The sequence below is a fragment of the Eriocheir sinensis genome, chromosome 4 (assembly GCF_024679095.1).
Source record: "Eriocheir sinensis breed Jianghai 21 chromosome 4, ASM2467909v1, whole genome shotgun sequence".
NCBI lineage: Eukaryota > Metazoa > Arthropoda > Malacostraca > Decapoda > Varunidae > Eriocheir > Eriocheir sinensis.
This window is the reverse complement of record NC_066512.1, coordinates 4,629,833-4,691,451: the sequence shown is the minus strand read 5'-3', so window position 1 is coordinate 4,691,451 and position 61,619 is coordinate 4,629,833. Positions and strand designations below refer to the sequence as shown.

The following is a 61,619-nucleotide window of genomic DNA, read 5'->3' as shown; positions in this document are numbered from 1 at the left end:
AAATTACAGGCTCTGGAGAGGGTAAAGTTGAACTGGGTCAAGGCGTGGCTTAGCAATAGGGAAGCAAAGAGTGCAAATCAATGGTAAAGATCTGGACTGGGGATGTGTTGTTACGAGTGGGGTCCCACAAGGTTCATATTAGGTCCACTTTGTTTATTATTTATATCAATGACTTAGACACAGGGAATTAGTAGCGATGTTAAACAGGTAAATTTGCAGATGATACCAAGATCGGTAGAGTAGTAATTGAGTCGGATCAGGACGCTAGTATTCTCCAAGGTGAACTCAACAGATTATATGATTCGGGCGGATAAAATGGCAGATGGAGTTCAATGTAGGGAAGTGCAGCACTTCTGAGTGTAGGTAGGAACAACCCTCACTGCTAACTATTGTTAAATGATACTCTCATAAGTAGGTCTGGGTGCAGAGGGATTTAGGGTCTTAGTGAGGCTCTGGATTTCCGTCCAAGGGCATAATGCATTCAAGCTAGCTAGAAATCGAGCTAATAGGGTACTGATTTATTTCAAGGCTGCGATGTAAGCAACAGAAGCCCCGAAGTCTTCCTCAAACTATATTTAGCATTATTGTTTAGACCTCATCTCTGACTATGCGGGTTCAGTTCTGGTCACCCTACTATAGAATGGATATCAAAAAATGTTAGAATCGGTGCAGAGGAGGATGATCAAGATGATTCAGGGGTTGAGAAACTTGCCATACGAGGAAAGACTCAAACAGTTAAACTTGCATTCTCTAGAAAGGCAAGAAGGGTGTGTGGAGACATGACTGGAGGTTTATAAATGGATGAAGGGCTTTAATAAGAGAGACATTCAAAGGTGTTTGTTGGTAAGAGAACCGGCAGGACAGTGAAGCAACGGGTTTAAACTGGATACTCAGATAAATTGGGCCTCTTGCAAACTCTGGTTTTACTCATGTTCTTATATATATATATATATATATATAGCCTATGCACTCCTATGTATATATATATATATATATATCATATATATATATGATATATATATATATATATATATATATATATATATATATATATATATATATATATATATATATATATATATATATATATATATATATATATATATATATATATATATATATATATATATATATATATATATATATATATATATATATATATATATATATATATATATATATATATATATATATATATATATATATATATAAATATATATATATATATATATATATATATATATATATATACATATATATAACAACATAAGAACATAAGAACGCAGGAGTCTACAAGAGGCCGGTAGGCCTGTACTAGGCAGCTCCTTTGACCCTAAGCTCCCGTGTATCTAACCCCACCTAATATCGGTGTCCATGAATTTATCTAGTCTATTTTTGAATGTGACAATTGTATTTGCACTCACCACATGACTGGCAAGCCCATTCCACTCATCCAGCACCCTGTTAGTAAACCAATTTTTGCCTATGTCCCTGTTCTCTTACGAACAAAACCTTATGAATGTCTCCCTTATTAAAGCCCTTCATCCATTTATAAACCTCGATCATGTCTCCACGCACCCTTCGCCTTTCTAGAGAATGCAAGTTTAACTGTTTGAGTCTTTCCTCGTATGGCAAGTTTCTCAACCCCTGAATCATCTTAGTCATCCTCTGCACCGATTCTAACATTTTGATATCCATTCTGTAGTAAGGTGACCAGAACTGAACCGCATAGTCAAGATGAGGTCTAACTAATGCTAAATATAGTTTGAGGAAGACTTCGGGGCTTCTGTTGCTTACGCTCCTTGAAATAAATCCCAGTACCCTATTAGCTCGATTTCTAGCTTGAATGCATTGTGCCCTTGGACGGAGATCAGAGCTCACTAAGACCCCTGAATCCCTCTCGCACCCAGACCTGCTTATGAGAGTGTCATTTAAGCAATAGTTATGTGAGGGGTTGTTCCTACCTACACTCAGAATACTGCTCTTCCCTACATTGAACTCCATTTGCCATTTATCCGCCCAGTCATACAATATGTTGAGTTCACCTTGGAGAATACTAGCGTCCTGATCCGACTCAATTACTCAACCGATCTTGGTATCATCTGCAAATTTACTAACATCACTACTAATTCCTGTATCTAAGTCATTGATATAAATAATAAACAAAAGTGGGCCTAATACCGAACCTTGTGGGACCCCACTCGTAACACATCCCCAGTCAGATCTTTTACCATTGATTTGCACTCTTTGCTTCCTATTGCTAAGCTACGCCTTGACCCAGTTCAAAACTTTACCCTCTACTCCGTGAGCCTGTAATTTAAGCAACAGTCGTTGGTGAGGAACTTTGTCGAATGCTTTATTAAAATCAAGATAGATTACATCATAATTTTCATCTCTGTCAACCGCCTCAAATACTTTATTGTAGAAGGACAAGAGATTGCTGAGGCATGACCCACCTTTTGTGAACTCATGTTGCGAGTCGTGAATTAATCTATGTTTCTCTAAATGCTCCCGAATGTTCCTGGCTATTATGGACTCCAGCATCTTGCCTATAACCGATGTTACGCTAATTGGGCTATATATATATATATATATATATATATATATATATATATATATATATATATATATATATATATATATATATATATATATATATATATATATATATATATATATATATATATATATATATATATATATATATATATATATATATATATATATATATCACCATCAGGCGCATGACAATGTAAATATATATATATATATATATATATATATATATATATATATATATTTTTACGTTGCTGCCTATTGCGCCGGTAGGCATCTTCCCGGTGGGGCCTGATGGTCGGCCCAAGGCTTCTTCCAGGTGGGGATTGATGGTCGGCCCAGCCCGTTCTGGCGCAGGCGAGTGTTTTGTAGTGGCGCCGTCTTGCATTGGCACATGCATTCGCTTGGACGGCTTCCTCTAGAGTCCGGGTTGATGGGTGGTCTTCAGGACAGCATGTGGGTAGTTTTAAGCCACTCGGCGGTGACCGAAAATCAGAGTGGTAGCGTGGGATTCGAACCCGCGGCGTCAATCACGGTGAATGCGGGCCCAGTACGCTATCACTTCGGCCACTGCCTACTATATATATATATATATATATATATATATATATATATATATATATATATATATATATATATATATATATATATATATATATATATATATATATATATATATATATATATATATATATATATATATATATATATATATATATATATATATATATATATATATATATATATATATATATATATATATATATATATATATATATATATATATATATATATATATATATATATATATATATATATATATATATATATATATATATATATATATATATATATATATATATATTATATATAAAAGCTCATCCTCACTTTGTACGATGAGGGCGCAGAGAGTCCACGTGGCAGCGTCGCTGACGATGGTTGCTCGTGATGGCCGTTCCTTGACTGATAGTTGTTGACTGTGGATTGGCGTGCGCGTGTCTGGATCCTCCGGTCTTTGGCTAAATGAAATGCTCGTAGTTTCGCTATGCACTGTTTCTACAAAATTTTAGTAAATGTAACAGAGATTATAATATACAGGGTATCCCAAGATTTGAAGTACATTATTTGGGATTTGTCGGATAATTGAATTCATTTTACGTAAACCATACTCTATACTCATTTTTTTTTTTTTTTGCTTTATTTTGCGAAAAAAATATGGGTGTTTAAATTTGTTTGGTGCTGTGTTGAGCGAACGGCTTCCGCCCGTGGAGGCGGAGCAAGGACGCGAGTGGTCAGCTGACATGTAGTAATGAACATTTCTTTGCACAACCATGGCGCTGAAATATTTATAGAGAACAGTTATTTAATGACAGATTAAATGTCTATGCTTGCTCCATGAGAGGAATGTACATGTAATACAACAATACTGTAATACTCGCTGTCACAAATGTGAATCAGAGAACGTACAATTGTGGGACACAAGTGTTGACACGCTGTCCACTGAGTTTCGTTCACCGGCCCCGACTTTAAAATATATACACCGCATGGAAAGAGGCTAATGTTCAGATATGTCACTACTTATACAAAGTTCTTTGCAACGCTATTATGCATTTGAATAAATGTTGTATTCATTCCTGCAACGTCCTCGCTAAGAAAACACCAAGAAAATATTGATAACGTGCACAAATATTCTGATATGCTCTAAAAATATAATGATACCACCAATTAACTCTCGCTTGACAATATTATGCAATGCCGTCATCGACCATGCCAGCCGGCGCATTTAAAAAAAACTACTAGGCTATTATGAATTTAATTGAATTGAATTACAAAGCTATATTTTGCATTTAAGAATACTAAGCGATTCATTTGCATTTCTTAAACTAGGCTAATACTTTTTATTTACGAATACTCAGTATTATTATGCATTTAAGAAAACTAGGCTATTATTTTGCAGAAACATTTTTTTTCTTAAGATAAATAGTTTCTCTCTCTCTCTCTCTCTCTCTCCAGAATGCACAATGACGACCAAAGCCAAGCAAGTATATAGCTTATGGAATGCAGAAAATCTTATTACAGAGCGTGCACTAGTGGAAACAAGAGCATTCATAACAGATTTTTTTAAAGAAACATAATCGTCGTGCAGTTGATCCTCATAGTTTCGTAAGAAAAATTCTTAAATAATATATCTCTCACACCCACACACACTCTTTGATCCTTGCGCACACACACACACACACACACACACGTCACATATAACTCGAATGTAGCTCTGCTGGATAGTTGCCGTCTTTCGCTAGCGGCGTCCGAAACATTTTGGAAACCGTGTCAACACTTGTGTCTCACGACTGTACATTGTACCGAGACACCACAGTAAACCGTTGCCCTCCCCACTTATTTCCTTATTCGTACAAGGAACCTTATAAATAGAAAACTGGATATGTTTAGGGTTAGAACAGTGACCGTCTTTCACAGCAGAGATATATCGGCTAGAAACGAAACCGGAGATACCCCTTTGGGAGTGCATGTGAGGTCTGCCTGACCTCCGACCCACAAATCAATGTATTATCACTAGAAACAGCTCAAATCGAGTCTCGGATTTTATTTCGAGAAGCGCACGCAACAGAAGCTTAGAAGCTATCCGCAACTGTAGTTGGCTCTGGTTAGGCCGCACCTGGATTATGCTGTTTAGTTTTGGCGCCCTTATCACAGGAAAGATATAGATCCCCTTGAAACAATACAGAGGAGAATGACGATTATTATCCAGGGACTTGGGAACTTACTGTACAGGGATATACCTAAGCGACTTGACTTGCATTCCTGGGAAAGGCATATTTTGCATGGGGACCTGATTGAGGTGTTTAAATGGATTAAAGGGACTAACAAGGGCGATCGAAATGAAGTACTCATATTAAAAACTGATATGAGAACACGCGGTAACGGGTATATGTTGGATATATTCAATTTTAGAAAAGATATATGCATAAACTGGTTCACGAACAGAGTAGTAGAAGAGTGGAAGAAACTGAGTAGGTGTGTAGTTTAGGCAAACACAATTCATATCTTTAATAAGGCAGAGGTTCCCAACTATTATTTACCCGTTAACCCATTTTCCACACCTTCCTTCACTCATTACCCCTCATTGCTCATGCTGCCACATTTACATTTTAGCGCCCATACTTTGAAAACCTGTTAATAAATTTGTACGTGATATATTAGACACCTGGAATAAAAAAGGGACATAAAATGACATGTTCATTCTGTTTTATTTTAAGCCTAACGCATTGGGTATGATTTTACTTAGATTCTTTTTTCCTGGTTGCCCTCCGTCTCCCCGTTACCCCACAGAAAAGACCAGATTATCCCACTTTGGGTAAATTACCACAGGTTGAGAACCCCTACTTCAAGGGCAAGATCCGACTTTCTAGAATTTCAGATCGTAAATTCGTCTGTGATGGTTGTGTCAGTGTGCACTAGCTACAAATGGATATGATGGATTGGAAGGGAGTTTGGTGAGCAATCCATCTTCAGGAGCTGCCTTGTGTGGGCCGTCTGATCATTTGTAGTCGTCATATGTCCTTGTGTATCCTCGTGTTTAGAAAGTAGGATAGCATCAGAAGGAGGGTATTTTAGAAAAATACCCTCCTTTCGAGAAGGTCTAATTTATCAATAAATGGGGGCATACGCCGGGGGGCGTGTCACCTCGCCCACCCTACGACGTCAAACCCGGGATTTCCTCTGGACATGGATCCATGCAGGCCCCTTCCCCATTCTAAATACCTCATTGAAGGATTTATCAACTTGCTTAACCTGCTAACTTTGTGGTCGTCCCCTTGGCCTACATGCCCGTATAGCAGGAGTTCACGTTCACGACTATACAGGTAATAGGGCTCGAGTCAGTCTCACGGAGTAGAACTCGAATCAGTCTCACGGAGTAATCTCCGGTTTGGCACAGTCATTCCAGAGATATACTTTGATGTCGCGAATGTTCGACAGGGGCTTAAAGCGTCGAAAGATATGGCGCTAATGGATCGTATACCTGCTGAGTAATTGAACCTATCTTGATTTGGCCCAAAAGATATAACCTGTAAAATGTATCAGGCTGATGGGCCTGCATCAACTGAAAATGACGAAGTAGAATAGTTATATAAAGATGTGGAAGTCGTAGTGAAAAAGCATAAAACTTTGTTTTTATATAGTTATGGGAGACTTGGCGTCTCAGATAAAATATATAGAGAAAAATGAGTAGTTCAACAAAAGGAAGGAGACCAAAACGCTAGACAAAACGCTAAGAGACGCACAACGAGAAATGTGAAGAAGAGATTGGGTATAACAGGGAGGCAGAAATCGAGTATCACGGATTATGGAACAGAGACAAGCTAGGTAAAGGTAAAGGTTGGGACATATTTGCTATATCTATGGGTGGCCGCGTTGCTCTTCTCCGTCACATTGGCCCTTAAGAAAGTGGTGGGAAACAAGGGTTGTGTGATATCCGAGATACCACAGTTTACTTTCGACAGGTTTCCCCAGGTACCTATTTATCATCCAATCTGAAAGGAATGATGAACAGCTGGCTGGCCTGCACGGCGTCTGCCCGGGTCGGGATTCGAACCAAGGTTTGTGTTTTCGTAGCTAGGCACGCTAACCATTGCACTATGAAGGAGTGAATAAAAAGATATTTTAATGGCGATTGGAAATAGGATATGGACTTTTGTAGGTCATGCCATGCGTACAACTGATCACAGAGGGACAGTTAAAGGAACAAGATTAGCAACCGAGCAATTGTAAGATAAGTCATGGCAGAGCGCGAGGGGAGAGATTAAATTGAAGTATTTTCCGTAACATGGAGGCCCTTGTCCAACAGTTGACTAGTAATGGTTAAAGATGACAAAGATAGTGATGAACTGAAGAATTATATTATTATTTGCCTTTCGAAGAAGCTAGATCATCGAAAAGGTATTATTTATTTACAGTGAAGGAAACAGCTCAAGTGAAAAAAAAAAATGAAAAAAACGTAAATCACTGCTATATATATAAAAAAAAAAGAGTTAAGAGGAGTCGCCAAAAGAGAGGTCAACTTCGGGAGGAGAGGTGTCCTGATACGCTCCTCTTGAAAGAGGTCAAGTCGTAGGCAGGAGGAAATGCAGATAAAGGAAGATTGTACCAGAATTTACCAGCGTGAGGGATGAAAGTGAATATGCTGGTAAACTCTTGGATAAGGAATTTGGACAGTATAGGGATGAGCTTGAGTAGAAAGTCGCGTGCAGCGGGGCCGCGGGATGGGGGAAGGCATTCAGTTAGCACGTTCAGAATAGCAGTCGCGTTATAATATCGATGGGAGATAGAGAGGCAACATATGGCGGAATTTAAGAGGTAGGAGACTGTCAGTAAGAGGAGAGGAGTTGATGAGACGAAGAGCCTTAGACTCTACTCTGTCCAAGAGAGCTGTGTGAGTGGAGATGCATACTCCATACGAGGGCGGACAAGTCCCTTGTATATGGGTAGCAACTGTTCGGGGGAAAATAACTAGCTGAGACGATACAGAACGTCCAACCTCGAGGAAGCTGATTTGGTGAGAGAAAATATGGGAAGTTTCCAGTTAAGATTTTGAGTTCAGGATAGGCCGAGGATGTTTAGTGTTGAAGAAGATGACAGCTGTGTGTTGTCGAAGAATAGGGTGTAGGTGTTTGGAAGATTGTGTCGAGCTGATAGGTGGAGAAATTAAGTTTTTGAGGCGTTGAAGGACACCAGGGTCTTCTTGCCCCAATCGGAAATGATAGCAAGGTCTGAGGTTAAGCGTTCTGCAGCTTCCAGCCTGGAGTCTTGTAATTCCTGTTGGGAGGGTATTCTGTTGGAAGAAATTGAATAATGCAAAGTCATCGGCGTGCGAGTGGATAGGACAGCTTGTTGTGGAAAGATCATTGACGAATATCAGAAAGAGAGTGCGACAGGACAGAGCCCTGCGGTACACCACTGTTGATAGGTTTAGGGGAAGAACAGTGACTGTCTACCAGAGGAGAGATCGAACGGCCGGAAAGGAAACTGGTGATAAGGATACAGAGAGAGGGATAGAATCCGTAGGAGGGTAGTTTAGAAAGCAAAGAGTTGTGTCTGACTCTATCGATAGCTTTCGTTATGTCTAGCGGAACGGAGTAAAGATTGGTGTCGGTAGCCCACGAGACCTGGGTTTCGGTGAGGAAGAGAAGGTGAGGTTTAGAGAAGGAGAGATGGTGTTCCACAGAATGGAAATTGGAATGAAGACCGCGAATTATTGCAGAAGTTAATAAAGGGAAAGTTCGAAGAGCTATCAGGACACCTCTTAGGTCGAAAGACAAAATGGGTGTCCGCTCTGGGGATATTTGTGGTCCCCCCCAGACGGGGACTCCCGAGGCCGTTATTTCGTTAGCCATTGTGAAAAATTTAGAAATTTTTGGGAAATGGTTGTGTGTTGCGTGTATGTAGTGCGTGTTTCAAGTAGGAGGAATTGTCAATAGAGAGCATGATGAACTACTCTCTGGTGTTGATGTAACAATAGGGAAACGGAACGTGAGAACACTGGAAGGGTCTTTGGTTGGGCTCTTCGTTTTTTTTTTTTTTTTTTACAACAAAGGAGACAGCTCAAGGGCACAAAAAAGGAAACAATAATAAAAAAAAAAAAAGCCCGCTACTCGCTGCTCCTAAAAAGAATCCAAAGAGGTGGCCGAAATAGGGGTCAATTTCGGGAGGAGAGGTGCCCTGATATCCTCCTCTTGAAAGAGTTCAAGTTGTAGGCAGGATGAAATACAGATAAAGGAAGATTGTTCCAGAGTTTACCAGCGTGAGGGATGAGAGAGTGAAGATGCTGGTTAACTCGTGCGTAAGGGATTTCGATAATACAGGGACGAGCATGAATAGAAAGTCGTGTGCAGCGGGGCCGCGGGAGGGGGGGAGGCAAGCAGTTAGTAAGTTCAGAAGAGCAGTTAGCGTGAAAATAACGATAGAAGATAGAAAGAGGCAACATGGCGCCGGAATTTAAAAGGTAGAAGACTATCAGAATGAGGAGGAGAGCTGATGAGACGAAGAGCCTTAGACTCCACTCTGTCCAGGAGAGCTGTGTGAGTGGAGCACCCCCACACGTGAGAGGCATACTCCATACGAGGGCGGACAAGGCCCCTGTATATGGACAGCAACTGTGCGGGTGAGAAGAACTGGCGGAGACGATACAGAACGCCCATCCTCGAGGAAGCTAATTTAGTGAGAGAGGAGATGTAAAGTTTCCAGTTAAGGTTTTTTTTTTTTAAGGATAGACCGAGGATGTTTAGTGTTGAAGAAGATGCCAGATGAGTGTTGTCGACGAATAGGGGATAGGTGTTTGGAAGATTGTGTCGAGGTGATAGGTGGATAAATTGGGTTTTTGAGGCACTGAAGGACACAAGGTTCCTTTTACCCCAATCGGAAATGATAGTAAGATCTGAGGTTAAGCGTTCTGCAGCCTCCAGCCTGGAGTCATGTAATTCCTGTTGAGAGGGTCTTCTGTTGAAAGAAACTGAATAATGCAGAGAGGAGTCATCAGCGTATGAGTGGATAGGACAGTTTGTTTTGGAAAGAAGATCAATGATGAATAATAGGAAGAGAGTCGGTGATAGAACAGACCCTGTGGAACACTACTGTTGATAGGTTTAGGGTAAGAGCAGTGACGTCTACCACAGCAGAGACAGAACGGCTGGAATGGAAACTCGAGATAAAGGAACAGAGAGAAGGATAGAATCCGAAAGAGGGCAGTTTAGAAAGCAAAGACTTGTGCCAGACTCTATCGAAGGCTTTCGGTATGTCAAGCGCAACTGAGAAACTTTCATCGAAACGGCTAAGAGAGGATAGCCAAGAATCAGTTAAGAGATCAAGAAGATCGCCAGTAGAACGCCCGTTGCGGAACCCATACAGACGATCAGATAGAAAGTCAGAAGTGGAAAGGTGCTTTTGAATCTTCCGGTTAAGGATTGATTCAAAAGCTTTAGATAGACAGGAAAGTAAAGCTATTGGGCGGTAGTTCGAGGGATTGGAACGGTCACCCTTCTTAGGCACAGGCTGTACGAAGGCGTGCTTCCAGCAGGAAGGAAAGGTAGATGTTGATAGGCAGAGGCGAAAGAGTTTGACCAGGCAGGGTGTCAGTACGGAGGCACAGTTTTTTTAAGGACAATAGGAGGCACTCTATCAGGTCCATAAGCCTTCCGGGAGTTGAGGCCAGAGAGGCCATAGAAAACATCTTTTTTAAGAATCTTAATAACAGGCATGAAGGAGTCAGAAGTGGGATAAGTAGGAGGAATATGCCCAGAATCGTCCAGAGTGGAGTTGTTACAGAAAGTTTGAGTGAAGAGTTCAGCTTTAGAGATAGATGAGACGGCAGTGCTGCCGTCTGGGTTAGGTAGAGGCGGGAAAGAGGAAGAAGTGAAATTGGAGGATATATTTTTGGCTAAGTGCCAGAAGTCTCTGGAAGAATTAGAGAAAGCTATGGATAAAGGAGTTTTTGGTTTACCGTATATCCTTACCGCTAGTGACTTACGTCCGTTTCGGTAGGATTTTTCCTACTTACTCTAAATAGAACCACACACTCACTTGCTGGCTGACATGTATATCGCCTTCTGCCGCACCAAACTCAACAGAAAGAGACTCAGGAACACCCCAACTAAAGTCAGGGCGGTCATCAGCCACACCTGTTGGAGAGAGAGAGAGAGAGAGAGAGAGAGAGAGAGAGAGAGAGAGAGAGAGAGAGAGAGAGAGAGAGTCTGAATCAGAATGTATTTTCAATAATCCATTGGGTATTCTTTATAAACTAGTTTATTCACAATACAAAATATAGTAAAAAAAAACATGTGTTATAATGTCTATTAAATGAAATATAATATATTATAATAAATTAAAACAGTATCAAATCTGAGGTGTGAAAAGTAGAGTTAAGGTAAAGTTGGGTTGGCTACAGCGTTATCTCCGAACCGTCGGCTCTTTGAGCCTGTGGTGGGCAAGAACCCATTACTCCGGGACACGGGCCAATGTTAAGTCCAGGATTACCACATTCTACTTTCCCCAGGTTTCCCCAGGTATCAATTTATCGACGAACCCGAAAGAGAGGATCAACAGTTAGGTGAGCTGAACGCCGTCTACCCAGGTCGGGATTCAAACCCGGGACCTTGGAGTCGTAGTCAGGTACTCTAACCACTGCACCACGGAGCCACTAAATAAGTAGGAGTGCAGCTAAAGAAAAATGAAGTATATAATTATAATGGAGGACATACGTATTATGGATTATCGCTCACGGTGGACACTCAAAACAGCCAGTTGCCAGTCACTCAATGGGAGCATAGGCATAGGGGTCCGTCACCTCACCCACCCTACAACGCTGAACACACACACACACACATATACTCGCAGAAAGGGAGAGAGAGAGAGAGAGAGAGAGAGAGAGAGAGAGAGAGAGAGAGAGAGAGAGAGAGCCTGTTTCTTTTTTTTACGCTAAATAATAATTTAAATGGAAACGCCATAACGACAAAATTCGTTCAGTAAATACTTTGAAGATGTTCGAAGGAAAGGAGGTAATTTGTTCGTAAACAAATTGTTAAGGGAAATTAATGGAGAAAATTAACTGGTGGAGTGAAAAATGTATGATAACGATTAGAGAATTTGTAATGCTTGTTCAGTGTTCGAAGTAAGGAAAAAAGTAATGTAGATAATGGAAGTTCGTTAATGGAAGAAATATGAACCTGTGAGTCTATTTACTCGTTCAAATGAAAGATATGATGATAGAGGAATTTGAAATACTATGGAAAGACAAAAAAGATATACAGAAAATGGTTGTAAGCTTATAAAACGGAAAGCCAATTAATTACGAAGGAGAAAAATAAAGAAAAGGGAAAGAATGAAAGAAACTAGTAGACAAAAAGGAAGAAAAAGAGTGACAACTATACACATAAATAACTAATGAAAAAGAATATACACAAAAAAGAAGAAAAACATTCACAAAACTGAATAAAAAAAACGTACACAAAAGACCGAAAGGAGGAACAAAAAAAAAGGAGTACGCAATGAAAAGGGAAGAAAATAATACTTTACAAAAATAACGAAATAAAAAAGAAATCTATATTACATCTGAAGAAAGGAAAATAAAAGACAATAACCAAAAATATCGAATAAAGAAAAAAATTGGATACATGAAAAGAAAGAAAGCAACTATAGAACAAAAATCATGTAAGAACCAAAGAAAGAAATGTTATACAGAGAGCAGCAAACATGAACTAAACTATACTGCATAACACAGTAGCAAAGTTATATATCAAGTGAGTAGACACTATACACGACTATGGATAACACACACGCCGTAACTGATAACATAAAAAAGAACGTAAAACGGGAGAAAAAACAACAGTGAACAAAAGGAACAAAAAAAATATATAAAAAAAGAAAGAAATACAAAGTAAACACGAAACACAAAAAGGGAAGGAAAAAGGAAAGAAATAACAAGACACGAAAAAAGAACGAGAAAACAACAACAAAAACTAACCAAGAGCAAAAAAAAAAAAAAGCATTGAAAACCTAAAAAAATACAAATCAATATACAAAAAAAAAGGTGCACAAATAAAGAAAAAAACGACACAAAAAGCGAAAGAACAGAAAAATGAAAGGATAATTAAAGGCCAAAGCAAACAGGAACTAAACCAAGCTAAACCAAACTGAATACATATAATGACACAGAACCATAAGTAGCCCCGGGTAAAAAAAATAAAAAATAAATCAATAAAATAATATATATATATATATATATATTATATATATATATATATATATATATATATATATATATATATATATATATATATATATATATATATATAAAGAGAAAGAAAAGGGAATAAAAAGACATACAAAAGCAACGATAGAAAGAAAATCTATACCCGAGAAGAAAAAAAATACGCATAAAGAGCGAAAGAAAAAAAGTTACACAAGATGAAAGGAACCTATGATAGAAAATACAAGAAACAAACACGGGAAAATGGAGAAAAAAAGATAAACGAGAATAAAGAAAAAATCTACACAAGCATTGAAAGGACCAAAGAAAGAAATGATAAACAAAGACCAGCAAACATAAACTAAACCAAACTAAATGGAAGGACTCCATAACAGAGCAGCAAAGTAATACAAGTAACTCTCGATTTACGCGAGTATTGTGTCCTTGAAGAGGTCGCGTAAATCAAAAACAATGTAAATCACACAAGAGGTAGGTTTCTATCGAAAAATAAATATTCACTTCCTTCAGTGGAGAGAGAGAGAGAGAGAGAGAGAGAGAGAGAGAGAGAGAGAGAGAGAGAGAGAGAGAGAGAGAGAGAGAGAGAATATCCATATCACCGAGATATCCACTCATGCACTCAGTCTCAGCCTCACTCGTGTGTTGGAAGAAATTAGGGACACCATGAGCGACTGGCTAGTATTGGTACCGGTACCGAGCAGTCTAGTGCCGGTACCGTACCGTATAGCTGGTACCATTAGTACCGGTACTGGTACCGCTACCTGCCCAACCCTATTCTTGAGTAGTGTGGCAGCGTGGGTACTGTAATGTTGTTCAAGTGGCGCGCGGGAAGAACTGAACTCAGCTGTGTGGCCGCGGTGCCGTGTGAGTTCAGTTGCGTGAGACATCTGGTTTCCCACTCCATAAAATATCGCGCATAAGTGGAAAAAACGTGTAAATTAAACATTTATTTGGATTTTGGACCCAGCGTTATTTTAAAAAACGCGTAAACCAAACTCGTGTAAATCGAGAGTTACCTGTAAATCACATAGCCCGGAGGTAAAATATGCACGGCTATTGATAACACACACACACACACACACACACACACACACACACACACACACACACACCATAATTGATATCACACTTTGAACCCCCTAGTGCGAGGGGAGGCGTATACATAACAAAACACTTAGATAAAGAATATATATATATATATATATATATATATATATATATATATATATATATATATATATATATATATATATATATATATATATATATATATATATATATATATATATATATATATGAAAATTAACAAGTGATAAATAAAAAAAATATAGCATGGATATAAGAACACTTAGGTAAGAATCGTAAAGGTACTGGTGAGAATGTACAGGTAGAAACCATGAATACGATCCTGCCTTGTGATGTGATTGAATGGTACGGTAAATGATTCGATTTGAAGAATTTGAAGCTGTGGCGTGATAATTGAAACAGTGATATGGTTTGAGGCTTTTAGAAAGAAGAAGAAGAAAATAACAACAACAACAACTATAACAACTACAACAATAAATAAACAGATAGTAGAAAATGTAAATAAGGAAAGTAAGAGTAGATTAATGTATATATTATTATGTGAGCAGAAAAATGAAAGTTAAGATGAAGAAGTTATGATAAAAAGTTGTGAAGATACAAAGGAAAGTAGAAAAAAACTGTGATAAAAAATACAAAGGGATTATGTAACCTGTAAACTATTATAAAGAAAGTATAAGTAGGTTAGTAGATGTAGGAGTGTCAGCAGAACACGATGGTAGAGAAAGGTGTTAAGATGACTAATTGAAAAAAAAAAATTGTAAGCTAATAGGGTTCGTCTGCTTCCGACAAGTTTTTAGACGACAGCAATTATACTTAAAGGTAATTGCGAAAATCTTTAATAAAATTAACTATGTCGGCGATCATGACGGTCAAATGAGTGCCGAGACTTTTGAAAAGTGGTTTCAGACAACTGTTATTTCCTAACACTTCTACATCTTCAATTATTGTGATGGATATGCATCCTATCACTCCAGGGAAATACATAAACCACCAACATGTTCAAGCAGTTGAGCAACGATCAAAGAATGGCTGGAGAAGAAAGGGATAACAGTACCGGAGGGTCTCCTGAAATCGGAACTCATGGACCTTGTGACTTATCACATCACTGCTGGAGATACAAAGTATGCCATCGACAAAGCTGCCTCAGAAAACGCCCATAGGATTGTACGCCTGCCTCCTTATTTCTGCCAATATAACCCAATAAAACTCATATGGGCTCAACTTAAAGGCTATGTTTCAGAAAGAAATATGTTCAGGAATGCCGATTTAAAGGCATTCATTCATGAAACAATTGACAAAATTACAACAGAAAACTGGAGAAATGCTGTCACTTACGCAGATAAACTCCAAGCAGATGATGCAAAAAGAGATCGGGCAGTTAATTATTTCATTGATTCTTTCATTATCACTCACGTCTTTTGACAAGGAGGATTCATCGTAAGTTCTTGCATGATGTGAAAGGAGAAGAATAGGCCTGTAAGGGAAACCTCTTAAAGAAAATAAGAAAAAAAACGCGCCGTGACTTTTACCTCTTCGGTGGTTGGAAATAAAGTTAAAAGATATAGATATGGAGACATTTAAAAAAATGGGTGTAAGCCATTTTTTTCGGCCATTTTTCAAAATGGCCACCATAGTTGATAATTTCGTCTGCCTGTGCTTCTACGTTAGCTGAAATAACAATTTTGGTGTCGTAACATATGTTTTTGGGGTCAAGGAATTCATTAAAACATATGAAAACACTCTAGGTCTCTTAGTTTTAATAATAATAATGATTTGTTATTGCTGGTGTCAGTATTAATAGAAACAATAATTCTTGAGATCAGAAAAAACTAGGTTGAAACATGTCTAATAATTTGTTTTATTCCAGATATTATTGCTGATGGAAAATGAATAATATAAGTACTCCAGAAGAGCCTGGAACATCAACTCAACGTCCACTTACACCACCAAATGATTGGAATTTGTGTATTTTATGTCTAAAGAAAACATCTGAGTCACTGCAATGCCCAGGACAATCAAAGCGATCCGATTTTGGGTCTGGATATACCACATTAGCTAAGAACTTGGATCGGTTCAGAGAGCTTGGTAGTATTCCTCTACAATTAAATGTGTCCAGGCTTGATGAAGGTAAAGGCATTGAACATTGTCTGAAAAGTAATAGTGCATTATGGCATAAATCATGTTTTTATTTTTTATTCAATAATACTATGGTAACAAAAGCAGAAAAGAAACGTCAGGCAACAATATCACCATCTGAAGCTAGTTCCACAAAATATATTCGAAAACATGAAACTGTCTCCTCAATTACTCTTATCTTTTTTTTTTCTTTTTTTTTTTGTGAAAAGTCAGGGAAATCGACAGACTTACGGAATGCAGCAACCTTTCAACTATATTTCAGAGTGCGTACATGTGCTCTACAAATGCAGGACCAAAAACTTTTAGCAAAATTAAGTTCTGGAGACTTGATTGCTCAAGAAGCAAAGTACCACCCTGCTTGCCTTATAGACTTATACAGAAAAGCACAATCCCAAAACAAGGAAAAGTGTGGTACATAATTATCTGAACAAAAAAATATAAGACAGGACATTGTGTTTGCTGAGCTGACTGAATTCATTGAAGAATGTAAAGAGGATGACAGACTAGTATTCAGACTTGCAGATATATCAGCAGTCTATGCAGATCGCCTTCAAAATTTTGGGATAAAATCAGAAAACAGAGTCCACAGTACAAGCTACTTCCCTATTTCCATGCCTTAAGAGCGTATCAAGAAGGAAGATACGTTTTCCTCGCCTTTGATAAGCAGTTCATAGGTGTTCTAAAGGATGCATGTGTTGAGCGTTATGATACTGAAGCAATTCATCTAGCAAAAGCTGCCAGTTGAGAAAGCAATCACTTTCATCTAAAACACAAGTAGGTAGTTTACGAAGTGACTGTAATTTATTTTCAAGACTTTACATTTCATGCCAGACAAGAGATGGACATCCTGAAGATTTTATCAGTTATGAAAATCAACCTTACCCTCCATCCATATCACATTTGGGGAAACTCAGGCCTTGTATAAAATTAAGTCTTCTTCAGTGTTTAGGGGAGTATATAGTGCCAGCTGATATTCGTCCACCTGTAGATGTTACCGTTGTAGATGGACCTGCAATAGTGAATATACTAAAGCCAGGCACTTATAAAACATTTGTAGCATATGCCAAAGATGTCTTTTTGCCTCATCTCCAAAAACAATTAGAGCAAAGTACCAATAGAATATACCTCGTGTGGGATCAATACCTTAAGGATTCATTGAAAACTTCTGCAAGAGAACGTCGCGGAAGAGGTGTAAGAAGACGAGTACAAGCGGACACTACAATTCCAATAAATTGGCAAAAGTTTGTCCGCATTGATGAAAACAAGACTGACCTGTATGAATATTTATCAATGTCAATTGATAGTGATAAGATTATCATTGCAACATCTGGAGAGAAAGTCCTTTACAACACAGAATATGAAACAGCCAGGTTACAGCCGAGTAAGCATGAAGAGGCTGACTCCAGAATGATATTACATCTGATGGATGCAGCAAGAAGTGGATGCAAGAGGGCACTTTTGAGAACAGTCGATACATATTTAGTAGTTTTGGCAATAGCTTTTGTTAACCAGCTCACTCTTGATGAGGTGTGGATAGCATTTGGAGTAGGAGATAAGTTTCGTTACCTTCCAGCACATGATATAGCTTCACATCTTGGGTCATTAAAATCCAGCTGTCTACCAATGTTCCACAGCATAACTGGTTATGATAATGTGTCCTCCTTTGGTGGAATTGTTAAGAAAACAGCTTGGCAGACTTGGAAGGCATTTGATAAGGTCACAGCAACATTCCATACACTATCATGTGCTCCTTCTGACATTACTGAGAGTGATTTTAATGTAATATAACGATTTATTATACTCCTGTATTATATAACTAGTGACCAAACAGAGGTAAGTGGAGTGAGACAACACCTTTTTACAAAGAGGAATAGGTCCATAGAAAATATTCCCCCTACAAAAGCTACTCTTAAAGAACATAATAAAAGAGCGGTGCATCAGGGAGGACATGTATGGGGACAGGCTTGTGTACCATCACCACTACTTCCAGACCCAAGCCACTGGGGATGGACTGGAAATGCCAAGGACCAGTGGGAACCAAAGTGGACAACCCTCGCACAGGCATCCAAGTCTTGCCAAGAATTGTTAACATGCAGCTGTACAAAGGGTTGCAAGGGGAGGTACAAGTGTTACAGGGCGTCACTAAAGTGTACTGCCCTTTGTAAATGCACTGTAGCATGTGAAAATGATTGATTTTAATAGTACAGTATAAAATTTTAAGAAATTTCAAAGAAGACTTAATTCGCCTAGTTGATAGAATTCTGGAATAATGTATTTAAATTTAATTATGGATTAAAATTTCTTTATTATTTTCTATTAATCTAAAACATTTAATAAAATGTAATCGATGCACCACTTACATTTAGAAGCAAAAATACATAAACACTTAGCTATTTGTATTAACACTATGAAAACTATATTTTTTTTCAAAATGGATATATTTTAGTGTCTAAGGATTTATTTTCATATCATAGGTTTACTCATTGAATTTACCATTTAACCTATCTTGTAAACAGAATTTTCAATATGCCAATATAATATTATATATATGTTTCTTGTAATATAATTTGATGAATCTGATTTCAAATAATTTTGAAACTAAGAGGCCTGAAGGTTTTTCATGTATTTTAATTAATTCCTCGACCCCCAAAACATGTGTTACGACATCAAAATTATTATTTCAGCTATCTAAGAAGCAAAGATAGACGAAATTAGCAATTATGAAGATAGACGAAATTAGCAATTATGGTGGCCATAGTAGGAGTAGGTAGGAAGACACCTACCGAACGGGCGTGAGCTACTCCCGGTGAGGATATACGGGAAGCGAGGAGGGTGCTGAAGCCCTTCAAAGACCCTTCCCATGTCCTCACTAACCGTTTCCCTATTGTCTCATCAACACCAGAGAGCGGTTCAGCATGCTCTCTAAAGACAGTTCCTCTCTCTTTCTACACACAACACACAACACACACACCTTTTCCGAAAAATCTATTCAAAGTGGCGATGAACAACAGAACCTCGGAGTCCCCGCCTGGGGGGGGGGGGACCATAAATTCCCCCAGGGAGGACTCCCCTTCTGGCTGCCGACTTGAGAGGTGTCCTGATAACTCCTCGTACCTCCTCCTTATCAGTTTCTGCAACATTCGCGGTCTTCGTTCTAATTTTCATTCTGTGGAACACCATCTCGCCTCCTCTAAACCCCACCTTCTCTTCCTCACCGAAACACAGGTTTCTGAGGCTACTGACAGCAACCTCTACTCTGTTCCCTCCTACCATCTCTATCCTAAATTCCAATCCAAAGCTGGATGTTGCGCCTACGTGAGCAACGACATCACTTGCTCTCGTGCCCGCGACCTTGACTTTTCTGAATTTTCCACCATCTGGCTAAGACTTCATTGTCATTCTATTACTAAATACATCTGTGCTGTTTATCTCTCACCTAACTCTACTAACTATGTAAATTTTTTTGACTATTTGAACTCTAAAGTGGAGCACATCTTGACTCACTCTTCCTTTGCTGAAATCTCCATCTTGGGAGATTTCAATGTTCACCACCAGCTTTGGCTTTCATCCTCTTTCACGCTGAAAACAAACACAGGTGAGCTCGTTGAGAATGGAGAAGATATGAGTCAAAGGATGAATGACTATTTCCTCTCAGTTTTCACGCAGGAAAATCTAACAACCATTCCGGAGAGAGTTCAGGTATATGAGGGCGAAGAGAACGACAAGTTGAGGGACGTGATCATCACTAGGCAAGTAGTCCAGGATGAGATTGGTAGGTTGAAGAAAAACAAATCGCCGGGCCCCGGACGAAGTATTCCCACGGATTCTGAAAGGAGGTCCTCAGTGGCCCAATTACCTATATCTTTAAGATGTCGGTAAATTCTGGGTATGTGCCCAATCAATGGAAAGTAGCTAATGTGACGCCGATTTTCAAAAAGGGAGACAAGTCAGCTACCTCAAATTATCGCCCAATTAGCTTAATATCAGTTGTAGGAAAGATGTTGGAGTCAATTATAGCCGGGAGCATTCGGGACCATCTAGTGAAGCATAGTTTAATTCATGATTCACAGCATGGGTTCACAAAGGGCAGGTCTTGCCTTACTAATCTGTTGTCCTTCTACACTAAATTGATCGAGGCGGTTGACAGAGATGAAAACTATGACATATTATATTTAGATTTCAGTAAAGCGTTTGACAAATTTTCCCATCACCGGCTATTACTAAAATTACAGGCTCACGGCGTAGATGGGAAAGTTTTGAACTGGATCAGGGCGTGGCTTAGTGGTAGGAAGCAGAGAGTACAAATCAATGGTAAAAAATCTGAATGGGGCAATGTTACGAGTGGAGTCCCACAAGGGTCGGGGCTGGGTCCTCTGCTTTTTTTATTAATTACATCAATGACTAAGACACAGGAATTAGTAGTGATGTCAGCAAGTTCGCAGATGATACCAAGATCGGTAGAGTAATGCAATCAGACAGGGACGCTAGCGTTCTCCAGGATGAGCTTGACAGACTATATGATTGGGAGGGGAAGTGGCAGATGGAACTCAATGTCGGGAGTGTAGGTAGGAATAACCCCTCACACAATTACTCCTTAAATGACACTCCTCTCAGCAGGTCCGGGTGTGAGAGAGACTGTCGTCTCATCTGTCTCTAAGGCTGAACTCTTCGCTCAAACTTTCTGTAAGAACTACACCCTGGACGATTCTAGGCATATTCCTCCTACTCATCCCCCCTCTGACTCAGTTATGCCTGTTATTAAGATCTTCCAAATGATGTTTTCTATGCCCTCACTGGCATCAACTATCAGAAGGCTTATGGACCTGATGGAGTGCCTCCTATTGTCCTTAAAAACTGTGCTTCCGTGCTGACACCCTGCCCGGTCAAACTCTTTCGTCTCTGCCTATCAACATCTATCTTTCCTTCCTGCTGGAAGTATGCCTTTGTACAGCCTGTGCCTAAGAAGGGTGACCGTTCCAATCCCTCAAACTACCGCCCTATAGCTTTACTTCCCTGTCTATCTTAAGCTTTTGAATCAATCCTTAACCGGAAGATTCAAAAGCACCTTTCCACTTCTAACCTTCTATCTGATCGCCAATATGGATTCCGCAAGGGGCATTCTACTGGTGATCTTCTTGCTCTCTTAATTGACTCTTGGTCATTCTCTCTTAGACGTTTCGGTGAAACTTTCTCTGTTGCGCTAGACATATCGAAAGCCTTCGATAGAGTCTGGCACCAGTCTTTGCTTTCTAAATTGCCCTCTTTCGGATTCTATCCCTTTCTCTGTGCCTTTATCCCCAGTTTCCTTTTCGGCCGTTCTATCTCTGCGGTGGTAGACGGTCACTGTTCTTCCCCTAAACCTATCAACAGTGGCGTTCCACAGGGCTCTGTCCTATCACCCATTCTTTTCCTGTTATTCATCAATGATCTTCTTTCCATAACAAACTCTCTTCTCCACTCATACGCCGTCGACTCTACTCTGCATTATTCAACTTCTTTCAATAGAAGGCCATCCCAACAGAAAGTACACGACTCCAGACTGGAGGCTGCAGAACGCTTAACATCAGACCTTGCTATCATTTCCGATTGGGGCAGAAGGAACCTTGTGTCCTTCAGTGCCTCAAAAACTCAATTTCTCCACCTATCAACTCGACACAATCTTCCAAACACCTATCCCCTATTCTTCGACAACACTCATCTGTCACCATCTTCCACACTAAACATCCTCGGTCTATCCTTAACTCAAAATCTCAACTGGAAACTTCACATCTCTCTCGCTAAATCAGCTTCCTCGAGGTTGGGCGTTCTGTATCGTCTCCGCGAGTTCTTCTTCCCCTCGCAGTTGCTATCCATATACAGGGGCCTTGTCCGCCCTCGTATGGAGTATGCATCTCACGTGTGGGGGGGCTCCACTCTCTCCACAGCTCTTCTGGACAGAGTGGAGTCTAAGGCTCTTCGTCTCATCAGCTTTCCTCCTCCTACTGATAGTCTTCTACCTCTTAAATTCCGCCGCGAAGTTGCCTCTCTTTCTATCTTCTATCGACATTTCCACGCTGACTGCTCTTCTGAACTTGCTAACTGCATGCCTCCCCCGCTCCCGAGGCCCCGCTACACACGACTTTCTACTCATGCTTATCCCTATCCTGTCCAAACCCCTTATGCAAGAGTTAACCAGCATCTTCACTCTTTCATCCCTCACGCTGGTAAACTCTGGAACAATCTTCCTTCATCTGTATTTCCTCCTGCCTACGACTTGAAAGTTCAAGAGGAGGGTATCAGGACACCTCTCCTCTCGAAATTGACCTTTCTTTCGGCCACCTCTTTTGATTCTTTTTTTGGGAGCAGCGAGTAGATGGCTTTTTTTTTTATTATTGTTTCCTTTTTTTGTGCCCTTGAGCTGTCTCCTTTGTTATAAAAAGAAAAAGAAAAATGGCATAAAAAAATGGTTCACACCCATTTTTTCAAATGTCTCCATATCTATATCGTTTTTGGGTATCATAAGGCACCTTTGTGCAAAATGTCATGCTTGTTGCAAAAAATGCACAATTTCATCACTAAGCCGCTGGACTAATATAAATTATGGTTATATACATAAATGTAAACCCAACTATTTAATCTCTATGGTACTAGAATGTATGATATTAACAAGTATAGCATACCTAAGTATTAATAAACAATAAGAGCAGAAGTAATACCAGTTGTGGTAGGGACAATACAGATAACAAAAACTAGTAGTAGTAGTGGTAGCAGCATTAGCAGAAGTAGTAATAGTAGCAGAAGTAGTAATGATAGTAGTAGTAGTAATAATAATAGTAGCAACAGCAGAAGTAGTAGTAGTAGTAGTAGTAGTAGTAGTAGTAAAAGTAGTAGTAGTAGTGGTGGTGGTAGTAGTAATAGTAGTAATGGTAGTTGTAGCAGTAGTCTATCATGATACCAAAAAACTTTGCATAATTGACTTGTTTTCAAACCTCGCCATCTAATGGCATTGGAGGGGTAGAATGCTTCAGTGATCTATTTTGAAATAAAATATAATTTGTCTTTGAAATATTTAGTTTTAATTCGTAGGGTTTAATCCATGATTTAATATTTTTAATTCTGCTATCAAATTTGTATGTAGTAAATATGAGTTTTTGTCATTCAGTAACAGAGTTGTATCATCAGCATATATTTTGAAATTAAATTTTGAACTAGCGTTTACAATGTTATTGATAATTGATATAAATAAGGAAAAGTGTTGGACCAAAACTAGAACCTTGTGGTACACCTTTAAGTACAGATTTAAATGGAGAGCAATTATCGTTACAGAATACACTCTTGGTTTCTATTACTAAGATAGCTTTGAGACAATTTCAGTGGAATACCTATTATACCTATGTGCTCTAATTTATTAAGTAAAATATTATATGATCTATGGTATCAAAAGCTTTTGTTAAATCTATAATTACTCCTGCAACATACATTTTTTATTCTAAACAGGGATACACATTGTTGACATTATAATAATGCAGCCTCTGTTGAGTGTTGTGCTCGGAAGCCGTGCTGGTGTTCGGTTAATAGATTGTGTTTGTCAAGGTAATTGTGTAGTCGAAGGGAAATTATTCTTTCAAAAATCCTACTAAAGGCCGGAAGTATGGAAATACGACGGTACTTATTTATATCATGTTTGTTTCTTGACTTAAACAAAGGAATAACTTTGGCTTTTTTTTAATTGGTTTGGAAAAGTGCCAGTTTTAAGTGATAGGTCAATGATGTGAGCTAGCGGAGTAGATATTAATAAGGCAGAGTGCTTCATTATCTTAGGAGAAAAGTCGTCATAGCCAGGCGTGTATGACTTAGGGGTGGTGATAATGTTTTCTACTTCAGTTGTGTTAGTTGGAGCCAAATACAGGGATAAACTGGGTGGGTCTTTTAAATATTGTTTATAGTTAACATTTTTTCACTTGATTCAATTTTTTTTTATTAGAAAATGATCATTGAAAGTTATAGAAGTGTTCATGCAAGGTGGTATTAATTCGATGGCTTGTTTATTCAGACTGCTTGTCCTGCCCAATATGTATGTTATTGTTTTCCATCGCCTTCTGGGGTTGCCTTTGATCTCATATAGCTGATTTTTATTATACATATTTTTTAGCTTTTCGTAAAGTTGCTGTTAATTTATTTCTACACTGCCTATAAGTATCACCAAAAGTTAATGGCCAGTTTTTAGAAAGTCTTTCCAATCTATGTTTTTTCTCTAATTACAGGAATAGAGTCAGAGCGGGGATGAAGAGGAATATGCCCTGAATTATCCAGAGTGGAATTTTCAGAGAAAAAGTTAGTAAAGTGTTCAGGTTAATAGAAAGACATGACAGCCGTAAAATCATTTGATTTAAGGAGAGGTGGAAAAGATGAAAATGTAAAATTATTTTGGGCTAGATGAAAGGTGTGGGTGTGGGTGTGAAGGCTTTTAAATAATTAGAAGAAAAAGTATGATTCCTAAAGTCACTGTTCCGCGTCCATATCTCATAGCCATAGAGTAAGACAGTGAGAACACGTTACCCAATATACTTGCGCTAAGCGATTCTATAACACCGTGGGGGAAGCCAGTCTGCCGTAAGACTTTCCTTACGAGCCCCGCCGTCGGTATGTATTGCGTTACCAAGGAATGTTCTGGTGCTTCAACTCATTCACTCACTACTGGAGGACATCTAATGTTTCGAAGCCATTTTGATCTCCTCCTCTTTCAGCAGCTCAATTTTTGCATCCTTTGTTTCTAATTTATCTGCACATCTACTACGGCCTCATCTCGTTCAGAAACAGTAATTCCAGGGATATATGTGTGGAAAGTCTACTGTACCACAGCTATAAATTTGGCTTAAGAATTTAAGTGACGTTAAACCATTGTGGGTTGGAGCTTAATCCATTCTCGTATATTATTGTTGGTAAAAAAATAAATTGGTGCAGTCTTATTATATTTCAACATAATTTTTTCTTGACGATTTTGTCTGATAATTCCGTCTTTATATATATATATATATATATATATATATATATATATATATATATATATATATATATATATATATATATATTTATATATATATATATATATATATATATATATATATATATATCTATATATATATATATTTATTTATTTATTTATTTATTTATTTATTTATTTTTTATTTATTTATTTATTTTACAGCAAGGGAAGCAGTTCAAGAGCAACACACACGCAAAACAACAACACTGCAAACAAGCCCCGCCAGACGCTGCTACAAGAGAGAATAGAAAGTGAGGTCGAAAGAGAAGTCAGTTTAGTGTGGACATGACTGGTGCTTGATACTCTCCTCTTGAAGGAGTTGAAGTTGTAGGCAGGATGAAATACAAATGGAGAAAGGCTGTTTCAGAGTTTACCAGCAGAAGGCATAAAAGAATGAAGATGCTGGTTAACTCTTGCATAAGGGATTTAGACAGTACAGGGATGAGCAAGAGTAGAAAGTAATGTGCAGCGGGGAAGCGGAAGGGGGTGGTCATGCAGTTAGCAAGTTCAGAAGAGCATGAAAATATCGATAGGAGATAGAAAGATAAGCAACACTGCGGCGGAATTTAAGAGGTAGAAAACTGTTTGTAATGAAGGGGAGTCAATGAGACGCAGAGCCTTGGACTCCACTCTATCCAAGAGAGCTGTTTATGTGGAGCCCCCCACACATGTGATGCATACTCCATACGAGGGTGGACAAGGCTCCTGTATGTTGACAGCATATGGGAGAGGGAAAAAGTACTGACGGAGACGATACAGAACGCCCAACCTCGAAGAAGCTGATTTAGTGAGAGAGGAGATAATTTTATTATGAAGTTTCCAGTTATGATTTTATGTTCAGGATAGACTGTTTATTGTAGATTGTAGAAGAAGGGGACAGTTGTGTGTTATCGAAGAATAGGGGATAGGTATTTGGAAGATTATGTCGAGTTGATAGGTGGAAAAATTGAGTTTTTGAGGGATGAAGGACACCAAGTTCCTTTTGCCCCAATCGGCAATAATAGCAAGATCTGAGGTTAGGTGTTATGCAGCGTCTAGCCTAAAATCTTGAGATTCCTGTAGGGAGGGTCTTCTGTTAATGATGTTGAGCAATGCACAGTAGAATCATCAGCGTAGGAGTGGAAAGGTCTTAATAAACAACAGAGAGTGGGAGATAAGACAGTGGTGTCCTGCGGGACACCACTGTTAATAGATTTTTGGGAAGAACAGTGACTGTCTATCATAGTAGAAAAGGAAACTTGAGATAAAGGTACAGAGATAAGAATACATTCAGTAGGAGGGTAATGTAGAAAGCAAAGACTTGTGCCAGCCTCTGTCGAAAGCTTTCGAGATTCGAGACCAGGAGTCAGTTATTAAGACAAGTAGATCACCGATGGACTGCCCATTAAGGAACCCATACTGATTGATAGATAGATCAGATAGAAGATCAGAAGTTGATAGATGTTTAATAGTTTTCCGTTAATGATTGATTCAAAAGCTTTAGAGAGACAGGAAAGTAAATTTATAGGGCGGTAGTTAGAGGGATTAAAGCGGTCACCCTTCTTAGGCACAGGCTGTATTTAGGCGTACTTTCAACAAGAAGGAAAGGTGGATGTTGAAAGGTAGAGACGAAAGATTTTGACAAAGCAAAGTGTCAGCACTGAAGCACAGTTTTTAAGGACAATGCCTCCGTGTTGTCACCCTGCCTGGTCAAACTCTTTCGCCTCTGCCTGTCAACATCTACCTTTCCTTCCTGCTGGAAGTATGCCTTCATACAGCCTGTGCCTAAGAAGGGTGACCGTTCCAATCCCTCAAACTACCGTCCTATAGCTTTACTTTCTTGTCTATCTAAAGCTTTTGAATCAATCCTTAACCGGAAGATTCAAAAGCACCTTTCCACTTACGACCTTCTATCTAATCGCCAGAATGGGTTCCGCAAGGGACGTTCTACTGGTGATCTCCTTGCCTTCCTAATTGACTCTTGGTCATCCTCTCTTAGCCGTCTCGGTGAAACCTTTGCTATTGTGCTGGACATATCGAAAGCTTTTGATAGGGTCACACATCTTTGCTTTCCAAACTACCCTCCTACGGTTTCTATCCTTCTCTCTGTACCTTTATCTCCAGTTTCCTTTCTGACCGTTCTATTTCTGGTGTGGTAGACGGTCACTGTTCTTCCCCTAAACCTATTAACAGTGGTGTCCCACAGGGTTCTGTCCTATCTCCCACTCTCTTTGTTGTTCACTCATGCTCTTTTTTTCCAAAACGAACTGTCCTATCCATTCTTACGCCGATGGCTCCACTCTGCATTGCTCAACTTCTTTTAATAGAAGACCCACCCTACAGGAACTTAACGATTCAAGGCTGGAGGCAACAGAACGCTGAGCCTCAGACTTTACTATTATTTCCGATTGGGGCAAGAGGAACCGGTGTCCTTCAACGCCTCAAAAACACAGTTTCTCCACCTATCACCTCGACTCAATCTTCCAAACAACTATCCCCTATTCTTCGACAACACTCAGCTATCACCTTCTTCGGTCTATCCTTAACTCGAAATTTCAACTGGAAACTTCATATCTCGTCTCTTACTAAATCAGCTTCCTCGAGGCTGGGCGTTTTGTACAGTCTCCGCCAGTTATCCCCCGCACAGTTGCTATCCATTTACAGGGGCCTTGTCCGCCCTCGTATGGAGTATGCATCTCATGTGTGTGTCGGGGGGGGGGGGGTCTACTCACACAGCTCTCCTTGACAGAGTAGAGTCAAAGGCTCTTCGTCTCATCAGCTCTCCTCCTCATACTGATAGTCTTCTACCTCTTAAATTCCGCCGCCATGTTGCCTCTCTTTCTATCTTCTATCGATATTTTCATGCTGACTGCGGCCCCGCTGCACACGACTTTCTACTCATGCTCATCCCTATACTGTCCAAACCCCTTATACAAGAGTCAACCAGCATCTTCACTCTTTCATCCCTCACGCTGGTAAACTCTGGAACAATCTTCCTTCATCTGTAATTTCCTCCTGCCTACGACTTGAACTCTTTCAAGAGGAGGGTATCAGGACACCTCTCCTCCCGAAATTGACCTCTCTTTTTGGACACTCCTTTGACCTCTATTCTGGAACAGTAAGTAGCGAGCTTTTTTATATATTTTTCTTTACGCTCTTGAACTGTCTCCTTAGCTGTAAAAAAAATATAAAAATAGGAGGCCCTCCATCCGGCCCATACGCCTTCTGAGGATTGAGGTTAGAGAGGGCACAGAAAACATCGCTATTATGGATAATAATAACAGGCATAGTGGAGTTAGAGGAGGGGGGTGGGGTGATTAGAAGGAATATGCCCTGAATCGTCCACAGTTGAGTTTTTAGAGAAAGTTTGAGCGAAGATTTCAGATGTGACAGCAGTACTGCCATCAGGAGTAAGAAGAGGAGGGCCAGATGAAGTGAAATTCGTGCATATATTTTTGGCTAGGGCCCAGAAGTAGCGTTTTCTATTGATGAATTTTATTATTTTGGGAAATTGAGGAACAAATTTGGCATGATTACAGGCAGATGTAAAGGTCATGATTAGCGGGAGTGCGAAGGCTCAGGTACCTTTTGTGAACCGCCTCCCTATCTGTTATAACACGAGAACAAACATGGTTAAACCAAGGCTTGTTAGCATGAGGGGTAGATAAAAAAGTGGAATGTGTGCCTCCATTCCATGTGCCTCAGTAATGCGCTAGGCACACACACAGGGGTCTCTCTCCTGGATGCAGTAATCACTCCACGGTAAATCAGAAAAGTACATCCTCAGGTCTTCCCACAGAGCTGAAGCGAAATGCCAGAAGCACCGTCTCTTCGGTGGGTTCAGAGGCTGTCCAGGAGCGATAAGACTGAAATAAGGTTGTGATCGGAGGTGAGAACAGTTTGACAGAGTAAGTCGAAGCCTAAGTTTGAGGCTTGGAAAAGGCCAGAAATGTTAGGCGAGTCTCCAAGGCAGTGTAGGGTATTGAACCAACTGGTCAAGATCATTGAGGAGAGCTAAGTTGTTGGCTTGTTTACCAGGCTAGTCAGTGAAAGAAGATGAAAGCCAAAGCTGGTGGTGAACATAGAAATTCCCTAAGTTGGAGATTTCAGCAAAGGGAAAGTGAGACAAGATGTGTTCCACTTTGGAATTTAAACAGTCTAATATTACATAGTTGGTAGTGTAAGGTGAGAGATAAACAACATAAATACATTTAGTAATATAACACACACACACACACACACACACACCACTATTAAGCTATACTGAGGTTGCACACACACACACACACACACATACACACACACACAGATTCCTCCCCTCCCCCACACCACTATTAAGCTATACTGAGCTTGCATTACTAACCAAAGGTGAGAAAGGTTTAATGAAGCCCGAGATGTCTGACTCCAAAACCGGCCGTTTGTAACTCGCCGAGTGCTCCTCGATGTAAAGAAAATCACTGAAGTCAAATGCCATGGCTCTCTTCAGGGACATGATTAGCATCGTCGTCACATCTGTTTCCTGTAAAAAAAGAATTGGACGATGTAATTATGTGAAATGTATACGAAACGTCTTATCAGGCGCATCCCACACAACTGTTATGCCGTTTGTGACGTGGGCGATTATATATGAAGTGGCTCATGTTGGCCAATATTGATCAGGTAGTGCAGAAAAAAAATGTGACCCCAATTAGTGCCACCAGTACCGGAAAGCTCAACGAAATCTGGAAGAATGTTCAGATAAAATTTGTAACAGCTGGGTTTTGATTTTGTCACTACTATAACTGGTGGACACATTGTCAACGTCAAGCTTTTCTGTGAAAATAAAACAGGGTAAAATGAATATTCAATGTGTGAAAATTTTCCCTTTTTAACCATCTTGGGTAGGCAGGCGTTAGCGTGCGGGACCCACATTCACCGCGTGATGGACGACGCGGGTTCGAATCACCTGCTACCACCTGGGATTTTTCAGTCACCGCCGAAAGGCTTAAGACAACCCACATGTTGTACTGAAGACCACCCATCAACCCGAACTCTAGAGGAAACCGTCCAAGTGAATCAAGAACGAGCTCCGGGGGGCAACATGAGCCAAGAAAAGATGGCGTCACTATAAAACACTTGCCTGCGCCATGACGGGCTGGGGTCGACTACCATCTGGGCCCGTCAAGAAAGACTACCGGCGCTATAGGCTGACACGTAAAAAAAAAAAAAAAAGCTGGATTTTCATGCTCTTTAATACCGCAAACTTCTTAAGAATTTCTACACTCATTTCCTCAGAAAAAAAAAACTTTCATAGTCCCATCTTCCTGTGAGAATAATGAATAAATGTAATTGCCTGATACTGTACCATCTAGAACTAGGCAAACGATAAAAAAAAATGGCGTACAAATTAACTCACAGTCCTCCTTCCAACGAACATAAAAAATACCGATGTTAGAGCGGCACAATAAAAAAGTGCTCCAGATATTTTTTTTTTCAAGTGATGCAGGTATGCAGAATGGTTGCTGGTGCTCTGTCGCCCGTCGTTGTGCTCGGCTGCAACACCTAGGGCCTGCTCGCTCCCAGATCAGGCCGGTCAAGCAGCACTGCTCCCACACACTGATAACCCCAACCACCCTGAGCTCGTCCCTCTCAAACCCGACTCCTCTGCTTGGGCGTCAGGGCTTCAGGCAGCTTGGCAGTTCTCTTCCTTCTCCCTCGCCACTTTGCCGGCGGCACCACCTCACCTCCTGTCTGAAGCAACTCCTTCTCCCCCCCCACCCCCCCACCCCCCCAGGTGTCCCAGCTGCTGACGTCACAACTGCCTGGGTAAGTCTGGGAGGGTACACGAACACACGCACACACACTCGTTACACTGACGTCACAACTGCCTGTTTAAGACAGGATAGAACACACACACACACACACACACACACACACACACACACACACACACACACGGTCGTTGCAGTTAGTATGGCTGATGCTTTGCTTCATGAGTCTACCGTTACCGCCGTGGAGTACTGTGACAACTGTGACTATCCTCAGTTTAATGTATGTAACTGCTATGATGTTAAAGATTACGTACTTCAGCACGTAACCCTTGACTACGACCAAAAGATCACACAAAATGAATGCCTATCAGGAAGAAGGTTCAAGGGCAGCTAACCTTCCACCATCTATTGCATAGGGTAGTGAAAATCATTTCGGCTAATGGGCCACTGAGGATATCCTTGCATTCTTTCAAGACAAACGGAAATATATATGTTGCACCTGACGATTTATTATTATTTAACCTAACAATCCCATATTGAACCACCTACTTAGCAATGCTCACATCCCTCAGGTTATCATTATTCTCGCACCACTAAATATCTAGTTTAATTTTCGGCATCTTAGTCAGGCACCTTCCATACGGAGATTCGTATGGCTAATTTTTATCCTTGGCATGTTTCCTTTGTATAAGAAAATAAAAGGAAGAACTTACATTCCGATGTGTCACCCCCATTACACCCGTCCACGTGCCATTTGGTAGTTCGATCCCCGCCTCGTTTGTTGGCTCCGCGATGTACTGGACGCTGGGTGGACAGATTCATGTTACTCTACTACTGAGGTAAACCTAATAGTAATTTAATCTCATTTGTCAAAAAGAGCGGTAATCTCTCTCTCTCTCTCTCTCTCTCTCTCTCTCTCTCTCTCTCTCTCTCTCTCTCTCTCTCTCTCTCTCTCCGTCAAGCGGCAAATTTCCATGCTGGATCCAAGATTATCCTTTAAGAAGAGAGTTATCAAATGCTCTAATTCACTTAAATCTCATACTTATTGACCGTCATGCTACTCCGTACATAAAAAAATATGGTAATAGGAAATTTTTTTTTATACTGCTTACCATCGACCAAGCTTCTTTCCCACAGTCTCAAAAAACTCCACAAGAGTACCGCTGACGACAGGATGCGTTCCGTTGCCAGTGACGATCATGTGCGGCATGAACTGTGAATAAATGAAAATAGGATATAATTAACAACTTCATGTCCCATATGTGATCCTATGGCCTGCCACCCGCCTACATGTTTTTTTTCATGTGTTATTCCTCAGTATACTGTTATATTTCTATTTACATTGATCTTCGAATGTAATTTTATTTTCGCATCTCATTGTGTAAACTACTGTCTAGTACAATGTTATCAGCGACAGCTACATTAATGCCAATGTGATGTCACCACAGCCCTTTACTCGACTGGTCAGACTGTCAAATTCATAACACAGAACACTTTAAGAAGTTACGGACCGGGGAATAACTAAGACATGGATGAATTCTAACACTAATCTTGAATCAAGAAGTGACACACGTGTGTGTGTGTGTGTGTGTGTGTGTGTGTGTGTGTGTGTGTGTGTGTGTGTGTGATTGTTGCTTGATGGGTAATTAACTTTTTTGTTATTTACTTATTTTTTTATTATTGTTTTAGCTTTTTCAGTTATTAGGATCCTAAAACAAGCATACTGTTCATTCAACCATACATACATACATGCATTGCACATATTGTTAGTCTAGCACAAACCTATGTTAGTAGGAAAGGGGACATGGGGAAAGTTGTTTATATATATTCGTAAAATGTACATTTATATTATTGGCACATAACTATGTACACCATTTATACAAACATCCATTACTCTCAGTCCTACTCAAGCTTACTATAATCAATTTAAGCACCACTAAATAACATGAAGTAAATCATAACTCGCTGATCAAGTTGATCTCTTTCAGGAAAGTCTTCAGCCTATCTGTCACATTCGGATGACACGTCCCCGAGTAAGGAGGAGAGGATGAGGGGCACGTCCATCTTCTCGCAGTAATCCACGAGAGGAAGCGTTCGATTGCATGGTTATTAACACTATTGTGGCGGGAAAGTGCCGTTGATATGCGATCTAAGGTGGTTGAGGAGGGTGAAACCCACCCAAGATGTGCGAGGACCACCTCCTCCCGTCGCGACAACAGAAGTAGCCCACTGGTCTGGGATGGGCTTGATAGCGGTGAGTTGTAGGTTTGTCCATTGTGTTTGCCACAGAAAACTTAGGCTGGGGTCACACATCCACGATTTTGAACCGCGACGGATTTTGACGTTTGAATTTTCCAAATCGTGGTCCATCTTTATGAAAATTGGCCGATGGCTCGCGATATGTTTACAATCGTGTAACATCGGTAGGATATAAGGACTGAATTACGACTCAATTACGACGTTATGCTCTCGTCGTAATTGGGTTGTAATTCAGTCGTAGTGAACCCTGACCAGTCTTGAAAGTATGGCCAAGATGTATTACGACGTTACAAGACCAATCCCGATCGGCGTAAATCGATCGGGAATTGCAAACGATGTGATTACGACGGATTAAGACATGTCATGGAAACGTGTCCACAACAGACAGCGTTGGAGTAAGCGACTGTCCCTTCTCCTTCAGTACGGCCAGTTTGCGAGCTGTGTTCGTAAATTCATTCAAGCCTCGGTTGCATTGGAAAGGATTCTGTTGGAGCCATACCCCTAGCTCCTTCTCCATGTTCTCGTCCAAGATTACCTGCTTCCTCTTCCTCTTCTTCACCATCACTGTCCTCGTCATCACCTCTTTTTCACCATCACTGTCCTCGGTATCGGTTGATGTTTATTGCGGTTCCTCCTCCTCCTCCACATCTACCTCGCCTTCATTCTCCACCTCCACCTCCTGTCTTTTACACACCTCCGGCATCTCTAATTCAGTATCTCCCAATAATAAAGTAGGGCTGCTTCCTGTAGCAGGGACATATGCAGGAAGGCTAGGCTCAGATATAGGGTTGGGATGGATAGGCTCAGATGTAGGGGTGGCAGGTGGTGGCATGGGTGATGATGTAGCAGGGCTTGAAGCACCCTCCTCCTGACGAGGGTAATAAGTCTTGATTTTCTTTGCCCCAGCTTTCTTGTCCTTCCTTTCCTTCACCATTTTGAAGCGAAGTGTAGGTATCTTGTTCTTGAAATATAACAAAAAAAAGTGCAAAGACGGTGACGGTGGACAAATGCTTGGACAAGACGTGATCGCTGTGTGAATCTTGACTGGCCGTGGTCCGTGACTCCGTCGCAGGGTGGCGTGATGCGGCGTTGCTACATCGATACAACGGTTTTTGTGATGCCGGTGATGCCAGACCGCACACGATTTTTCGTAAATAATAACGATGGTCGCCATATAATCTTTATCGTACCAAGATGAACCACGACACAATTACGATTCTGTTACGATCGGGATTATCTCCCGATGAATGACAGTTGGAACAGGGAACTACGACGGTTTTGGGCGGGTGGAAGTTGTCGGGGTGTAGAGAGACGACTGACGATGCTTGGCGACGCAGTGCAGCCGCACCCCGATACACCACGTTTTGCTTCGCAATGGTCGGGAGCGAGTCATAATTCACTACACAATGCACCAATTTCAAACGTCGCTGTTCAAAATCGTGAATGTGTAACCCCAGCCTTACTGATGACTTTCCAAGGGAGAGACATGACTGCAGACCACGCTCCCTCGAGCTCCATACCCGTGTAGCCAAAATGTTAACCTGTTCATTGCCGTAGATGTATGTGGCAGTATCCAGGCACCCATACCAGCGAGAAAGAATTACCAATTACGTAGCTTATTAATGATGTTGCTCTAAATTTCATTAGTATCCGCGTGCCTAGATTCTACAACCGTAAGGGAGGACATAGAATCGGTGGATAATGTGATTATTATTTTTTTTTTTACAGCAAAGGAAACACCTCAAGGGAAAAAAAAGGAAACAATATTGAAAAAAACAGCCCGATACTCACTTCTCTTATAAAAAAAAAAAAAAGAGTTCAGAGGAGTGGCCTAAAAGGATGTCAATTTCGGGAGGAGAGGTTTCCTGATACCCTCCTCTTGAAAGAGTCGTGGGCAGGATGAAATACAGATGAAGGAAGATTGTTCCAGAGTTTACCAGCGTGAGGGATGAAAGAGTGAAGATGCTAGTTAACTCGTGCGTAAGGGATTTGGACAGTAAATGGATGAGCTTTAGAGTTAAGTATATAGTTTTGGAAGTGGAGTTGGAACTGGAGTTAAGTGTATAGTTTTGGGAATTATTAATTGCAGAAAAGTTCCGCAGAAAATACCGATGTATAGGAAGGCAAGCGGAATTTCAAGGAAAACACTCGCACCCACACATTCTTTCATTTTAGAGTCGTCGGTGTAGAGGTGGATGTGGTTGGGGTAGCCGTTGGTCAGCTGCAGGAAACGTTGCTTTTTGTAAAGGGGAACCAGGTCGTGATGATGAAAGTGGTGGTGAGGTGTGGCTAGTGTTTCCACCTTAAGCTCAGAAAAATAAGGAACGTAACATCTCACTCTCCAATACGGAACGGATCCATACGAGTATTTTAAGGAACGGGTGGCAGGCAACCTTCAAATTTCTCTAGCCTGCCATGACTGGCAGCCGCTGCCCGCTGCTGGTGTACGTCGCATACTCTACACGTATTTTAGGATGACCCTTGACAAATACATAATTTAACGGACTGGTTTTGTGATTGACAGAAGAATACGCTCTATATAATTTTAAGATACTAAATTTTACCTGTTTGACCATTCAGGCAGTCAAATACGAAACAAATGGCGTTCCGTATTGGTTTAAAACGGAACGCAGCATTTCACTCTCGAATACGGAACGATTCCGTATTTTAAGAAACGGGTGGCATCCCTAGGTGTGGCGCTTCCCATGGTGCGACTATCGGCCCGACAATATTATCAGATTGCTTTATGTCCATCCACGTCTCTTCGCAGGTATGGTACATTCGCACTGCTCGCACTGCTATAGGGGAAAGGGGGAGGCAAGGCGAGGAGTAGAATGAGGTATATTCAGAGTTGCTAGCCAGCGGGTGTGAGGTCACAGGGCCCACGAAGCCCGAACCATTCCTCCAGTTATCGCAAACTACCTATCTTTCTCTGAGGTTTGTAACAACTACACTCCAATACAACAAGCTCTACTGCTGTTAACAAAAATTCAGTTGATCACTCTTGCTGCCTCACCTTTTGGTAAACAAGAGAAAACAAATAACCGATGCAAGGCTCTCCCCTTCAAAAATCCCTCCCTCCTGAATGAATGAATGAAGCATAACTGAACGTTCCCCCCAAATTATGTTTGTATTACAATTCTTGCTGACCATCTGCCCCGGGTGTATCAGTCTCGCCTCTTACGGAATTTATCAAAAATACTTAAGAATTTAAGCATCTCGACAACCCGCCCCCTTCAACACAAGGATGGCCAGGTGTTTGGGTCCGCTTCCAGCATATTACACTCCGCCTTCAAATTACTGCTGCATTTTGTTTGGGGTGGTCCAAAACCTTGGGTGAATGGCTGCCATTATGAATAGGGTGGGCAGGTCAATGGCGATGGCGTTCAAGACCAGAGGCTGAGGGCGGAGCGTTACACTGGAAGCCGAAGCCAGTGTCCCCCATAAAGATCAAGCAATGGATTCCACGGCTTATGTCGAGATACTTGACTCCCCAATGTCCCTGAAAATCTCCGTCAAAGGCGAGACTGATACACCCAAAGCAGGTACCCAGCAAATATTGTAATCTATTTTTTTTTTAATTGATTTCGCAAGACTCCCAGGCAAGAAAGACTTTTAAAGAGAACCCCACATCGGTCATTCATTTTCTCTCGTTCACATATAAACAAAACAACGAGAACGATCAACTACGTTTTCGTTAACAACAGCATCACCTAGTGTACCGAAGTGCAATTGTTACAAGCCCCATAGAAGCACAGGCAACTCACGATAGTCGGCTACACTATAAACACTTGCCTGCACCAAGACGGGCTCGGGCCGACCACCAGGCCCGTCAAGAAAGCCTATCGGTGCTATAGGCTTCGACGTAAAAAAAATAAAAATAAAAAGTTCAAGCTGCGTGGGCCCCGTGCCATGGTCACTGGTGATATCTGTTAAGAATGAATATACCCCATTGGTGTGCACTTTGCTGCCGCAGTGGAGCGCAGGCAATGTGCCCAATTGTGTTTCATCTCGCCGTCTCAAAGGCCCCTTCAGAGCTTGTTCCTAGAAATTAGTAACTTCTCTCTCTCTCTCTCTCTCTCTCTCTCTCTCTCTCTCTCTCTCTCTCTCTCTCTCTCTCTCTCTCTCTCTCTCTATCTCTCTATATATATATATATATATATATATATATATATATATATATATATATATATATATATATATATTGAAATATACTAGGCTGTTGCCTCCATGAACTCTAGACAACTCAGTATGGGCGAGGGTGTCTTTGACACTCTTACAATACAATATGGAGATGTAGTTGATGAGGCAGGCAATCCCATCATGAATGTTACTCTCTGGCATTCCCCAAACTGTCCCAAAATTTGGCTTTGTAGGTGTTAAATGCTTAACGGATATGATGGCAAGTCTTCATGGAGACTTGCCATCATATCCGTTCTCCAGAGATCATGGAGGCAACAGCCTCGAGTTCTTCGGTAAACTTGGGAGGTGATTGAAGAGGGCCACCACCAGTCTTTTTCACCTTTAGCGTGTAAGCTCCCCCTAACATCACTACCCACGAATTTTTCTAAACTTTTTTTTAATGTGTTTATCTTATTGACTTTCATAACATGAAGACCAGGCCTGTTCCACTCATTTTCCTGTTGGTAAAGTATTTTTTTGCCTATGTCCCTGTTGAATCAGAATTTATCAAATTTAAATCCATTATTACATGTCCTACCCAGCTCTCTTACCATCAGAACCTTATAAATGCCCCCCTTATTAAAGCCCTTTATCCATTTATAAAGTTCGATCAAGTCTCCTCGCACCCTTCGCCTTTCTAGAGAATGCAAGTTTAATTAATTGTTCGAGTCTCCTCATATGTCAAACAGTCGTGAATCTTTGTCACCCTTCACTGTACCGATTCTAACATTTTGATACACATTCTATAATCATGAAGGTGACCAGAAAAAAAACACATACTCATGATAAGATCTAAATAATGCTAAATATAGCTTGATGCCATCAACACTTGTTGCTTTATCTCCTTGAAATGAATTCCAGTACCATATTTGCACAATATCTAGCCTGGGTGCATTGTGCTCTTGCAGTGGCGGATCTAGAATTTTTTTTTGTGGGGGGTGGCAATAGGCACTCTGCTCGCAACCGATTTTTTCGGTTGAATAGAGATTTTGAGTTCTATTCCCGGGCAGAGTGAGAGTTAAAATGGGTTTTCTCTCTTTACACCCCACCCCTGCGCCTCTGTAGCTGAGTGGTTTCTGTGACCGCCTACCACTCCTCGGGGCACCGGTTCGACTCCGATTAGGTACCTTCGGCGCACAGCCCACCCAGCTATTGCTCCTGATCATCCTTCCTTTCGGGTTGGTCGATAAACGGGTACCTGGGGAAAGTTGGGGAAGGTAAATTATGGGAATCCGGACGGCATAGGGCCAAGTGTCCCCGGGCAAGTGGATACGAGTCCACCACAGGCTCAAAAGGTCAAGGAGGAGGAAATGAGCACCGATGCAACGCGCAGCAATATCGCATGCTCCCCACTTAACCTACGAGTATTACTTTATAAGCAGACATTGTAGGCTAGTCTCTGGGTTACTAATTTTTCTCATCCCAGTCTTCCACATTGTACTTCTAAGATATGTTAGGTTACAAGAAGAGCTTTATTAACTTTTTTTGTGAAGTGAATAGTAAAAAAAAGCTGGAGGAGAAAATGTTTGCTTTTGAGTTTACTAACTCGATGTAATTTGTATTGGCAGTGCTTTGGTAAATAAGAAAAAAACAAATGAAAAATTAAATTCATTGTTGCATAAGGGGCACAAATTTTATGACAAGAGCAATGACTAAATAATATATATATATATATATATATATATATATATATATATATATATATATATATATATATATATATATATAGAGAGAGAGAGAGAGAGAGAGAGAGAGAGAGAGAGAGAGAGAGAGAGAGAGAGAGAGAGAGAGAGAGAGGGTTGATGTACAAATTACAGGATTAAGTTTCTTTTTAATTCTTTTTTGGAAATATATCAATGACAGCCGTAACAAAAGTCGGTCAGTTCACGGTGAATGCATAAATTTGCAAGCCCATCCAATTTCTCCTCACCCATAGTTGACCGTCTGCATGATTTTATATGTTTAAGTGTAGAAAAAACTTTGTTCAGCTTTAGCAGTTGAAATGGGCAAAGTGGCATAAATAAGTAATAATTTCTTTGTAACAGGACAATTTTTTGAGCACTGCTCATATGTATCAAGTACAGCATTTGGCAAGGAACTTTTAAGTACAAAAGATCAACGTGATCTCCACATTCTGAATTCAGTGACATAATCCTGTACATCATCCAGGCCCAGAACTGGATCATTTATTAAGAGGTAGTCTTTGTACATAAATAGCGACCAGCCGCAGCTCTCTTGAGCCTCTCTCTCCCCCTTGTCCAGCACCCGTCCGATACGCTTACTATAGTCCGGCAAATCTTAAGTGGCGGCTCTGACGTAGACAGCCCGCTAGACACTCGTGCTATGTCTGCAACTGACCTCGCGTACCGTGCCTCTCGCGCCCTTCTCTCTCTCTCCCCCCGTGTCTCTCTCTCTCTCTCTCACTTTAGTATAAAAACAAATATGGTTTTTATGATTGATTCTCTACCTGTGAGTGAATACAAAGAAATTTGTACAACACTTGGCAGCGTTGCCACCGCGGCGTTGTCAGCTCAAGTCAACCCAACACACCGCAGTTGCCAGTTGCTCTGCCTGCTTTAATTATCGCATTTCTGCCATTTTTTGGTGTGTGTCTGCCATCTGCCATACAATGTCAGCCATATGGCACAATTATGATAAAATATGGAGACAGACTGTACCTGTATATGTAATGCCAGGACCGTCAAGCAAATTTGATGTGAGTCATGCAGGTGAATGGTGAGGTTCCGCTTGGGCCAAGGAGTGGGGAAGGAGTGGTCGCTAAGAACATTAAAATATTACACTTTGACCTTATTTCCACACCACCCAAGGGGTAAAGAGTCTTGGTGCGTTTTTTAAAAGAGGTTTATCATTATTATTATTATTATTATTATGCATTGTCGTGCACCATACTTCCCGAATGAGAGTACACCCCCACTTTTCTCGCGCTCACACACACACACACACACACACACACACACACACACACACACACACAGAGAGAGAGAGAGAGAGAGAGAGAGAGAGAGAGAGAGAGAGAGACACACACACACACACACACACACACACACAGAGAGAGAGAAGGGTGTGAGAGGCACGGTGTGCGAGGTCAGTTGGAAACGTGGCAACAGGATCTAGCGGGCTGTCTACGTCAGAGCCGCCACTTAAGATTTGCCGGACTATAGACAAGTCAGCGAGGCGAAACTCGCAGAGCGTGAATAAACTGTGGTGTAAATATTTGTTCTGGGGGAGTATTTCACATTTGTTTTTTTTTCTTTTTAGCTTTAAACATAATTTTTATGTTAACGCGAACTAGTAGATATTCATTCTTTTATGGATTTTAATAGTAATGGTAATAATAATAATGATAATAATAATAATTATCATTATTATTATTATTAATTTCGTAATTAAAAATAATAATATTTTGGGGGGGGTACGTAAACAGGTGCCCCCCCCCCCCTCCCCCTGGATTCGCCACTGTGCTCTTGGATGGAGATCAGAGCTCACCAAGATCCCTGAATTCCTCTCACACCTTGATCTTCTTAGGAGAGTGTCATTTAACCAATAATTATGAGGGGTTGTTCCTACCTACACTCAGAGCACTGCACTTCCAGTCATTGAACTCCATCTGGCCCTTCCCTGCACATTCACGCAATCTGTCTAGTTCATACTGGAGAATACTAGCGTCCTGATCCGACTCAATTACTCTGCCGATCTATGCATCGTCAGCATTTTAGCATATGCTGCCAACTTTAACTAGTGTTATTGTTAGTATTTGTAGTATGAAATACATTATTTTCAGTGATATTTTATTTTTTTATTTTTGTTCATTTATTTATGTCATTATGAGTATGTATATAGGCTTAATGACAGGAAATGACCAAATGAAAAAGACTGTAAATTTTGATAGGAAAATATATGTGCAAAATCTTACAAGCTATTTTCATTTCTTGAACAACAGACATATAAGACAACAGACAATAAAGATCTCAAAATGTACATCACTGTGACCAGAACCACCTCACCAAAAAAAGACGGCGCCACTATAAAACAATTGCCTGCACCATGACGGGCTGGGGCCCACTACCATCCAAGCCTCTCAAGAAAGCCTAACGGCACTATAGGCTGGAACGTGTAATATATAAATATATATATATATATATATATATATATATATATATATATATATATATATATATATATATATATATATATAAAAGAGTGCCGGGGATCAAGCCTGGGCCATCTGTGTATAAATCAGGGGAGCAACTCAACTGAACTACTGAGGTCACCATGCCAAGGGCCACTTATACAGCACTATACTTGACACCCTAGCCCCCACTGTGGATATGAAGGAAGGGTGACCTCACTCACACTCGTGGTAACTGGAAACGCTTTTAATCTCTTTTAGTCAACCCATAATGCCACCTGTAGTATATATATTTACATTAGAAAAACTGCAATAATAAAGTGAAAAATCTTGTAATGTAGATCACTGAATTTTCAATGTGTTATTGCAGTTCCTCTAATATATATAGCACCGTATATGCTACTGTGGGTTGCATAAAAGTATTCACAGCTACCATGAGTGTGGGCAGAGTCACCTTTCCTGCATATCCACAGTGGGGGCTGGGATGTCAGATACAGTGGCACAGAAGTGGCCTCTGGGATCATCACCTTCTGGGGTGTTTTATAGGGCTGGTTAGGCTGTGGGACCACTGCCTCCTTAGCCCCGTCAGAGGGCAATGTTAGCGGATGTTGTTACTCTGTTGATGTGTCACCAGAGGAGGGGTTAGATCCTGTTGAGTTGCCAGGACTTCTGTAGGAAGGTCTGCATACACTTGAGGGCTTGGAAGGCAGTGTTGGGGCTGAGGGTGTCGCTGAACAGCAGGTCTTCTAGAGTTGGCCTGTGGATGTTGAGTCTGGTTAGGGATGCTTTGATGTTGGTGCGGAGGGAGTGGAATCTTGGGCATTGGAACAGGAAGTGTGTGGAACAGGCTGTGTGAGGCACCATGGGCAGTGTGTGTCTTGGACTAGACGGTGACCTTTTATATCATCGGTTGGTTTGCTGCCCTGACTCCTATCCAGAAGCCTGGGTTCCATTGCCAGCACTCAATGATGTACATTGTGACAGCCATAGACGATCTAAAAGAATATCTCAACAATGGAAGCTCTGCGAGCATTTTCAATGCCTACATCATCCTCTGCAAGTATGTCGATGTTGATGGGCTCAAGTTCTTCTGGCTTGTCAATGGGGAGTTTGTTGAGGATGGCACTATTGTGCAGGATGGCACATGCAGCCGCAATTTTTTTTGATTTTGAGAGTTCTGTTCTCATTGGCTTTGAGAGAATAGCATTTTTTTTCCAAATCCCGAACGTTCTATCGATTAGGCTCCTTGTTTTGATGTGAGAGGCATTCTAATGCCTTTCCTAATTATAAGTTCGAGGAACTCGAATGGGAGTTAGGAGGTAGCTTTTACATGCATAGCCTTGCTCAATCATACAGCCTCTATACAAGTTGTACTATTTAATTTCATCCATATTATATTTTAAGCATTTTCTTTGATGCTCTTATAATATTTTCCTCCATGGTGAAGTGGTAAGCGTGCCAAGCTACACATCCACAGACCTAGATTCGAAACTCAGTCGGTGTGCACCTCACCCAGCTGTTCATTCTTCCTCTTGGGCTAGTCAAATAAATGGGTTCCTGGGGAAACCTGTGGTAACCCACATGTTACACCTACGCTGTTTTTCGGGGTAATGGTTTCATATCTACCACAGGCTAAAGGGCTAATGTGACAGAGGTCAGCACTCAGGCCATGTGCAGCTATAGTATGTGCCCCCACCTTTACCTTACTTTCACTGAGAATGTGGATGACTGCCATATCCAACTTTTCAACCAATCAATAACCAAGCCCATAATTTTGGCAGATATTTTGAGGACTAGAAGGCATCATAGTTTCATGAGATGGGTGGGAGAAGAGGTTAGCGATCGTAGCAAGGATGTGCAGGTGGGGGAAATATTTTGTAAAAGACACTTAAAGGGGCATTTTAAGCCTGATATAAAAACATTGGAGGAGCTGTAGCCTCCTGCCCCCTGCCCCCACCCACACACACACACAGAAATCATGGCTCTGACAACTGAAACTCACGTTAGAAAAGTGTGTCAAAAGATATGTTGAAGTGAATTGTTTACATTGACCTAAATTCTATCGCTAGGAAATATGAAATAAACATTTATTCCTAAAGAACGATAATTTGACAGCAAAAAAATCACAGACATATATGAAAATATATTTTTGCATAGCTAAGAATGACTAGGGTATGGATTTGTGACTTTGGCACCTCGTATAATTTGAAAACTATCAGGGCTGTCCCTGTGTATGGTTGTGGTTCATTGGGGAATCCAAGGGAGGGCCCAGGGGGCCCGGGCCCCCCCTCCCCATGATCCTGAGCGGATGTTTTTATTTATTTATTTATTTATTCATTTATTATTTTTTTTACGTGTACGCCTATTGCGCCGGTAGGCTTTCTTGAGGGGCCTGGATGGTAGAAGGTCCCAGCCCGTCTTGACGCAGGCAAGTATTTATAGTGGCGCCATCTTCTACAGGAAAACTAGCTCAAAAGCGCACTGCGGCTATAACAACAAAACTCGCGGGACATTCCAAATTGTATGGTAAGCAATTTAGTCGGACACCAACAATCGGGCCCCCTCCAAACTTTTTTCCTGGATCCGCACCTGTTGTGGGTAAGTAAAGCCGGCGTCACACTGGACCAAATCTGGCGAGCACGAGCTTTTGCTGGCAGCTTTTGCTCCCGGGATGGCTCGCTCGCGAGCTTTTGCTCCTGCATTTAGCTCGCCGCTGGGACGGGGAGCAGCTCGGCGAGTCGCGAGCAGGCAGTCAAATGAGCTCTTTGGTGCACCGACATGTGAATAATATATATTGCCTAGTGTATTGGATCCGTATACCCATGATATTAGATAACTTATTCACATACTCGTTTGATGTTTGATAGTGTTTATAATAATTTATAATATTGTGAAAACTAATGTTGATTTTTATTTTGATTTCTGGATCCCTGACCAGGACCAAGACCGCCCAGCTGAAGTAAACACTCGCCATGACCACCTTCGCTCCTAGTTCTAGAGTGCATTGGTCCTCCGGTATTATGCATTCTTTAATATTTAGAGTCAGGGACCATCCCGAGTTGTGGTACCACAGCCATCCACATTTATTTAAGTCTACGCTGAAGAAAGTTATGATGTTATACACATCATGGGTCTCCCTCCCTTCTCTTCAGCCATGACCGAACCCAGACTCGTCTTTTCTTCTTCTGAGCTCGTTGAATAACGGCAAGTAATGCCGTCACAGCTGCACACTTAGCCGTAATGCGAAGCGTAGGTGTAGTAGGCGCCATGGTTGAGGCTTTGTTTACAATGTTGATCGTCGCTCGCCCCTCGTCCCTCGTCAGTGTGACGACAACAGTGACTTGCTCGCGAGCAAAAGCAGCCAGCAAGAGCTCGTGCTCGCCAGATTTGAGTCCAGTGTGACGTCAGCTTAACACTACATTAATCTTGCTAGCCACAGCTTGACCAGGTCTGATTAAAGTACTTGTAAAGAATGGCATTATTAAATTTTCAGACCTATGATATTTTAAGCTTACCTCTTTTCCTGGTAGAATTTGGCAATAGGTGCTGGATTTTAGATAAGGGATCCAGGGTGACTTGCTTGGAGAGCCGAAAGCGTTGAATGAACGCCTCTTCTGAGTACATTTCAAAGGGATCCCTACGGCTCCTGAACAAACGGGTTCTCCTCCTGATGGCCAAGTCTTCCCATTGTCCCAGGTGAGCCACTCTACGCAACAGGTGTCTGTAGGCTGCCATTGCTGTTTTCTCTGTAATAAAAATGACGTTCAAGTTTTGTGTCATCACCCTCATCAAGGTTTAATTTCATTTGAAGTGGAACTTAAGCAGCAAGGTCTGTCTGAATATATGCTTGAATTTAGATGGTAAATGTAATTATTCACCATAATGCTGTGAAATATTAATATTGTCCATGCTGGGGTGGGCAGGCTCAGTGATGAAGGCTGCTTCCTTGACCTAGTTCATAGTATTCACAATTCATACTTATTAAGGTTTACTGGCATCAGGCTCACTGTCGTATTACCAAAGTTAAGGTAAAGTTGGGGGCACACGCAATATCTGCGCTGCGCGTGGGCTCTCTCCGTTGCATTAGCCCTTGAGCCTGTGGTGGGAGGAGCCAATTACCCCGGGACACAGGGCCAATGTGACATCCGGGTTACCACAGTTTACCTTCCCCAGGTTTCCCCAGGTACCCATTTATCTACCAGCCCGAAGGGAAGGATGAACAGCTGGGTGAGCACCACGCTGACTCCACGGGTCGCGATTCGGACCTGGGTCCGCCGAGTAGTAGTCAACCACGCTGACCACTAGACCACGAAGACGTTGTAGTATTAGAGTGCACGAATAATAAGGTCATACATCCTGTCAAACAGCCTCACTCGAATGTAATAATACATTTTGTTGGGGCTACGGCATGGCGATAATAGGCGAGCCTCCTGTCAGCCTTCCAGCAGGTTGTATACACGCCTTATCCCGGCTATCGTGTCCTGCCACTCTAAAATCACTAAACATTTTCATTAACTTTGTATTGGGGTGCACATGTATATAGTATGCATTCTGAGTTAGCCATACTTAATTTTTTTGCAATCTTTAATATATTTTAGAGAGACCTTGTCGCACCTGTTATGCTCATATATATATATATATATATATATATATATATATATATATATATATATATATATATATATATATATATATATATATATATATATATATATATATATATATATATATATATATATAATGTAGTCCATAAGAGAGCTACGGCTCAAAGAACTAGTGGCTTTTAAAGACAATGTGTAAAAAAATAATCTATGTAACTACCTTGAGGCCAATAAATCAATAAAAAAAAAAAAACACTCATTCACAGCCGGGAAAATGCTCTTGGTCTTACCTGTATATGGATGATGAATTATAGTAATGGCGGCAGGCTTCCTCTCCCGCGTGACGCCTGGCCGAGGAGGAGCTTGTCGTCACGGCGCTATATTCTTGTAAAACGCGGAACGGGTAGTGTTGTCGGATACACACTAGTGTTCTGTCTAATAGGGTATTTTTTCGCGAAATTTCATTGTATAATTTATTGTATTTTTTTATATTTTGTCTAAATTCTGCTAACAATTAAAGTCACGATTTCGACGAAGACACGGGGGTACCCTTGTCCTCGACATTGTTCCAGTATTTTAGCGTACATCTCATCTACTTTCAATACCGCCGTGCTTTCATGGGAAGTAACTTGTCCTCGACCTTCCGTCTAGCAATACCACCCTAACTGTCGTAAGATTTATCGGACTATACAGAGGCATAAGGGTTGTGGAGATGAAAGGGCTAGGAGGGCAGGCTGAGAGTCACATTCGCTACATCATTCAGTTGTCGCTGGACTAAGAGACTAACGGCCCTCAGGATTCCGTGTAACTCTCAGCGAGAGCGCGTCGCATCTCCTCGTCAGCTATGTCCATATAATCCTCCCCAATCTCATTTGTAATTTTGTACTTTGATAATTCAGTAAAAGACGCTTCACTGTATGACTTAACATATTTTGTAGTAGTATTTGTGCCTCAAACTCAAACTAGAACGTTTAGAACTTTAACGGCAAAAAACACGTACTTTTTCGTTTGACTCACTTTATTCAATATCTCCGCTGCCTTTTCTGGTGAAGATGTAGCTTGCGCTCATATTTTTACGGCAGCAAATTTTCCTTCTTGTCGCAATATCATCTGAGTAGCATAAGCCAACTCCTCATTTGAATTGTGTTGTCTAATGTGTTCGGTTTTCCTTCGTGTCGAATTGGCATTATCATTACGTCCGCCAGCGAAGTTGGGAGGTTATATTTTCGGTCCGGTCAGTATGTTTATTTGTTTGTTTATTTGTTCGTTTAGTCTCCCGTGCACAATTTTGCAGATATCTTAACCAATTTTTCAGGGAAACTTTCTGTCCATCCAGAACAGAACCAATTAAATTTTTTATATCAAAGGTCAAAGGTCAAGGTCAAAGTCACACAAAACGTCATATTGGCCATAACTTCGGTTCTCGTCATCGTAGAGCCTTCAAACTTGGTTCATATTTTAGCTCATGGAAAGACGCACTTTTCATGGCCTTAACCTTGACCCTTGACCTTGACCTCGAAAAGTTCGCCCAAAGTCAAAGTTTAAAAAAATAGAATTTCATCAAATTTCGAAACAAATGCTTCCATATGATGCACCTTGCATGGCCTTGACCTTGACCTTTGACCTTGACCTCAAAAAGTTCGCCCAAGGTCAAAGTTTAAAAAAAATAGAATTTCATCAAATTTCGAAAGAAATGTCTCCATATGATGCATAGGCTCACAGTTGATGCCCATACCAATTTTCAGAACGATCTTTGGCGGAGGTGTGCACTCTCCGTGTCCTATGCGTCTAGTTAATGAATGGAATTGGAAGAAATTTTGTCGATCAACAGCGAGTCGTGAGGGTAAATATAAAATATTTCGGTTCAGGTTCTTTTATCTGCCATTTTAAGGCATTACTCATAATGACTTTACAAAGTCATGTGTATCATATGTATACAGCCATTATTTCGTTTATTTATTTACTCCCAACTGACTCGTTATTTTCGAGTTGCACACATTAATACAACTATTTAACTTGGTAGATAACTAATTATATACCGATAGTATTTGCTAATGATTTTCATATAATTTTTTTTCTCGAGGAATGAGGATATCTGACTACTGTGCGTCGGGAGGGGAGTGTCGGGTCGCAATGGGGAGCGCGAAATAGTCGTCCATGCTAAACTTCCAGGACGAGAGTCGACAAGGATCTAGACCAGTGGTTCCCAATCTTTTTTTGTCCCATTCCCCCGTTTCCAGTCACTTTTTCACCTGTGGACCCCTAAAACGCCGCGGGCCACTCATGACCATCCCAATGGGCAAATTTGTCACGTGTTGCGTGAGCTTGACATCTCTGTTACCGTTAGCTAATGTAGAACAATTCTAGCATTTAAGCATTCAGTTTTAAGGACAGTGTACAGTAGTATGAATATTATTCGGAGCTGCATGTCTCCTAATTCCAGTATAATAAATTTAAAAAATAATTATAATCTCTATGGACCTCTTGAATTTCTTCCTTAGGGTCCATGGACTCCTGATTAGGAACCACTGTTCTAGACCAACGGTCATTTCCGATTAAGGTCAAGGGAGGTCGGGGACAGTCTTGGGTTGTCCTGAAAGTCGCGAAGACTGTCGGGGCCATTTTTTAAAATTTTGACAGTTACCTATCGGCACAATCGTCGTTGCCGACTATTTAAGAATAATGAGGGACTGTCGTGACGACGCTGCAGTCCTCGTCTAATGAAAGACGTTCGTGACAACTGTCTGCGGGATACTGACTGCCGACAAGTTAGCAGTATGTCCAAAACTAAATATTTTTGATTCGTCGACCGTCCGCCTACCACTTGGTAGTGTCGGCCAACCAATTTTTATCTCTTGGTGTGTAATCCTATTGCACAGCACGCACGCACTCCTGCTGCTTCTTCCGGGGTTTGAATGACACAACGGTAAGTCACTGCCCATTATATATACCTCAGGACCCATGAAAAGAAGAGTGCTGGGCAGATGTCTACGGGCAAAATATCTTTTTTAAATTCTGAACAGAATTCGCAATTGGGAAGACCGTAGGTCGGCTAATCCCTTGGCAACTGTTGGCCAGTTGGTCGACCAACCAGTTCACAGACAGTCTTGCTGTGAATCGGGGACCATCTGCAAGAATGTCATCAAGACCGTCTGCAACTATTGACCAGTCGGTCGGAAGAATCGTGGTTGTAGATTGACCGTTGAGACTTGTCTTGAGACTCGTTGCCAGCATGTCGCCGACATGCTGGCAGCTAGTAGGTAGAATGTCCCAGACAGGCGACGACCGTCGGCACTCATACTAACCGACACCAAGAACCCCCTCAAAATAATAGAAAAAAAAACTTGGAGCGTGAGAGCAGGCTTGTCAAATCCAAAGGCCGTTGAGCTGTCGTGGCTCAGAGTCGGCACAGTGCGAAGGAAACTTAAGACGACAAGGCTGAGAACTCGGTGTGATATTGAGAAGCTTGGCCTGTTTCAAATTTCATGGTAGTGTGGTCAAGAAAAGATCTGAATAAATGCAACATAAAAAGTAGATTTTCGGATATATTCAATTGCCTAAACCATGCTTTAAATCAAAACGATAATCTGTGACGGAATACAAATGATAAAATCCGGAGAGAGAATACAATAACTGTGCACAGGTTGTGTAGAATCGACTCCTTGGAGTGTTCGCACAATGATTCGTCTGTCATATTAATTAATAGTGTAATAATTTTGCAGTCAGTAATATAGACATAATTTATGTCAACATTATTTATTAGTCATTAGCAATATTTACTGTTTAGATCTTAGATAACATTTACGCTCCGATCCCTGGCACGCTGATTTCATCACTCACTTTAAATTTCAAGTTCAAACACTATACATGGGGCTGGTGACAGAAGACAGCCGTTCGCTGACCAGTTCACGACATTCTTCACCCGTCCGCACCTATACTACCTATCGACGCTTGCATAACATAATATACTCGACAAGCTGAGCAACATCACCTAATACGGTTTATATTACATTTTGTACTATTGCTCAGTAAAACCACCTTTCACTGCATATTGGAAAATATTTACATTAATCATTATTTTTTTATTGCTATGATTATTCGACGATTATGAATACTTTGCCTAAGTATTCGGAAACTAATGAAAATACTTTGATTTCTAAAAACAATAATTCAAATATAATTAAACTTAAATACTGTATTGAGATGTATTTGAATACGAATATTTTATCCCTGGAGTGAAACTCAGTGACAATGGAAGTTGCGGCGCCGAGGGTTGTCTCCCGACGCGGTTCCAAAACCATGCCTTTGACATAGTGGCTTCCCCGAGCTGACCTCCCACTGACAAGACCTGCAAACACTGTCCTTATCTGTTGTTGTTCCTTATTCATACAAAAATGTAAACAGTGCAAAGCAACCTTACCATGATACACCCCACACGGATGCAGGCCTCGACACCGCCTACCGTCATGGCTGCAAGATGCGTCGGTCAGCAGTGGACAGGCGCCTCTCATACACTGAATAGTTAACTCGCAGCGGTAGTCTTTTAGCCTCCACGCCCTTCTTCCTCCAAGAGGAGTTTACTATATTTATTCATAGTGATTCCCACCGCAATATGTCACTTGTTTGAAATGTCAGCCTACCTATCAGATCAGATGATCTAAGTAATTTAAACCAGTGCCTTTTTTCGCATTTGGGAAGGGCTGCAGGAGCTTACATAAATTTGAGCGAGAAAAAGTAAACAGCATAAATGGTTCAGAATCTAGGGATCCAACGCCAACCCCTTCAGGGAGTTATTACCATTAACACAGTTGATACTACAATAAAAACAAATTACACAAACACACACACACACACACACATATATATATATATATATATATATATATATATATATATATATATATATATATATATATATATATATATATATATATATATATCAATCATTCAGTCAATGGGGGCATACGCCGGGGGGCGCGTCGCCTCGCCCACTCTACGACGCCAAGCCCGGGGGTCCCTCCGGGCGAGTCTCCATGCAGGCCCCCCTCCTAACCCGAGTACCTCCCGGCAGGATCTATCAACTTGCTCAAGTCACGAACTTCGTGGGTGTCCCCTTGGCCTCCTCAACTCAGGTTTGTCTCTTACAGAGACAACCCGATGAGCAGGATCAGCTTCCGGAAAACGTGCCACGTGCCCATATAGCCGGAGTTGGCGTTGACGGACTATGCAGGTAATATATGTCGAATCAGTCTCACGGAGTAGTCGCCGGTTTGACACAAAGTCATTCCAGCGATATCCCACGATTCTGCGTAGACAATTATTACCCAAGGCATCAATCCGCCTCTCCAAGTCCCCATTTAGTGTCCGTGTCTCACAACCATAGAGTAAGACAGGAGCACAAGGGACTTGAAGATCCGGATCTTTGTCTTGCTGACTTAGCTTTCATTTCTGACAGCCAAGCATTCTCATCATTCAATAATTGAAGTGTCTCTTCCTCTGCCTCCTTGCGTAGCTTCCAAAGAGCTGCAAGTGTGCCTTAATGGCAGCAACGGGCCTTCATTAATGGAGACCCTTTACTAATATTCTGAGCTACTCCAGGGCCGACAACTTGTGCCTGTGTCAGTGCTGTGACCCATCCAGACCCTTGAAGAATATATCCAATTGTTGACAGCATTTCCATCTCTGTGTGCATGCCACCAAGCATGATCACAGTGTTCTCTTCACTGAGAGTCGTATAGGTCCACTGGAGGTGTTTGGCCATGGCATAGCGTGGCTGGTCCATAGCAATCACTGGGATCTGCCCAGGATTAGCATTTTGGATTACTTCAGTTATTTTTTCTTATCCATGCTTGATCATTGAAGGGGAATGGGCCTTTTCGTAAAACATTGGAAGAACTGCTTTGGTTGCTGGAAGACTTCCCTTACTGGAGTCTGCATTTCTAGGTTGTGAGGCATGATATCCTGCCCAAGACACTTCCTTGCAGGACCCTTGTGCTTGGGACTGTACGAAATGATTCAGCCATTCTTGTTCCTCTCTTAATGATTTTTCGAAGATATGCAGATTCTCTGGAATGGAGACTGGAACCGTGCGTGGCATCTCAGCTTTCTTTATATCAGCACCCAATGGAGGAACAAATGTGTATGATTTGGGTAAACCTTCAGTCCCATCATCCTCCCATGGTATTTTCTCACGAGGAACTCCTGGTTTGTGTTATGACCTGATCTGAAAAAGACTCATGGCAGTCCCGTGGAAAGCTTCTTTAGATGTGTTTGATGTTGGATTGTGGTCAATGTTATCTATTGCACCCACTGTGGAGACACCTTTCTGTACATTTGGTGGGAAAACCACCCCTTCCTTTTTTTTTTTTCTTTGACAGGGTAGAGGCCACCAATTTTTCATGTTGAATTACTTTTTTGTAGCTGTCAGAGAGGCCAAGATTATAAAGGAAGTTGATAAATTCCTTGTTTCTGAATTGTGAATGACAGTACAGAGCAAGGAAGGTAGTTATTGGAAGTGTATGGTGTTTGCTCTTACTAGATATTGCCCTATTCGACACACTGTTGAAAATCATCAGTTGACCATTTGTTAATGTTGACTGGCTATGTTGACGCTTCAATGCAGGTCCTTCAAGTGTCATCCGAAGGAAGAATGTCAATGCTGGAGGAATGCTCTTATCTTGGCAGTTGCCCTCGAACTCCCCACTGAAATTCCAGAATGGTCCTTCTCCATTCTCCCGGCGAATAATGGCCGCAGCTTTAGCTAGGATCTAATAATGGCTTTCTGCAGTGCCAACACTGGTTGCTTTCATAATATCTTGTATGGATTCAGGAAAAACGAATAGCACGTTCTTCCCATCAGTCTCCTCTTTAATTCCAGGGAAACGACCAATAGTGGCTTCTTTCAGTCGAGTGTGATGAACATAACTTGCTTTTCCACGTTTTTCCAGTGCCTCACTCAGTCTCTCCCTCAGATCTTTCAGCTTGAAAGACTTTTTTCCCTTCTGCAACTCCCCAGCTGATTTCGCCTCCTCAGTAGCTTGAAACCAGGCGTCTCTACCTTGATCTTTGGGCTTGCGGGCTACTTCTCGCTGCCTGCTACGCACTTGATTGTTAAAGGTTGTTAAACAATGCAAATGATACAAAGCATCAGCTGCCATAAGATCACCCCCAGGAGGTAGTCTTGCCATTACCTCAAAATCCTGAAGAATGTGAATTCCCATCTTAATGTTGGTATCCTGTGATGTTGTTGACACACGATGGAGGACAGTTTTGCCTAATTGTCCACAAAATATGCAGGTTGTATTAGCAGATGGAGTTGTGAGCCTTCCTGAAGTTCTTGGTTCAGGTTCATTGGCGGCTTTTGAGTCTGAAGATGATGGCTGGCCCGACTGATGTGATGTTTGCTTGACGATCTTAGCCTGTGTTCCATGAAGAGACCTAACTGACACTTGGTCATAACATTCCTTGTGCCATCTGGCCGCAGTGGACACACATTCCTCTACAGTTAGTTCATTTGGCTTGCACAAAATGCCTTTTGGCAGCCTTCCCAGTTTTTCAAATTCAGTTAATCGTGATAGTACAGCTTCATATGCTTTTGCAGCCCCACCTAACACACGATGTAGGGGACACACTAAATTCTTCTGAGATGGTCCCTTGCACAAAAAACAGAGCCCACGGTCCATTATCTCACTTCATATCCTGAAACGTGAGCGGAAAATATATAGTGTACATATTCTATGGCATGCGGAGGAATTCCTAATCATCAGAAAAAAATACCTATAAATGTTTAACAACCAACTCATAATAAATATGTCATGTTATTTCAACCTTCACGCATAACTAAGAGGCCTGGTGGATAAAACATGCTGTATGCTTTACTTTTCCCACAATGTGTGAATCATTTTGAGACCAAAACTAGCCCTCTAAGCCTTCTGAATGCTGAATTATGGCTTTTTATTGTCATGTGACATTTATACTCCGGCTGACCTTGACCTTGACCTTTAAACCTTTGCCCTTTCGGATCAAAATGTTTCTTTTACCAAAATATACTTATGTGCAAAGTTTCAGTTTTTTTTCCACAGTTGCGGCAAAATCGTAAAATTTGACAGATTTTCCCTTGACTAATATACTCGTGTTGAGCGAGTCCATAACACCGTGGGCCAGACCAATCCGCCGTAAGACTTCCTGGCCAGACTCACCGTTGTTATGAACTACGCTACCAAGATACGTGAAACTTTCTCAGATCTAAACGTCCTCGCCACACGCATGAACAAACTGTACTGTTTCATCCAGCAAACCTCCAAACACCTGTACCTTGGTCTTGGCCCAGGAGACCTGGAGTCCCAAGGGCTTCGCCTCCTCGTGCAGTGCCTCGAGAGCCATCACCAAGACCTCCAGCGACTCCGCCAGGATTACTGCATCATCAGCAAAAACAAGGTCCGTGATCCTGGTATTGCCAATGGATGTTCCGCAATGACTCTGGTCCACAACTCTGCCCAGTACCCAGTCCATACAAGTGTTGAAAATCGATGGGGCAAGGACACAGCCCTGCCTCACTCCCGCATTCACGGGAAAGAAGCTGGACAAGCCCCCCCCAACACTTCACAGCACTCTCTGTCCCAGAATACAGGCCAGTCAGCAGACCAATAGTCCTCGCAGGAATCCCACGGAATCGCAAAAGATCCCAGAGTGCCTCACGATGCACTGAATCAAACGCCTTCCTGAGATCGACATAGGCTGCAAGCATCCCCTGTCGAAACTTACGTCGGCGCTCCACCAGTACGCGAAGCGCTTGGATACCGTCAGTTGTTGACTTGCCAGGCGTGAACCCAGACTGTTCAGGTCTCTGCAGCTTCAGCAACTGGCTGTGAATTCGCATCAGCAATAGGTGGGCAAGCACCTTGCCTGGCACACTGAGTAGTGTAATACCACGGTAATTGTTGCAGTCCTGGCGGCCCCCATTCCCTTTCCAGATAGGGACGACCAACCCCCCTCTTCCAGTCAGGAGGAATGGTACCGGACTGCCATACGGCAGTCAAGACCGCATGCAACCCGAGGATCATGGTCTTACCTCCAGCTTTGAGCAGCTCGGCACTGATGTTACAGGTGCCAGGTGCCTTCCTGCCCCTCAACTTGGCCACAGCCTCTCTGACCTCGCCCAGAGAGGATGGGCTTTCGTCAATGGGTGGGTCAGCATCCGCCAACTGCAACCCAGCACCTGGAAGCTGCCAACGTGGAGGGTACGCCATGTACAGCTGCTCAAAGTACTCAGTCCAACGAGCCCTCTCCACATCCATGTCCGATACGAGGCAGCCGTCAGCTGTTCGGATAGCGCTCACCTGAGAGGGGGACTTAGAGCGGAGCTTTTTCATGGCTCGGTAAGCAGGTCGGAGGTCATTCGCATTTAAATGGCCCTCGACTTCCTCAGCGAGACCCCTGACATACCTCTCCTTGTCTCTCCTCAGGAGAGTTCTAGACCTACGTGACAGGGCCCTGTATCGGTCCCGGTTCCCAGCGTGTGGCAGCGCAACTCTCCTCAGTATTCTCCAGCGTCTCCACCGAGGCAAGGCCACTCCTAGATCTCGGGCGCCCTCCAATGCACTCCTTGGCAGCTTGCAGAGTCTCACTTTTGAAGGTATCCCACAACTCTACAGGGTCCTCCAGGGTGCCAAGCGCTTCGAACCGATTTGAGACTGTCACTGCATACTCCTGAGCATATGCCAGGTCCTTCAGCCTCTCGAGATGGAACACAGTAGTGTTGCATCTCGAGATTCTTCTTGACCTGACATGAAATTTGAGTGTTGCAACAATAAGCCTGTGGTCAGTTGCAAAGAACTCAGCACTCCGGTAAACCCTGCAGTTCTGAAGGATCCTCCAACGAGTACTTACGAGAATGTGGTCGATCTCCTTAGCTACCCCTCCGGCATCGCTATACCAAGTCCAGCGGTGCAGCTCTGGTCTCTGGTACCAGGAACCCGCAATTCTCAACCTTCTGGATTTTGCAAAATTCAGGAGGAGAGAGCTGTTGATGTTCCTGGAACCAGATCCATTGGGACCAACACATAGCTCGTAGCCAACCCTGTCAGTGCCAGTAGTATCATTGGATTCGCCCAGGACAATGAGTGTGTCCCGGAGAGGGCACTGGTCCAATACGGAGTCGAGTTTGGCGTAGAACGTCTCCTTCTCTTCAGTTTCATGCATCACGGTTGGAGCGTACACTGCAACAAGAGACATGAAGCCCAGTGTGTGCTTCAGCCTCACTCGCATAGCTACCCTCTGACATGGAAGACATTGCTCATGCCGGACCAGTAGAAAGTATAACCCCCCTCACTGATCTCGCCCATGCCTGGTCTCCTTGTCTCAGAGAGTGCCACTATGTCCACCCTCATATATATATATATATATATATATATATATATATATATATATATATATATATATATATATATATATATATATATAAGAACATAAGAACATAAGAACGCAGGAGTCTGCAAGAGGCCGGTAGGCCTGTACGAGGCAGCTCCTTTGACCCTAAGCTCCCGTGTATCTAACCCCACCTAATATCGCTGTCCATGAATTTATCTAGTCTATTTTGAATGTGACAATTGTATTGGCACTCACCACATGACTGCTAAGCCTATTCCACTCATCCACCACCCTGTTAGTAAACCAATTTTTGCCTATGTCCCTGTTGAATCTGAATTTATCCAGTTTAAACCCGTTACTTCGTGTCCTACCCGGTTCTCTTACCAACAAAACCTTATGAATGTCTCCCTTATTAAAGCCCTTCATCCATTTATAAGCCTCGATCATGTCTCCACGCACGCTTCGCCTTTCTAGAGAATGCAAGTTTAACTGTTTGAGTCTTTCCTCGTATGGCAAGTTTCTCAACCCCTGAATCATCTTAGTCATCCTCCTCTGCACCGATTCTAACATTTTGATATCCATTCTATAGTAGGGTGACCAGAACTGAACCGCATAGTCAAGATGAGGTCTAACTAATGCTAAATATAGTTTGAGGAAGACTTCGGGGCTTCTGTTGCTTACGCTCCTTGAAGTAAATCCCAGTACCCTATTAGCTCGATTTCTAGCTTGAATGCATTGTGCCCTTGGACGGAGATCAGAGCTCACTAAGACCCCTAAATCCCTCTCGCACCCAGACCTACTTATGAGAGTGTCATTTAAGCAATAGTTATGTGAGGGGTTGTTCCTACCTACACTCAGAATACTGCACTTCCCTACATTGAACTCCATCTGCCATTTATCCGCCCAGTCATATAATCTGTTGAGTTCACCTTGGAGAATACTAGCGTCCTGATCCGACTCAATTACTCTACCGATCTTGGTATCATCTGCAAATTTACTAACATCACTACTAATTCCTGTGTCTAAGTCATTTATATAAATAATAAACAAAAGTGGACCTAATACCGAACCTTGTGGGACCCCACTCGTAACACATCCCCAGTCAGATCTTTTACCATTGATTTGCACTCTTTGCTTCCTATTGCTAAGCCACGCCTTGACCCAGTTCAAAACTTTACCCTCTACTCCGTGAGCCTGTAATTTAAGCAACAGTCGTTGGTGAGGAACTTTGTCAAACGCTTTACTAAAATCAAGATAGATTACATCATAATTTTCATCTCTGTCAACCGCCTCAAATACTTTATTGTAGAAGGACAAGAGATTGGTGAGGCATGACCTACCTTTTGTGAACCCATGCTGCGAGTCGTGAATTAAGCTATGTTTCTCTAAATGCTCCCGAATGTTCCTGGCTATTATGGACTCCAGCATCTTCCCTATAACCGATGTTAAGCTAATTGGGCGATAGTTTGAAGCAACTGACCTGTCCCCCTTTTTAAAAATCGGCGTCACATTAGCTACTTTCCATAGGCTCGGCACATAGCCAGTATTTACCGACATCTTAAAGATGTCGGTTAGTGGGTCACTGATTATATCACCTAACTCCTTTAATACCCTCGGAAATATCCCGTCAGGACCTGGCGACTTGTTCTTCTTAAGCTTATCTATCTCATCCTGAACTACTTGCCTGGTAATGATTATATCCCTCAATTTATCGCCATCCCCGCCCTCGTACACCTGAACTCTTTCCGGTATAGTCGTTCGATCCTCCTGTGTGAATACTGAAAGGAAGTAGTCGTTCAACAATGTGCTCACATTTTCGTAATTTTCAGCGGTCCAATTTTCTCCCGTGTTTTTGTTCTATACATCTGAAAGAAGCCCTTAGGATTACTTTTCGCCTCATTTGCTACTTTGATCTCATAGTTCTTTTTTGCTATCCTGGTGTTTTTCTTAACTAATCTAGATAGTTCCACGTACCGGCCCCTGAGATGTGTTTCCCCATTCTTTATTTTCTGATAAATTCCCTTCTTTAACCCAATCTCGTGTTTTAGTCCACGAGTCATCCACTTAGGATCATTGTTTTCTTTTCTAAGTGTTCGCTGTGGTATATGCTGTTCTTGCCCCTCTACTATTACTTTAACTAAATTATTGTAAGACATTTCTACCTGGTTCTCCTTGCTCTCCAATCCGCAGTTCTGGCCCTCATGAATCCCTAAATTATCCCACTTTACCCCTTCAAGATGTCTTCGAAGCCCCTCGTAGTTTGCTCTTCTAAAATCTGGCACTAACACTGGGTTTGGTTCGCGGGTTACCGCCCAGTCTAAGCTAAAACGAACCGTTCTGTGATATATATATATATATATATATATATATATATATATATATATATATATATATATATATATATATATATATATATATATATATATATATATATATATATATATATATATATATATATATATATATATATATATATATATATCTATATATATATATATATATATTTTTTTTTTTTTACGTCGTTGCCTGTTGCGCCGGTAGGCATCTTCCTGGTGGGGCCTGATGGTCGGCCCAAGGCTTCTTCCAGGTGGGGCCTGATGGTCGGCCCAGCCCGTTCTGGCGCAGGAGAGTGTTTATAGTGGCGCCATCTTGCACTGGCTCATGCTGCCCCCGAAACTCGTTCTTGATTCGCTTGGACGGCTTCCTCTAGAGTCCGGGTTGATGAGTGGTCTTCAGGACAGAATGTGGGTAGTTTTAAGCCACTCGGCGGTGACTGAAAAATCCGAGCGGTAGCGTGGGGATTCGAACCTGCGTCGTCCATCACGCGGTGAATGTGGGCCCAGTACGCTACCAGTTCGGCCACCGCCTACCCATATATATATATATATATATATATATATATATATATATATATATATATATATATATATATAGATATATATATATGTGTGTGTGTGTGTGTGTGTGTGTGTATATATATATATATATATATATATATATATATATATATATATATATATATATATATATATATATATATATATATATATATATATATATATATATATATATATATATATATATATATATATATATATATATATATATATATATATATATATATATATATATATATATATATATATATATATATATATATATATATATATATATATATATATATATATATATATATATATATATATATATATATATATATATATATATATATATATATATATATATATATATATATATATATATATATATATATATATATATATATAACGAGAGCACGGCAGCTTCCATCCTGGCGCGTGACCTTGAGAAAACTGGGTTAGACCAAGATCTAATTAGATAAAGGGAGGTCAACCTACGGTCGGTTCAAAATTCGTCTCATTCCGCTCATCTTCCCGAGGCTCCTCCCCGAGGTCCAAGTGACGTAGTACAGGGTATAAAAAAACTGACCGAGCAGGCAACCCCATCAGTCACACCACAACACTTGACCTGACACACCTGCCCTCCGCTGCTCTCCCTCGTTCCTGCCAAATTCTCTCTCTCTCTCTCTCTCTCTCTCTCTCTCTCTCTCTCTCTCTCTCTCTCTCTCTCTCTCTCTCTCTCTCTCTCTCTCTCTCTCTCTCTCTGTGTGTGTGTGGGGTGTGTGTGTGTGTGTGTGTGTGTGTGTGTGTGTGTGTGTGTGTGTGAAACAAAAAAAAATAGCTTAGACCATGTAAAGCTTCCAGGATCAAGGCCACCACCATCAACACAATCCTGGATCTGATGCAGGATATACCGGCTGACGGACACCTTCTCGTGGTGTGTCGGGATTGGGATGTGTGTCACACGCACCCCCACCCGCCTGGGCAGCCTTGACGGCGTGGTGCAAGACGCGCGATGCAGCAGACTCAGCAGGAGGTAAGGGGAGTGGCACAGCAGCTGGGCGACATCGTGACGACGCTGGCGGAGCAGCGACCCATGCTGGACCAGATGAGTGCAAGATTTACTTACTGGGACAGATCGGTGGGGGAGCTGACGCGCCTCGTCGCCTCCTTTAGCCAGGTGGAGGCGATGGGGCAGACTGGCCTTCTCTCCGTGGCCCGCCATGAACGGCGAGGTGCCGCCGCCCCCGCCAGTCAGCCCCTGCCACAGGTGCGGGCTGTCACCCCCGACGACCAACCCGTGCCCCCGCCACCGGAGCAGGCTGCCACCCTCGCCAGCCACCCCCCTGCCACAGTGACGGGCTGCTATCCCTGCCAGCCGGCCCGCGCCACAGGAGCAGGTTGCCACCTCCGCCAGCCCCAACCCCGAGGTTGCTATCCCCAAAATCGGAATTTTCCAGTACGGAGGCGAGTTCTAAATTTGGGCTGAATCGGTGTAGGTGGAAATACCAGAACGAACAAAGGTGTCACAACGGCGAGCCACATGGTGACCGCCGTGTTGTTGTGGATAAATAACCCAGACAAAAAGGTGCGACAAAGTCGGCCGTAACACCTACAAAACATGTGTGACGACCGGGACATGGTGGTGGCCGATGTGAGGACGCTCCCCCCAACGAGCTACACTCATGTCAACATGGGGTGCTTCTCTCGCACCTAGCTTGACCACGTAGTGCTATCACCATGTCTGCAGAGTGTGTTGGATGGGTGCACAATTCTATACGACAGTATCTCCTCTGACCATTTTCCTCTATTATTTGGGCTGACAATTAATGGGCTTCCTGCCTTTACACGGGTCAGGCAGGATAGGGTGGCAT

General features: G+C 41.6%; 1 protein-coding gene across 1 annotated transcript; it reads right to left on the bottom strand.

Annotated features, from left to right (window-relative positions):
- Nucleotides 1-29,895: 29,895 nt before the first annotated feature.
- On the bottom strand, nt 29,896-51,057 carry LOC126982144 (uncharacterized). Its single transcript, XM_050833994.1, has 4 exons — nt 50,919-51,057; nt 32,419-32,519; nt 32,020-32,110; nt 29,896-30,075 (listed from the first exon to the last, which is right to left on the bottom strand). Exons 1-4 carry the CDS (start codon nt 50,964-50,966, stop codon nt 29,896-29,898), a joined length of 420 nt encoding a protein of 139 aa, XP_050689951.1. The 5' UTR covers nt 50,967-51,057.
- Between the last annotated feature and the right edge of the window lie 10,562 nt (nt 51,058-61,619).

What these genes read in the sequence shown, in the direction of transcription:
- LOC126982144 (XM_050833994.1), bottom strand. Translation starts at nt 50,966, where the DNA reads ATGACGGTAGGCGGTGTCGAGGCCTGCATCCGTGTGGGGTGTATCATG. An exon ending in TCCGTGTGGGGTGTATCATG is followed by an intron (nt 32,520 to 50,918) that starts GTAAGGTTGCTT and finishes ATTTATTCACAG; the next exon opens with TTCATGCCGCACATGATCGT. An exon ending in GGAAAGAAGCTTGGTCGATG is followed by an intron (nt 32,111 to 32,418) that starts GTAAGCAGTATA and finishes CTGTCCACCCAG; the next exon opens with CGTCCAGTACATCGCGGAGC.